Source organism: Somniosus microcephalus, chromosome 7 (genome assembly GCF_052327205.1).
Source record: "Somniosus microcephalus isolate GS21.2 chromosome 7, FLI_Smic_1.0, whole genome shotgun sequence".
NCBI classification, from domain to species: domain Eukaryota; kingdom Metazoa; phylum Chordata; class Chondrichthyes; order Squaliformes; family Somniosidae; genus Somniosus; species Somniosus microcephalus.
Window position 1 is genome coordinate 95,472,661 of NC_140993.1, and position 72,089 is coordinate 95,544,749.

The following is a 72,089-nucleotide window of genomic DNA, read 5'->3' on the forward strand; positions in this document are numbered from 1 at the left end:
AGGGTGACCAAGGCTGGGAATTCAACATCAAGGGGTATGCAATATTCAGGAAGGACAGGAAAAAAGGAAAAGGAGGTGGGGTAGCATTGCTGGTTAAAGAGGAGATTAACACAATAGTAAGGAATGTTATTAGCTCTGATGATGTGGAATCTGTATGGGTAGAGCTGAGAAATGTCAAGAGGCAGAAACTGTTCATGGGAGTTGTATACAGACCCCCAAAGAGTAATGCTGAGGTTGGGGATGGCATTAAACAGGAAATTAGAAAAGCATGCAATAAGGGCACAGCAGTTATCATGAGTGACTTTAATCTGCATATAGATTGGGCTAGCCAAATTAGTAACAATACTGTGGAGGAGGAATTCCTAGAGTGTATACGGGATGGTTTCCTGGACCAGTATGTCGAGGAATCAACTAGAGAACAGGCCATCTTAGACTGGGTATTATGTAATGGGAAAGGATTGATTAGCAATCTTGTTGTGCGAGTCCCCTTGGGGAGGAGCGATCATAATATGATAGAATTCTTCATTAAGATGGAGAGTGAAGTAGTTGACTCAGAGACTAGTGTCCTGAATTTAAATAAAGGAAACTACGATCTTATGAGACGTGAGTTGGCTAGGATGGATTGGGGAATGTTACTTAAAGGGTTGACGATGGATAGGCAATGGCAAACATTTAAAGATCGCATGGATGAACTACGGAATTTGTTCATCCCTGTCTAGCGTAAAACTAAAACAAAAATGGTGGCGCAACCATGGCTAACAAGGGACATTAGCGATAGCATAAGATCCAAGGAGGGAACATATAAATTGGCCAGAAAAAGCAGCAAACCTGAGGATTGGGAACATTTTAGGATTCAGCAAAGGAGGACAAAAGGATTAATTAAGAGGGGAAAAATAGAATATGAGAGTAAGCTTTCAGGGAACATAAAAACTGACTGTAAAAACTTCTTAGATATGTGAAGAGAAAAAGATTGGTGAAGTCAAGCGTAGGTCCCTTGCAGTCAGAATCAGGGCAATTTATAATGGGGAACAAAGAAATGGCAGACCAATTAAATACCTACTTTGGTTCTGCCTTCACAAAAGAGGACACAAATAACCTCCCAGAGATGTTGGGGAACATAGGATCTAATGAGAGGGAGGAACTGAATGAAATCAGTATTTGTAGGGAAATGGTGTTAGGGAAATTGACGGGATTGAAGGCCGATACATCCCCAGGGCCTGATAATCTACATCCTAGGGTACTTAAGGAAGTGGCCCTAGAAATATTAGATGCATTGCTGGTCATCTTCCAAAATTCAATAGACTCTGGCACAGTTCCCATAGCTTGGAGGGTGGCTGATGTAACCCCACTATATAAAAAGGTGGTAGAGAGAAAACAGGGAATTATAGACCGGTAAGCCTGACATCAGTAGTTGGGAAAACGCTAGAGTCCATTATAAAAGATGTAATAGCAGGGCACTTGGAAAACAGTGACAGGATCAGACAAAGCCAACATGGATTTACAAAAGGTAAATTGTGCTTGACTAATCTACTGGAATTTTTTGAGGATGTAACTGGTAGAATAGATAAGGGAAAACCTGTGGATGTAGTGTATTTGGACTTTCAGAAGGCTTTCGATAAGGTCCCACATAAGAGATTAGTGTGTAAAGTTAAAGCACATGGGATTGGGGGTAACTGACTTGGATAGAGAACTGGTTGGCAGACAGGAAGCAAAGAGCTGGAATAAACAAGTCTTTTTCTGAGTGGCAGGCAGTGACTAGTGGGGCACCACAGGGATTGGTGCTAGGACCCCAGCTATTCACAATATATATTAATGATCGAGATGAGGGAACTAGATGTAATATCGCCAAGTTTGCAGATAACACAAAGCTGGGTGGGCGTGTGTGCTGTGAGGAGGATGCCAAGAAACTTCACTATGATTTGGACAGGTTGGGTGTTTGGGCAGATGTATGGCAGATGCAGTATAATGTGGATAAATGCGAGATTATCCACTTTGGTGGCAAAAACAGGAAGGCAGATTATTACCTGAATGGCAATAGATTGGGGGAAGGGGAAGTGCAACGAGACCTGGGTGTCCTTGTTCACCAGTCGCTGAAGGTAAGCATGCAGGTGCAGCAGGCGGTTAAGAAGGCAAATGGTATGTTGGCCTTCATAGCGAGAGGATTCGAGTACAGGAGCAAGGATGTCTTGCTGCAGTTGTACAGGGCCTTGGTGAGACCACACCTTGAGTATTGTGTGCAGTTTTGGTCGCCTTTTCTGAGGAAGGATGTTCTTACCATGAGGGAGTGCAGTGAAGGTTCACCAGACTGATACGTGGGATGGCAGGAATGATGTATGAGGAGAGATTGGGTCAATTGGGCTTATATTCACTGGAGTTTAGAAGAATGAGAGGGGATCTCATTGAAACTTATAAAATTCTAACAGGACTAGACAGACTAGATGCAGGAAGGATGTTACCGATGGCGGGGGAGTCCAGAACCATGGGTCACATTCTAACGATAAGGGGTAAGCCATTTAGGACAGAGATGAGGAGGAATTTCTTCACCCAGAGAGTGGTGAACCTGTGGAATTCTCTACCACAAAAAACAGTTGAGGCCAATTCATTCAATATATTCAAGAAGGAGTTAGATATATTTCTTAAGGCTAAAGGGATCAAGGGATATGGGGAAAAAGCAGGGACAGGGGACTGAATTTGAATGATCAGCCATGATCTCATTAAATGGCGGAGCAGGCTCGAGGGGCCGAATGGCCTACTCCTGCTCCTATTTTCTATGTTTTTAGGTTTCATATTTTATAGATTGAAACACAGATCTGCTGCATCCCATATTTGCAATTAATATTTAAATGGATCTGTGCCCCACATCTGCTACTTTCTTTGGCAGTACAGAGCACCATTTATGCTGTTCAATAAATATGATAATTATGTCCTTTTGGCACACTTTAGTGCCAACACACTAGAAATTTGTCCATGTGGAAGTGAGTTATTTTTGAAAAGTCTACATTTCAAGGAAGCAAATGGGGTCAGAAGGGTAAACACAGGCAAGACACATTACAGGCCCCACCACTTACACCATCCACACTTACCACTGGCAGTGCCAATATCAAGCAAATAGAGCTACCATTTGCCAGAACCATAAGAGACAATTAAAAGACACTGCTTATAACATGTTAAGCGCGCCAGCTATTTCAGGCAATTCTTCACACCTCACTAAAGAAAGAAATAGCTTGCAATCCCACAGCACCTTTCACAACCTCAGGATGTCACAAATTGCATTACAGCCAATGAAGTACTTTTGAAGTGTAGTCGCTGTTGCAATGTAAGGAAATACATTAACCCCTGTACAGTATTTATCGATGTGCAATGTTCAATTTTTATCCCCAACAAGGACTCCAGGAAGCGTCAGTGCTGCCATGTGTCCCTCCCACGATTCTCTCTTTGCTGGCACACACATTTTCTTTTGGCACTTCTCTAGGTCAGTACAGGAACTGACTGGAAGTTACATCCAGCATCAGTCCGTATTTCAGTGACCAGTAGAGTCTGCAGGGTTTGCAGCAGTGGAGATTGGTTTTACCATCCACTGCTTGTAGTGGGTAAGTCGTGTTAACATCAACACGCCCACTATGTGTAGTGGGGACTGTATTAAACACCTTTGCTGCAATAGCTGTGAAATAGAATCAAACCTATATATTTAATTTGCAGATAGAATTGCATTAATACGGGCGAGAATACAAAGGGCAGGCTTCTAGAAGTTTGATCAGAAATCTCAACATGACCTAAGCTTCATGGTGAATGCTAAACATTTTAGTATAAAAATGGAAAAAACACTTTAATGAGCCTATTTTCCCTTTGACTTTTTGGGGATGGGGTTGCATTTAAGCATGATTTTCCTATTACCTGAAGACAAGATAGTTTACGTCACAGAACTGAGAAGATGATGGAAACTTCCACTTCCATGATAAATTACAGTTGTGCTGGCAGCAGGCCAGCTGCCTAGAACATTTGCCTTATTTAAAATTACGTCCAGCCCCTTTTTCCCAATGCAGCAGAGTTTTCTTTTTCTGTTTGTGCAGAGATTTCCTTAGTCGATGAAAATTTTGCTTTGAAGAAAATACGAATACTCAGCATGTTAGGTGAAATTATTCCCTTTGAGGAGCTTAAAAGTCCTTTCCTCTATTATGGTTACCAACCCACCAGGATTGCCCTGGAGTCTCCAGGAATTAAATATTAATCTCCAGAACATTGCTGCAAGCAACATGGGAGAAAACTTATTTGGGGCATTAAAAAATGGTGCTTTTTAACATTTTCTTTGAACACTTTTGTTTATTAGTTATAAAAAAATCTGACGTGGGAAAAATGGCTGTTTGACTGATAGTCAAGAATCATCCAATCGGATAATAAAGTTTATCCGCTATCCAATTGGCGTGGGGAGACAGTGCACTGCAAGTATGGTTGTGTTGGGTGACCAATAGCAGGAGTGTGGGGGCAGGGTAGTTGCAGGCAGGAGGCCATGTGATGACACCTCCAGAGTTGGCAACCCTAGTTAGGGTATGTGGACGCCATGCTTAAAAAGTAACAACATTGCATTAGGATGGATTGAAGACCAGCTTTTATTTATTTTTCTGCTATGGCTGTCAACCAAGACAAGAAGGGAAAATCAGAATGTCAGTCACTATTTTCACTACAGCAGAACTTTGTCACCCAATATGATATGAAATTGGCTAAGTGACAAGAAACAGAGAGTAGTAGTGAACGGTTGTTTTTCGGACTGGAGGAAGGTATGCAGTGGTGTTCCCCAGGGGTCGGTTCTAGGACCACTGCTTTTCTAAATATATATATATTACTGACTTGGACATGGGTGTACAGGGCACAATTTCAAAATTTGCAGATGACACAAAATTTGGAAGTATAGTCAACAGTGAGGAGGATAGTGATAGACTTCAGGAAGACATAGACAGGCTGGTGAAATGGGCGGAGCCGTGGCAGATGAAATTTAACGCAGAAAAGTGTGACGTGATACATTTCGGTAGAAAGAATGAGGAGAGGACCAATAAACTCAATGGTACAATCCTAAAGGAGGTGCAGCAACGGAGAGACCTGGGGGTGTGGGTGCACAAATTGTTGAAGGTGACAGGGCAGATTGAGAAAGCAGTTAAAAAGGCTTACAGGATCCTGGGCTTCCTAAATAGAAGTGTAGAGTACAAAAGTGTGGAAATTATGATGAACCTGTATAAAACACTGGTTCGGCCCCAACTGGAGTACTGTGTCCAATTCTGGGCACCAAACATTAAGAAGGATGTGAAGGCCTTAGAGAAGATGCAGAAAAGATTCATGAGAATGATTCCAGGAATGAGGGACTTCAGTTACGTTGATATACTGGAGAAGCTGGGGTTGTTCTCCTTGGAGCAGAGAAGATTGAGAGAAGATTTGATAGAGGTGTTCAAAATCATGAGGGGTCTGGACAGAGTAGATAGAAAGAAACTGTTCCCATAGGGAGAAGGGTCGAGAACCAGAGGACACAGATTTAAGGTGATTGGCAGAAGGTCCAAAGGCGACATGAGGAAAATCTTTTTTACGCAGCGAGTGGTTAGGAGCTGGAATGCGCTGCCTGAAATGGTGGTGGAGGCAGATTCAATCATGGCTTTCAAAAGGAAATTGTATAAGTACATGAAGGAAAAACATTTGCAGGGCTACAGGGAAAGGGCGGGGGAGTGGGACTAACTGTGAGTTGGCATGAGCTCAACGGGCCGAATGGCCTTTTTCCGTGCTGTAACTATTCTATGATTCATTCTATGATTCTATGAATATGGTGGGCTATTTTCTGGTGGCTAGTCTGCGGAGCAAGTGCAGACTAAAGCCCCAATTTTGATGTCCCCCCCCACCCCTGTCAGTCAGGAAAAGGTCGCACAAAGGGTTAAAATGAACCAAGTGTACTCTCTGACTCCAACACACTGGCCTAGAAATTCAGTTCGGACGCTATTGCGGCGCTAAAGTCGGGCGCTCGGCAAATTTAGCGGCCGCCGGAAAGTGCAGGCGACCTCGCCGAAATTCAGTAGATTTGGCCAACTTTTTGGCCGAGCGCTGCAATAGGCATTGGAACCCTGTGTTCAGGCGCTAATCCGGCGATGCGGCCTGATAACGCCGATTCCGGGCGCAGCGCAGGTGCGATCATGTGGTGAGTGTCAGCAGACACCCTGACGCCGGCCAGCTCTTAAAGGGGGAAGGGTCAACTTTGACTGCAGCCACGCCCTGCATGCTGTAGCCCTGCAACTAGGCCTCAGCACTGGTTGTGTCCCAAATCAACGCCTGGAGGTAATGGAGAGGGCCCGTGAAAGAGCCCAGCGGTCCTCTGACCATGCGCTGGGTGTGCTCCTTCATGGGGTATGCAAGAGAAGACGGGTCGTGTGCCCGGCTAGTGGCAGGAAGGCTCCCAGGAGCAAGTTCAGGGAGGCCTGGACCAAAATTGCCCGGAGGGTCTCCTCCAACTCCGATGTTCCCAGGAGTGCAGACCAGTGCCGCAAGAAATACAATGACCTATGTCGGCTGGTCAAGGTGAGTACCCTTTCCAGTGTCCCCCTCATCCTTGCATGTGCACCTCCCATTAGGGCCAAAGGGACATCAAAGGTCTAATGCCCAGCCCTCCTCCCGCTGCAATGGCACTTGCATGTTAATCAATAGCTCTTTCTGCACTTATCACACTGTCCAAGCTATTCCACCATGGGAGGCCTCACACACAGCAACAGGGCACCACACTGTCCAAGCTATTCCACCATGGGAGGCCTCACACACAGCAACAGGGCACCACACTGTCCAAGCTATTCCACCATGGGAGGCCTCACACACAGCAACAGGGCACCACACTGTCCAAGCTATTCCACCATGGGAGGACTCACACACACCAACGGGGCACCACACTGTACTTAGACGCCCTCCTTTCTCTTGCAGGCCAAGCTGGTGGAGGGCCTCGCGATTACCAGGAGCTAACGGTTCTGGAAGAGAGGGTGGCCCGACTCCTGCGTCACCCGGTGACTGGGCCTGTGGCGCTCGGCGACGCAGACCCTATACTGGAACCCACTGGTAAGGACAGGACTGGGTGCACCTCTCTCCTTGCCCTCGCGCATCAGATCTACATCCTTCCCCACTGGCCGAAAAATGCGCATAATGCACCAGTGCGGCCTCCCTCGCTGTCGGCCTGTCCTCACTCTAAAGCTACACTTGTGCCTTCCTGCTTTCAGCTGGTGAGGAGGAGGTGCTCCCTGAAGGCCACACAGCCAGGCCCTCGGAGGAGGAGGACGTCGAGGAGCAGCAGGAAGGCGCCACCTCGGGGGAACCCTCCTCCACTCCAGGAGATGGCAATGAAGGGGAGACGTCTGGCGTGCCGGAGAGCCAGGGGGAGGCGGGGGAGGGGAGCCCCGAACCTGGTCCCAGTGGCATGGACGCACGCGGCAAGGCTCCAGCGGCACGCCAGCCTTCTGCCCAGAGGGGGGAGGCGGTGGAGGGGAGGGCAGAACCTGCTCCCAGTGGCGTGGCCGCACGCGGCAAGGCTCCGGCGGCACGCCAGCCTTCTGCCCAGAGGGGGGAGGCGCCCTCCAGTCCGGACTCGGACGTCGCCCAGGAGGTGCGCCTCCTGGACGAGATGTCGGCGGCGTCGGAGCGGCGGCATGTCGAATTCATGGAGGTGGTGGCACAGATGCCTCACGCCATCGAAAGCCTCGCACAAAGTGTGGTGGCTTTCGGCCAATCCCAGGCCAGGGGGCTGGAGCAAATCGCAGCAGCGCACGCCAGGGGGGTGGACCTCCTTGTGGCAGCGCATGAGAGGGGGGTGCAACAACTCGAGGCAGCGCAGCACGCCAGTCGCCAGCTGAGAGGTGCTGGGCAGACAATGGCACTGCAGATGCGGGCACATGCCGGCGCAGTTGGGGCACTGACTTCTGCCACCCTCGCACTGGCGCGGAGGCGTCGCCAGGCCAGCCGCCGCCCTGCTGCCGCACACCAGTCTGGCGACCAACAGTTTGGCGCGCTTGCTCCCCGGCCAGGCCGCCCGAGTGCACGTGTGTCTGGCATCACCCACCTTGTCCCCATTGGTGCAGGCGAGCCTGCCACTCCCCCAGCCAGGGTGCAAGGAGCTGCTGCAGGCAGTGAAGAGGGCCACCCACAGCTGCAGCAGCCACCAGCCGGCCCCTCCCGGGCCCACCCTCGTGTAGGCCGAACCCCAAGGGCATCTGGCGAGACGCCTTGTCGCCCTGAAGATCCTTCCCCCAGCCTCGCCACAGCCTCACGGCCCAGCTTGAGGCGCAGCAGCAGGACGGGCCGGGGCAAAAGACGGCTGTCGACGGACTCGCCCTCTCGCCACACCGAATAGAGTGTGGTGAGCGAGGGTTTGGGTGATGCGGGGGCTTCTGTTCTGGGGGGCATTATGTTGTTTGGTTTTATGGGGGTGTTTGTGTTGTGGGGGGGGCTTGTTTTTGTTAGGCCAGTGAGGAAGGCCATTTGGATGTTGATGTTTTGTTAGTCCTCCCCAGGTTTTGGGAGTGACAGAAGTTTGTGACTGGTTTTTGGGGGTCTTCTCTGTTTTGCTCTTCCATGTGGGAAGGGCCCTGAGTTTTTGAAATAAAGATGTTTATTTATTCACCATGTGCAGGTGTCATGTTTCAAGTGGTTGTTGGGTTAACCGGCTGAGGGCTTGCGGAGCGGCTGCCTTCAGCTGCGTTCAGTGGCCCAGGCCATTCCCTGACAGGGGGCCTAGAAGTGTCGAGCAATAAGCCCCCGGCGGACGGCCCTTGGACCTTGTCGCTCCCTCCTGGCCTGGTGCTCCTCCTCTTCAGGGTCCTCCTGCTCGTCCTCCTGAGGTGGTGGGGCAATGTCAGGTGGCAGTGCCTGAGTCCTGCGGATAGCCAGGTTGTGGAGCATGCAGCACACCACGACGAACTGGGAGACTCTATCCGGCGAATACTGAAGAGACCCACCCGAACGATCCAGGCAACGGAACCATTGCTTGAGGACGCCTATCGTTTGCTCTATTAGGTTCCTTGTGGCTTGATGGCTTTCGTTGTATGCCAGCTCCGCTGGGGTCCTGGGCGCGCGGAGCGGGGTCATGAGCCATGTGCACAAAGGGTAGCCCTTGTCCCCGATAAGCCATCCTCTTGGTGGAGGCTGTGCCTGGAACATGTCAGCCACAGTAGTCTGGCGCAGGATAAAGGCATCGTGGCTGCTTCCTGGGAAGCGGGCATTGACAGCTAGGATGCGCTGCCTGTGGTCACACACCAGCTGCACATTTAGGGAATGGTAACCCTTCCGGTTGCGGTAATGCTCGGCATTGTGGATAGGTGCCCGCATAGCCACATGCGTGCAGTCAATGGCGCCCTGCACCATGGGGAAGGCCGCGATCCTGGCAAATCCGACTGCACACTGCTCCTGCTTGTGTTGGGTCATGGGGAAGGAGATGAATTGGTGCCTCCTCGCAAAAAGTGCTTCGGTGACCTGTCGGATGCAGCGATGCGCGGCGAACTGGGAGATGTTCGCAATGTCCCCAGCAGCGGCTTGGAAGGAGCCGCTTGCATAAACGCTGAGAGCCACCGTGACCTTCACTTCCACCGAGAGAGACGTCCTGGACATGAGCTGTGGCTGCAAATCTGCGTGAAGCAGCTGGCAGATCTCTCCAACCACCTCCCTTCTGAAGCGCAGCCTCTTAACACAAAGCGCCGCAGTCATGGTGAGATATGAGACCTGCTCCCGGTATTGCCTGACTGGGTAAGGCCTACGTTGGCGACGCCTAATGGCCCCTCTGCGTCTAGGCATGCCTGGCCCTCTCTCAAAGCGTCTGCGAGCCCTTCGCACAAAATGTAGCAACTGAGGGTTGGCCCCCCATGCAGCCCCCATTACAAAGTTCCAAACAGCAAAATCACAAGGATGCAAATGTCAAAGCACTGGCTAGAAGCCAAAAATACCTCTCCTATGGTGTCCGAAATCAGTAATCTCTGTGCCTTGCTCTCTGTGCAGAAATCCAAAGCAGTAAAGTCATTGCAGCGAAATGGCTGGCTTTTATGGGTGAGTGGATGTGCCCTTTAATTAGCGCTCCCTGAATCCCACAGGGCCTCTGTTGAGTTCCATTTCACAGTTCTTAGCAGCGCCACGCCCACATCGGCCGGGCGCCACTGAATTTCCGGTTTGCGGCGCACAAACGGCGTTGCACGACGAAATGACGTCATAAGATGCGCGCGCAGCTGAGCGGGCGCTAACACTTTGCGCCGGCGCTAAATCCCAGCTGAATTTCGGCGTAGGCGCAGATCCGGTGGTGCCCGGGCGCTAAGTGGCTAGCGCCGGAAATCTGGCGCTAACGGCTGGCGCAAACAGCTGAATTTCTAGGCCACTGTGTTCCCGTCCGGCAGCATTTCAATGTGGGTGAGTCATTGGAGGGAGGAGGCTCTCACTGCAGGGAGATCAGAGCCTCATGAATAGTATGGTAATTGGGGTCTAAATTAGGATCCCAATGAAATATTAACTGCAGCAGCACAGAGTCCATGAAGATTAGTAAGTTCACTAGGGGAAATCTTTGTGAGAAAATACAGTGCATGCAAACAAAATGAATGTTAATTTTGGAACAAATTTATAACGTTCCAGCAACACCTAGAAAGTATTATTTTACACAGCACTGAGCCATAGTGGTACTGGCTGTCAGATTAGACTTGAAATGTTTTTTTTAATTTTGCTAATTCTCTCCCCTTTATTCCCCTCCATGGTTCCTGATGGTGCTGCTTGCTGCTGGGCATGTTACAAGTTTTGAGTCTATCATAGATATTCTCTCAGTACAATGGTGCTGGTCACGCCTGTAAGTCTGAGCATCTTACATTCAGGACTATAGCAATATTGTCCAATATCTAATTATAATATAGCATAACCAGGGGTGTAACAATAGGACCCCCTTGTGATCTGAACTGGATATTGTGTCTTTCACATGTGTCATCATGCACTTCTCCAATCTTTCTAAAAACAAATTGAAACATTTGGTGAGAAAAGCCCAGATACAATTTGTTAATCGACTTTATTTTACAGATAGCAAGTGAGGGTACAGAGTAGCAGATAGAATGAGATCTCCTTTAGAACATAAAAAGTATTATAAAATGACACTAACCTCATTGAATTTTTCCTGGATAGCCTTCTGATTCTGTGGGGCTCTAATCTAGCGTCTATCCAGCTCCCAATGACAGTCTTCTGCTGCCAGACATCCCACTTCAGCCGGCCAGCTGCCACTTCCCGCTGAGTTCGGGTGGGAGACTGACAGCGTCTATGCAGATGTGACCTAGAACTCACGCTGCCGCGGTCTGGATGGTTTGCCATCCACCTTGGACCCTGCCCACATGGCTCCCACCCCAAAGTAAAATCAAGGCTTATGATTCTACGGGCAGTAGGTGTCCTTGAGGACTTCACCCAAGTGGCCGTGCTTCATGTATGAGCCTAGGCAGTGAGTGCTGGCCTTGGCTGAATTACAGCTGAGCTTGATGTTCTCCTCACCTGACATCCATACATGCAAAGTTTCACTAGATAGCTGTCAGAAGTGGGCCCAGAAGCACTACTGCCAATTGTACCACACTGAACTAAGATCAGCTAACTCAGTGCAGGCCTGGAATCAGGTCTAGGGCCTCTGGCCTTTAATGGCTCAGTTACACTATGGGTTTATAAACTGAGCCATTGGGAGAACTCCGCAACACATTTCTTAAAGTTATGCAGTTGTGGTATAAGGGCGTAGCTGTCTTTTCAAAGTCAGATGCAGTGGAACGGAGGTGACAGATTGTAATAGTATTCATAATATTAAAACCTTGGGAACTAAGGGGGGTAAATTGGCTTGTGCCGCCTTTGGGGTGCTAATTTTAGCGCCCCAAAAATGTTAGCACCCCCGCGCCCGAAATTCAATGGTAGTGCCCCAAGCAGAAGGTGGGGCGCTACTGGAAGCACTCCCCCCTCCCTCTTGGGGCGCTCCCATTGAATATCGTGGCGCTACATGCAGCAGCGCCACACGTGTCAGCATGTAACGCCGCGGTACTACAGACCTCCCTCCCCTGATTAAAAGCAGGGGCCTAGCGCAGTGTGCACTGGGGCCCTGTTGGTCCACCAGGGAGCAGGGTGCTGGCAAAAGAGCCCGGCACTCAAGAGGAGTGCCGGGCTGACGGATCGCGGCCGGCACCCTGCAGGAGGAGGCCAGAGGGGGCAGGTACTGGCAGGCAGTCCAAAAAAAATAGCCGCCCAGCACTTGCCCTTTAATTATCGCCGCCCCGACCACAAAAACGCCCCCCTGACCGTGTCGGACATAGCGTCTAGTGGTACGTCAGGAGCACGAGCCAAGTTTGCGGCCGGGGCGCAAGCAGGGCACTGCGCATGGTGATGATGTTATCGCCGGAGGTGCAGCGCCGCGGGGCACTACCAGCTACTGCCGCCACTAACCTCCCACTGAATTTTGCGGGAGGCATCAGTGGTGCCGCGCCAGGGCACTAGTTGCTTTGCGCCCCGTTAGCACCCCTTTGGGAGGGGCAAAGCAACCAAATTTTTCCCCCTAAGTGCCTTTAATGGCATTTATACCTCATTTTATAATAAAGCGCTATTTTCAAAAGTGGCTCTGTACCATCAGATTTTTGTATTTCTGCTGGTAAAATCATCCCTTTGCAATGCAGAAAGGTTTTATCAACAGGAGGGCAAAACTTGCAGCCAATAATACATGGCCGCCACCATGCTGACTGCTCAAAGTCATTAAAACAACAGTTTATTTCCACTTACTAAGTGGTATTCCATCCACTAATGTGAGAAATTATAGGGAAAAGTAGTTTATAGAAGAAAATTTTAAACAAGAAACATCATTGCGTTTGTATATTGGAACAGAGATTGCACATTCCAAATGAACCTTTAAATTGTGAAATATGCATGGGAGTAGGAACCTGATTACTTTAACCCTACTTTTTTATTGGCCTCTATTTGGCCCTCTTTTAGTCAAAATGCACTTACGCTATGGACTTTTCATTGGTCTCTATAAACCAGGACCACCTTTGTGGGACCCTTTTTGATCCTGTCAGTTAAGCATGTAAGAAGAGGCTCCCTTGATGGCCCAGGTGGTTAAGGCAGTAAGTAGCTGATGCATACAAATTAGGATGGTCCAGGTCAGGTCACAGGAAGAATGGTCACTTTGATGAGATACCTGAGGGAGACCTGTGGAACCGTATCTCATGGTGCAGGAATGCAGCAGGGGAGGAGGAAATCAGCAGTAAAAAAAAATAGGAACATAGGAACAGGAGTAGGCCATTCAGCCCCTCAAGCCTGTTCCGTCATTTAGTGAGATCATGGCTGATCTGCGACCTAACTCTCTATACCTGCCTTTGCCCCATAACCCTTAACACCTTTAGTTAACAAAAATCTATCAATCTCAGATTAAAATTAACAATTGATCTAGCATCAATTGCCGTTTGCAGAAGAGAGTTCCAAATGTCTACCACCCTTTGTGTATAGAAGTGTTTCCTAATTTCACTCCTGAAAGGTCTGGCTCTAATTTTTAGACTATGCCCCCTCATCCTAGACTCACGAACCAGCGGAAATAGTTTCTCTTTATCTATCTTATCTGTTCCCCTTAATATCTTGAAAACTTTGATCAAATTACCCCTTAACCTTCTAAATTCCAGGGAATACGACCCTAGTTTGTGTAATAGATGGGGAAAAAGTAATATATATTTTTCTTAGGAGCAGGAAAAGGCATTTAGGCCCAACAAGCCCATGCTTTTTAATAGATTAACCTCATCTACCTCCTTATCATATCCCTCAATCCTTACTCACTGCAGAATTATATCTAATTGACTGTTAAACTCATTTGTACTGTCCATAATCAATGAAGTTGACTGGAGAAATGAGGGCTTTGACCCATTAATGTGATAGAAATTAAGCTTGATGGCTTTCAGACAAGTATGATGGTGTTTCTACCAGGAAAACATAATGCCAGGAAACAACCATGAAAACATTCCTGAGGTAAACAGATAGATTGCAAGGGGCTGAAATTACACGGGGTTTGCGCCAATCTTCCATCATAACTCCAGCAAGAGACCTGTGGAACCCCCAGGGAAATGGCAGCGACCCTGTTTACAGCAGATCTCCATCATTTACGGGACTTTCCTCATTGCCTTGTAAGGGGTGGAACTTCCATGCACCCCTTACAAGACAAATGGCGGGCAGGGGTGGGGCTGGAGATGGGGACTCCTTTCACCGGGCGTTTTACTCCTGATCCATAGTCAGGACTTGGCATTTCTGTGGCAGGTGGTATATTCAGTGAGAGGTGCTGGCTAGGCAAGAATCAAAAACATTTGTTGGGAGAAAATTTATCCAGATTGATGCCATTTGGTCTAATGTTAAAATGCTGTGCCCCATATAGTCGAAAAAGGATATTTTTATCTCAGTGTGGATATGGTATGCCACATAAGCACAGAATCATACCTGCTACCAAAGTTTTAATAATGTCTTTATTTTACACAATCATCTGTGCCAGCTTTATTCTAAGGGGAATGATGCATGAAAGAATCGCACTAGAGAAACCAATGTTGCCCTTTGCAGTTTTACCGTGGTCTATGATACCCGTGTGCTAACCATGGACAGAAGCAGAGCACAGATGCAATGAAACTCGATATACATTATCAAATGTATCTTAAAGCAGCATTTTGTAATATGATTGATTGGGGCCAATCTTATGTACAATCCTTCTCCCTCGCCGGGTCTTCTAGAATATTTGTCATTTACTGTTTGCTCTATTAGTTCACCCTCAAAGAGGCCTCAACATGCAAACTCATGACCAGAGTGGCAAAGCCACAGTAGAGTGAGATGGTAAAAATGCCGATGAGGAATTAGCAGTGCCACCAGCAATTCGGCAAGGGAGACTAGCATACCAGGCACTAATTCCAGACAGCTTCCAAGCAGTACCACAGCTATACATTTCATAATGGGACAAAGCTTAACTGGACCAGCTAAATCAACATTGTTGCAATAAGAGCAGAGCAGAAGCTGGGCACTCAGAGGCTTATCTCCTGACCCCTCAAAGCATCGCCACCATCACAAGTCGGGAATGTGATAAAATACTCATCACTTGCCTGGATGGGTGCAGCCTCATCAACACACAAGAAATTTGACACCATCTAGGACAGAGCAGTTCACGTGATTGGAGTCCCTACCATGATTCAATATCCACTGCACCCCCCCACCCCCCCACACTTCCCTCATCACTGGCACCCTGTGGCCACAGTATGTACAATCTACAGGATGCTTCGATGTTGCTTCAATGGCATCGGCCACCCCTGTGAACTTTACCACCAAGAAGGCAAGAGTAGCCATATCATGGAACCATTATCCCCAAGTTCCCCTCCAAGTCACACCATCTTGATTTTGATATATATTGTCACTTTTTTCATCATTACTGGATCTATATCCTGGAATTCATTACCTAATAGCATTGTGGGAGCGGCATCACCACAAGGACTGCAGCAGTTCAAGGAGAAGGCTTCAAACTATCTTCTCAGGGCAACTAGAGATAGGCAATAATTACGAACTTATAAGCATCATCTACTTCCTGAAAAAAAATGTAAAAGATATCACATATAGCTGGATGAGGCAGTGTCAATGAGGTTGAAAAGCTCGGTTTTGGTCATGACCAGGATGTCGATGAACTTATTGAGAATGAAGTTGTAGATGGGGAAAGCCCTTGTTTACAAGGGAGCTGACATTTTGCACAGTGATAGGCACTGGGTGGGTAGTAGGAGACCCACAGAGGGGTTTAAGTCCAGGGAGATGGAAAGATAGAATCATAGCACAGTAGGAGGCCATTCAGCCTGTCGAGCCCATGCCAGCTCCACTGTCCTTTCCCCGTAGCCATACCATTTTTTTGCCTTCAGGTAGTTATCCAATTCCCTTTTGAAAGCCATGATTGAATCTGCCTCCTGTCTACTCGAGTTTTCTGCATTGCCGCCTGCACCTAAATCCGGTGTCTAGAACCCAGGGGCGTGGGAACAATTTGAACCACTCACCAACAGTCAGGGGCATAACTGCTTGGGCGCACGTGCCACACCCGCCACCCCCTGCACTCCACCACCATTTCAGGCAGTGAATTCCAGATCATAACCGCTCGCTGCGTAAAAAAGATTTTCCTCATGTCGCCTTTGGATCTTCTGCCAATCACCTTAAATCTATGTCCTCTGGTTATTGACCCTTCTGCCAATGGGAACAGTTCCTCTCTATCTACTCTGTCTAGACCTCTCATGATTTTGAACACCTCTATCAAATCTCCTCTCAACCTTCTCTGCTCCAAGGAGAACAACCCCAGCTTCTCCAGTCTACCCACGTAACTGAAGTCCCTCATCCCTGGAACCATTCTTGTAAATCTTTTCTGCACCCTCTCTAAAGCCTTCACATCCTTCCTAAAGAGCAGTGCCCAGAATTGGACACAATACTCCAGTTGTGGCTGAACCAGTGATTTATAAAGGTTCATCATAACTTCCTTGCTTTTGTACTCTATGCCTCTATTTATAAAGCCCAGGATCCCATCTGCTTTATTAACTGCTTTCTCAACCTGCCCTGCCACCTTCAATGATTTGTGCACATATATCCCCAGGCCTCTCTATTCCTGCACCATCTTTAGAATTGTACCCTTCAGTTTATATTGCGTTTCCTCGTTTTTCCTACCAAAATGTATCACTTGGTACTTTTCTGCATTAAACTGCATCTGCCACATGTCCACCCATTCCACCAGCCTGTCTATGTCCTCTTGAACCTCTATGCCTCTATCCCTATCCTCCTCACTGTTCACTATACTTCCAAGATTTGTGTCATCCTCAAACTTTGAAATAGTGCCCTGTACACCTAAGTCCAAATCATTAATATATATCAAGAAAAGCAGTGGTCCTCGTACTGACCCCTGGGGAACACCACTGTATACCTTCCACCAGTCCAAAAAACAACCGTTCACCACTACTCTCTGTTTCCGTTTCCTGTCAGATGGATAAAAGATGGTTGTGGAAGTCTACCCTGGAAAGTAAAGTGTACAAAAAATGTGCTGGGAGAAGAGGTTGAGACAATTAGCATAGATGCACTGGGAGAGGTGCTTCACTGGGCACAAAGAAAGATGCCAAGGTTGGAACAGAGGGAAGCCAAGGACCCATCCAGGAGAGCCTCAAGCCTCAAATGATGACTGGAAAGATCAGTGATAGAGTTGTGATGGGTGAAGACTGTCATGAGGGAGGGAGGAGTAGAAAGAGGGACTGTGAATGAGAAAGACAAAAAGGAGGAGGAGGTGGGCCAGAGATGACTAAGGGGAAGAAGAGGATGGGGAGTCGGCCTACAGAAAGATAGAGGGATTCAGGTCTGCAGCAGTAGCCAATACAAATAACTAGGTTGACACAGAAAGGCCAATTGTGTCCACAGTCTGGAGCTTTATCAACCTGGAATGAGATTTTGTAAAATTCGCCCCAAAGTAATAATAATAATAATAATAATAATTCAACTTTATTGTCATTGTACAATGCACAAGTACATGAACAACGAAATGTGATCTTGCAAGTTGACATTAACACTCCCACAACAGGCAGGAGAGGGTCGGGGCAGGCAGTTCAAAATTAAAAATCGGGGAACGCGTCCTCCACCCACCGCATACATGCCATTTGGCATTTTTACGTTGGCGGATACCGTGGTGTGCATGTGCCCCATCTTGGAGAGGCGGAAAACTTCGCTATAGTATTTATGTCAGGCTCCCACAGTGGAGTTGGGAGCCTGATTTAAATTGAACAGCTGCCAGACGGGTTTCCCAGAGCTTGGAGAACCTGGCAGCGAAATGGAGATGGGAGCAGCTGGCTGCAGCAGGTAAGTGTTTTTTATAGCATTCCTTGTGGGTCAGGAGGAGCAGGAGAGCTCCCTCATCAAGGAAGCCTTCCAATGTCCCTTTTGCCCATTATGGCCTCTCCTCGCTGCCATGATTGGCTGACTGATGTGCCAAATAACTGCCCGAATCCGTGAAGTTAAAGTTTAAGACTGAAGGCTTTTTATTAAGTAAGAATCATGGCAGAGTTAACAGAGTTCATCATCGACCGAGCCCTTGGTAGAACATACCAGAAGAGGGGCGGGGCCAGGGAGGAACATTAGTGGTTCCCCCCGGTGGAACATTCCAGACATTACAAGTACAAGTACAAATATCAGAATACAGTTATTTCATCACATTCACCCCCTGCTATAGATTCAGTCTGTCAGGAGGTCTGATAATCCTCTGGGAATGACGTAACTCTTGCTGAGGCTCCTCCCGGAGTGCGAACTCCGGTTCATTTGAATTCCCAGAATCATCAGTATTTTCCACACTGAGGGTTTGTGTCTCTGAAGGTCCAATACCACGATTGAAAACTCTACTCTCAGAGTCAAACTCTTTTCGAGCTCCAGCAGGTGCAAGATCTTTAATAGAGACCGTATCCTCTCGCCCATCCGAATATTGAATATACGCATACTGGGGATTAGCATGGAGGAGTTGTACTTCCTCTACCACTGGATCAGTCTTGTGGCCTCTCACATGTCTGTGCAACAACACAGGGCCTGTGGTCGTCAACCATGTGGGTAACGATACTCCATTAGTAGCTTTTCTTGGAAAACTAAACATCCTTTCATGAGGGGTGGCATTCGTCGCTGTACACAAAAGAGACCTTATGGAATGCAGCACGTCTGGCAGGACATCCTGCCAGCGAGAGGTCGGCAGGCCTCGTGACTTCAGAGACAGTAAGATAGCCTTCCACACTGTCGCATTTTCTTTCTCGACCTGCCCATTACCACGAGGGTTATAGCTGGTAGCTCTACTCGTTGCAATCCCCTTCGATAGCAAAAACTGTCATAATTCTTCGCTCATAAAGGAAGAACCCCTATCACTATGTATATAGTTAGGCATGCCGAAGAAGGAAAACAGTTGGCAGAGGCATTTAATTACAACAGCACTAGTCACATCCGGACAGGGGATAACAAAAGGGAACCGAGAGTACTCGTCTATAATATTAAGAAAATAGACATTACGGTTGCTCGATGGAAGGGGACCTTTAAAATCGAGACTCAAATGCTCAAATGGTCGAGTTGCTTTAATAAGATGAGCTGGCTTGGATGGCTTATAGAAGCGGGGTTTGCATTCAGCACAAACATGACAGGTTCTGGTCATTGTCCGGACCTCCTCAATAGAGTAGGGTAGATTGTGGGACTTAATGAAATGGTTCATTCTGGTAACTCCAGGGTGGCAGAATGCGTCGTGGAGACTTTGAAGCTTATCTGTACCTAGACTAGCACATACTCCTCGTGACAAAGCATCCGATGGCTCATTAAATACTCCAGGCCTGTACTGAATATCATAGTCATATGTTGACAGTTCTATTCGCCATCTTAAAATCTTATCATTTTTGATCTTGCCTCTCTGCTTAGTGTTGAACATAAAGGCCACAGATCGCTGGTCAGTAATGAGCGTAAAACGTTGGCCAGCGAGATAATGTCTCCAATACCTGACTGCTTCAATAATTGCCTGTGCCTCCTTTTCCACTGAAGAATGTCGAACTTCTGGTCCTTGCAATGTACGAGAGAAGAAAGCTACTGATCTACCAGCTTGGTTAAGAGTTGCTGCCAACGCAAAATCAGATGCATCACTTTCCACTTGAAATGGGATCTTCTCATCCACAGCACATACCACTGCCTTCTCAATGTCCCGTTTGATATTAAGGAAAGCCTCCTGAGCTTCCGCCGATAGCGGAAAAGACGTCGACTTAATAAGAGGTCGGACTTTATCTGAGTAGCTAGCCACCCACTGGGCATAGTACGAGAAGAATCCCAGACACCTTCTTAAAGCTTTTATAGTGTGAGGTAAAGGTAATTCCTTAAGTGGGCATAATCTTTCAGGGTCTGGCCCGATTACCCCATTCTCCACAACGCAACCAAGAATACACAAACGTGTCGTATTGAAGGTACACTTGTTTTCGTTGTAGGTCAGGTTTAACCTCTTTGCAGTCTCTAGGAACTTCGCGAGATTTTGATCATGCTCCCGTTGGTCACGCCCACAGATGGTAACATTGTCCAGGTACGGGAATGTTGCTTCCAACACGTATTCATCCACCATACGATCCATCTCCCGTTGGAAGACGGATACCCCATTCGTCACTCCAAAGGGCACCCGAAGGAATTGGTACAGGCGCCCATTAGCTTCGAAGGCTGTATAAGGTCGGTCTTCTATTTTGATTGGGAGTTGATGGTAGGCAGACTTTAAATCAATGGTGGAGAACACGCGGTACTGAGCTATCTGGTTCACCATCTCAGAAATACGAGGCAAAGGATAGGCGTCTAATTGGGTATACAAGTTTATAGTCTGGCTATAATCGACCACAAGTCTTTTCTTCTCATTAGTTTTAACCACCACCACCTGGGCACGCCACGAGCTACCACTGTGTTCGATGATTCCCTCCCGTTGAAGCCTTTCCACTTCCTCTTTTATAAATGTTTTATCTTCTGAACTATACCGTCGACTCTTAGTCGCTATAGGTCTACAATTAGGAGCAAGGTTCGCTAACAAAGAAGGCGGACTTACATTTAAAGTACAAAGGCCGCAGACTGTGAGCGGAGGCTGAGATCCACCATACTTAAGGGTAACGCTCTCATGCTGACACTGGAAGTCCAAGCCTAATATTAAGTTCACACACAACTGAGGTAATATGAGGAGTTTAAAGTCCTTATACTCCGTATCCTTAACGGTCAATGTGACTTTACAATATCCAGTTACCTCCGAAGTAAGGGATTTGGACGCCATCGCAATTTCACTTCGAGTAGGATACACCTTCAATGAGCAGGAGTTAACAAGGTTGGGGTGTATAAAACTTTCAGTACTGCCACAGTCTATCAAACACCCAGCAGGACGACCATTAATCTTAATGTCCATCATAGATTTTGACAAGGAACACGGTATGGTCTGGTCAACCGTAGCCGAGGCTAGAGTAAAACGATAGGCGACAGCAGAGAAGACATCGGGTACAGGATTACCCTTACACACTTTACTAAAATGTCCCCGTTTCTCACATTTAAAACAGGTAGCCTCTCTGGCTGGGCAACTTTGCCTGGGGTGTTTAGATTGGCCACAAAAATAACACTTAGACCCATGGGGCACAGCCGCAACAATAGGATTAAGTGGGGGCTCCATTGGTGTTATGGATGCCTCCATACTCGGAACACACGAGGCTGAGAGAGATGCATACACTTCTGAATTCTTCTGGGCTACATCTAACGATCGAGCAGCAGCGACGACCGTTTTTAAAACTAACGAGTCGTTCTCGAGGAGTCTCTGTCTAATATAATTAGATCGGAGGCCAGATATGAAAGAATCGCAGATGGCTTCTTCCTGATACACTATGGCAGAGACAGCCTTGCAGTTGCAACCCTTAGCCAAAGCCTTAAGGTCCTGCAGGAAATTGTCCAGAGATCCCTCGGGTAATTGCCTGCGAGTAGACAGGAGATACCTGGCGTATACTTCGTTAACCGACTTAAGGTACTGGGCTTTAAGAGCTGCGAGGGCCTCTTCATATGTAGTAATATCTTCAATTATAGAGTAAGTTTGATGACTTACCAAGTTGGTTAGAAGACCCAACTTGTTAACCGTCGAATCGAACGATGCGATGAAGTGTTCAAAACATCGCAGCCAATGCGTAAATTTCTTCGACGCGTCTGCCGAATGCAGATCGATATCCAGACGCCCTGGTTTCAAAAATCGATCCATCTTCCAAAAGTTGTTACTTAATAAAATTGATGTGCCAAATAACTGCCCGAATCCGTGAAGTTAAAGTTTAAGACTGAAGGCTTTTTATTAAGTAAGAATCATTGCAGAGTTAACAGAGTTCATCATCGACCGAGCCCTTGGTAGAACATACCAGAAGAGGGGCGGGGCCAGGGAGGAGCATTAGTGGTTCCCCCCCAGTGGAACATTCCAGACATTACAAGTACAAGTACAAATATCAGAACACAGTTATTTCATCACACTGACCACCCCATTCCAACCCCAATCTCCGGCCTGCCTGATCTTTCCCTCCCACCCTCGCCATTGCTGGGCTTTGATTGCACCCGCCTCCCACCCCCACCTGACTTTGATCTTTCCAGCCTGTCAATCTGGCCGGCTGCCAGGTGGGAAACAGAAGAAGAAATTGATAATTAGGTCCTGCCATTAAATTTGGCAGGAACTCTGTGTCCCAGGGATTTCCGGGTTTACTCCCACAACCGCACTCCCCGCACCCTTCCAGCCTCCCTGTAAATATCGGGGCCAACCTGTGTGTGGCTATCTACATTCTTAAAGCTGAAGCTTGAGCATGATAGTTGGATTCTGCCAGACAATTGAAAATTCTGCCAAAACTCATGTAAATGAATTCATTACAACCTTTCAGTTTGTCTTGTCTAACATCATTGCATTAAAAAGCATCTTTGATTGCTTCATAAAACATGATTTTATAGAGAAATGCTCTGCTGCACAACATAAAATCCTTTTACTTTGCCAAAATATATGTATTGCAAGCAATGCATTAACTAAAGCAGTGAGGACAAGATGATTTGCAACTATAGCAGAACTCATAATCAAATATTGATTGATATCTGTAATGGGATGATTTAATTATAGTTATGATTTATTAATCTGTACCATGTTTACCCAGTGGAGCTAGAAATAATAAAAAAAATATTAGCTGGAAATCGGAACTATAAACAGAAAATGCTGGAAACGCACAGCGGGTCTGTCAGCACCTGATAAGTGTCTACCCCCCAGAAGTGAACAAGTTGAATTCTCCTCTTGTTGCCAGGTTAGCGGCAGAGCTGAAATACTGCCCACCTACATGATTCCACTGGTAACCCACAAACCTTCCTCTGAGGTCCTTATTTACAATGCTGGTAATACTGCTCCTTGGGTTACCGCCGCTGGGAGAGAGGAAATTCAGTTCTGGTGTTACCTTTAAAAGACAATTAAAGGGGGAACATCCATTTTCTGCAGCAGAGAATGCAAAACATCTGAAGAAGCAGGAGCCTATAGGGGTCAGCAGCAGGAAGGTCTCCCAGCTGTGCAGATGCATCTGTGGAAGTGTTACTGGCTGAAGTCAGGACCAGAAAGGAGAGATTATTGGTCAGAGAGGACAGGATATCCCATAAGATGGTCATTTGCATTGTATGGAGGGAGGTGGTAAAAGCTGTCAGTGTACCTTTCACCACCCCAAGTACTGCCACACAGTGTAGGAAGAGGTTCAGTGACCTGAATGGTAGCCAAGGTAAGTCAAGGCACTGTTGCCAATCCAGATGCCTAACCACTCATACACCCTTTACTCACCTCCTTACCTCTCACATTATTACCTGTCAAGGAGACTCACTGATGCAAAGGGAAACCTCTGCAAACACTCAAGCACCATCTTTACTCAAAAAAACTCTGACAACTCACATTGCCTACTTCTGCTGTAAGGGGTGGTGTGTGTGTGGTCAGCTTTGCCTCTGACTCCCTGAGCGGTTCGAATCGCTCCCACTCCCTTGGTTCTAGACTTTGGACTTATTTGGGGGTTGTAATGAAAGTGCAACAGACACATGAGTTGGTCAAAAGAATTGAGATTTTTATTTTGAGACAGGAAAATATACAATACAATAAATCTTATACTCTAGAAGAGGGAACACTTCGGAATATGCGAGGGAGAATGACAATAGACAAAATACCTTACCCTCCCAATCCCGCTACACCAACTAGGTTGAAATCCAGAGGACCAGGAAATGCTCACCAAACGACTTTCTTGACAGATTGTAGAGGTTCGCGATTTCAGGGTTCTCTTTAGTTGTGGCGGTTGGGGCCTGCCGTACCATGGACGTGGTGGAAGACTGCACCTGCGTTGGGTTTTCAGTCTTCGCGTGTCCACTGATGTGGTTGGATGCGTAGTTGGATTTATCGGGTAAGTACCCAATTTCCTTTGGTTAGGTATAGTTTTTAGAGTCTTTTGTGTCAAATCTTACTCAGGGGTAAGTCAGGCTAGCTTGTAGAGTGGAAACAAACTTGCAAATTTTCGACTCCTTGTTGGTTGGTTTCTTGTTGGTCGCCATGGCCCAATATTACCTAGTTGGTGGTAATATTGTTGGTTGCTGGTTTCTTGAGGCCTTTGGTTGCCGTGATTTCCTTTTCTTTTTGTTTCGTTCTTCTTTCCTCAAGTCTCTGATCCTCCGACTGTGTACGGTGATGATGATAATGAGTAGTACACTGTCTGAACCGTACTTTCTCTCTCCTGTACTGAACTTGAACTTTCTCTTGAGCTGTGTCCTCAACTGACTCGACTGTCTTGTCTTTTCTGACTTGTCTGTTGTACTGAACAAGCAGGCCTGGCTTATCTGACCGCCAAATCTCCTCTGGCCTATTGTTAATTTTGGCTGGCTTGTTAATTTTAATAGGTTTAAATTCTCATCGAGTTTCGGGGCTGGTCCCATCTATTTTTAATTGGCCTTTAACTGGTTTCGGGATTACTCTGAAAATCAGTTTAAATGTGCAAAGTGGTTTTGGAAATCTTTCTGAGTGGTTTAAACTGTTGTTTGATTGTTTACTCCTGCTGGGGCCAGGGTCTCTTTTGTTGACTAGTGGCATGTATTGTATTATTCATGTTCTTGATGGCCCTGTAGGTTTACGGCGGGAACAGTCTTTTCCGTGGGCTTAATGGGGCAGAAATTTGGGTCGGGGGCTTGCCGCGCGTGCAAGCCCCCGATCTGCACTTACCCGACGCGCCTGCCATTCATCTCCAGGGATGCCTGGGATTCCTTTTTGAAACAGAAGAATCCCGGGCAGCGTCTGACATCACGCCGCCCAGGAGTGCAGCCAGCGTGAAGCCTGTAGCACGCAGTGCAAGTGAGACACGCCCCTTGAGGTCTCAGTTTAATAGGACACGCCCCCAATGTTTCTCACAAGCTGAAAAGCATTTTTACATGCAGAGCAGCATTTCAAATAGGTTTTTGGTATTTTTATGAAGCTTTTGGTAACTTTTATAAACTTTTAAAAACGTTTACATTATTTTGAAGAATCTGAAGTAGTTTTAAACAGAATTAAAGCAATTTAAAGACTTTTAAAAGCCCTGAAAGAATTTTTTTCATTCCATTTATTTATTTAGCAACGTCGTCGTCATACGTGTCTTCACACTGTTCCCTTTGGGGAACTGTATGAAGTGGTGGAAGGATTTATGGCTGTGATTAATGCTCATTCCGTGACCGTAACCATCTTTGAACCAGCCATTAGGGTGGTTAGTCCTATGGCGGGAGGGTTTTACGGGCTCCCACAAGCTATACGAGGAGGGGGGGCCACCCACACCCACGGACGCAAATATCCTACTGGATGTCAACCCAGAATTTAGAGCCGGAGCTCCGACTCCACTTGCCGGGACTGTCTGGAGCGGGGTTCGAAACCCTACCCCGTCTGGCCCAGCGGCAGGGATCCTACCGCTACGCCAAAGGCCCACTCCGATTAGCAACGTGAAATGGCTGGAATGAGCACAATTCACGGCATTAAAATAACTCACAATTGAACTGATGATGACCTCAGCAATCTCCTCAATGAGGTGGAGGCGCAGCGCCTGCTCATCATTGGTAATGAGAAGTCAAAGGCGCCGCAAAAAGGACAGATGATAGCTTGGTCTTTCAAGTGGCAGCATAGGGCTCCAGTCACGGGGAGTGAAAAGTCGCAGGAAACGTATGGGTGTCACCTTTTGCGCGGAGTGGGCCTTTTGCGTAGCGGTAAGCATCCCCGCCGCTGGGCCAGAAGGAGTAGGGTTTCGAACCCCACTCCAAACAGTCCCGGCAAGTGGAGTCGGAGCTCCAACTATAAATTCTGGGTGGACATCCAGCGGGATACTTGCGTCCGCGGGTGTGGGTGGCCCCCCCCCTCAGATGGGTTGTGGGAGCCCGTAAAACCCTCACGCCATAGGACTAACCACCCCAATGGCTGGTATGAAGATGGTTATGGTCACGGAAGGAGCGTTAACGTGGCCAGAAATCCTTCCACCACTTCATACAGTTCCCGAAAGGGAACAGTGTGAGGATACGTACGACGATGACCTCTTGCGCAATGCACCTCCTTGGACCCTCAGTCGCAGATGCGAGGGGGCAAATCGTGCAATTGTTAAATTTTTCATTTTATTGACATGTAAAATGTTGGCCCAGTAATTCCGTTCCAAATGCGTGAGTACGGTCGGGGTACTCACGCGTCTGGCCGGAGGAAATGCCGGTTTTCAGCATGCACAGCGCATGCGGGGAAAACCGGCATTTCCTGTCCTCTGAACGAAGGGATTCAGAGGCAGAACGCGTGCGACTGCACAGGCAGCGCGTGCGCAGTAAAATTCGCCGGTTTCATTCATGCTTTCAGTGAGGTTAAGTCCTTACAACTTACACATGAAAAAAGCATGAGTACAGTTGCTCCAGAGGCTGCGGAGGAAGATATATTTTATCGTGGAGCTTCTGAAAGGCAATATTTTTGTTTGGGAAAGGGAGGAAAGTTATTTTAAGAAATGCTGAGGTAAGTTTTAAAGTTTATTTTTGTTTTTTAAAACGGGTTTTCAGTACTGTAGGTAGAAGGAGCAATTGTGGCTATGTGAATTGAATTTGCTGTGTTTATTAAATGTGAAAATGACTCCAACATTTTTAAGAAAGAAACTTTTCATCAGTAATATATTCTTTTAAGTAATTATGTATGTATGTCTGTATATATTCCTTTACTTATGTGTATGAATGTATGTATTTAATTATGACTTTCAGAGAAAGTAACTTATTGGAAAATCATAATTAAATACATACATTCATAAACATAAGTAAAGGAATATATACATATACGTAAAGGAATATATACGGACATACATACATAATTACTTAAAAGAATATATTACTGATGAAAAGTTTCTTTCTTAAAAATGTTGGAAATGTTACATTACTCATTTTTAGAACAGTCATTTTCACATTTAATAAACACAGCAAATTCAATTCACACAGCCACAATTGCTCCTTCTACCTACAGTACTGAAAACCCGTTTAAAAAAAAAAAATTAAACTTTAAAACTTACCTTATCATTTCTTAAAATAACTTTCCTCCCTTTCCCAAACAAAAATATTGCCTTTCAGAAGCTCCACGATAACATATATCTTCCTCCGCAGCCTCTGGAGCAACTTTACACATGCTTTTTTCATGTGTAAGTTGTAAGGACTTAACCTCACTGAATCCATGAATGAAATCGACAAGGTTCACTGCGCACGCGCTGCCTGTGCAGTTGCACGCGCTGTGCCTCTGAACCCCTTCGTTCAGAGGACAGGAAATGCTGGTTTTCTCCGCATGCGCTGTGCATGCTGAAAACCGGCATTTCCTCCGGCCAGACGCGTGAGTACCCCGACCGTACTCACGCGTTTGGAACAGAATTACTGGGCCATTGTCTTTATGTAGAATGACTGGGACAGTCCAGAACATTCTCAGACAATCTGGCCTTTCCAATACTCAAACTGTCTGTCCCACAGTGTCCAACCCATTCCTTTTGTCACAGTTTTTCCACAGGCCTGAACATGCCTTTTAAACTAGCCAAATCTTCCTGGGGTTTTGATTTTAGGTCCCCTTTGACCCAATATTATTTCAAACAGTCCAATATCTCTTCTTTTCTTACTTTGGAGGAATCTGTATAATTTTGCGAGCCTTACACTGCTACAACAACAACAACTTGCAGTTATATAGCACCTTTAATGTAGTAAAATGTCCCAAGGTGCTTTACAGGAGCATTATCAAATAAAATTTGGCACCAAGCTATATAACGAGTTATTAGGAGAGATGAGGTAGCATCTTAAGGAGGAAAGAGATGTAAAGAAAGAAAGACTTGCATTTATATAGCGCCTTTCATAGCCACCGGATGTTCCAAAGCGCTTTACAATCAATGAAGCACTTTTTGAAGTGTAGTCACTGTTGTAATGTAGGAAATGCAGCAACCAATTTGCGCACAGCAAGCTCCCACAAACAGCAATGTGATAATGACCAGATAACCTGTTTTAGTGATGTTGATTGAGGGATAAATATTGGCCACAACTCCGGGGATCACTCCCCTGCTCTTCTTCGAAATAGTGCCATGAGATCTTTTACATCTGAGAGAGCAGACGGGACTTCGGTTTAATGTCTCCTCTGAAAGACAGCACCTCCAACAGTGCAGCACTCCCTCAGTACTGCACTGGAGTGTCAGCCTAGATTTTTGTACTCAAGTCTCCTGGAGTGGGACTCAGAGGCAAGAGTGCTACCAACTGAGCCCAGCTGACAATAAGAGGTAGCTATCAAAAACTGTGCATTTAAAGGGAAACTGCAGCTCCACTCCCATGGAATAATAATGGGATACAAATGCTCATAGCAAAGAAGTGTCCATGCCATTCATATGCCTTTAACATTGTCTTTTCTCCTTCCAAAGGAAAGCTGGCCCATAACCAGAGCCAGAGAAATGTGACTAGGAAGAACAACTATGACTGAAAGCCCTGACTCCACATGCACAGGAGGCACTGGATATAATTGGCAGGTAGACAAACAGAAGAGGCTAAAGGAGATGGTAAGGTCGGAGGCAGGGTGGAACAGAAGGTTGGTAAAAGTTGGAATATGCTCAACACAGGTAATGTCAGTTTTAGGTGCTTTCTCAAAAATTTGCAATGCCTTAATGCTTAGCTGACATTTCTTCAAGGGGGAATGTCACTGTGCACGCAGCTAAAAAAGCTCTTCTGTGTTTCATATCTTGGGAGTGGTGGGGCGGGGGGGACGGGGTTCCTTGCAGGAAAAGGCTAAATACTCCGATGACTACACACCATTTCCAGATTGGAACCTTACTTCTGCCACTTCACCATCTATTCCATCGTGGCATCTCGCTTACTCTCGCACCAGCCCAGAGATACCCAGTCAGGAAAAAGTAGTTCAGGGAAATGGTAGAATAGTGTTTATGTTACTGGACTAGTAAACTAGAGGCTGGGACTAAAGATCGGAAGAGACATGGGTTCAAATCCCACCATGGTAGTTGGAGAATTTAAATTCAGTTGATTAAATAAATCTGGAAAAATAAAATGGTAGTATCGGTGATGGGTATTAGTATTGAAACTATTGGACTGTCATTTAAAAAACACAACTGGTTCACTAATGTCCTTCAGGGAAGGAAATCTGCTGCCCTTACCCAGTCTGGCCTATATGTGACTACAGACCCACAGCAATGTGGTTGACTCTTAACTGCCCTCTGAAATGGTCTAGCAAGCCACTCAATTGTATCAAAACTGCTACAAAAAACTCTAATCCACATGGTTCAAGAAGGTGGCTCACCACTACCTTCTCAAGGTCATCTGGGGATGGGCAATAAATGCTGGTCTTGCCAGCAAAGCCCACATCCAATGAATAAATTTTAAAAAGTTAGTGAGTCAGAAGGGTTTCCGTGGGTGAAACACTGAGCACTAGTGCGAATGAGGAGCTGGGAGTAGAAGAGATGGAGAGTGACATTCCTCCACGGAGGTTTTAGAAATGACCACTCTTGGTTGCGGAACATAGGGACCCAGATTTCTGGAGCCAGTTTTTCTAAAGAGCTATGATTAGGAGACAGTATGGAAACAGTATTCATGCATATGGTTAAGACAACCAGCAGGAGCAGTCCACTACCTACACCTCCAACTCATAGCAGAAAGTTTCCTATGACCTGAAGAACGCTCTGGTGACAATGACAGCCTGGGAGATTTCTGCAGCATCAAGATGCCAGGAACAGCTTCTAAGAAGATTTGTGGCTTACTGAATGGTGGCTAACAGAGCTGCAATAGATGCTTTGAACAGAGCACTTTTATAGGGCTTCCAAGACCTGATTGGGACTATTTGGTCTGTGATGATACCAACCAATAGCTTTTCAGAGCTTGTGACCAGTGCCAGTGGACTGCAGAAGGAAAGCAACCCTGGGGGAATAGGAGGAGATTGACCCCAGTGTGAATTCCACCTTCACAACATAAAATACATGGAAGCAGTGCAGGAAAAAGATTAATCACCTTACTTGGTCAGCCAAGGTACAAGAACCCATTGTGACCTTATATTAATGCAATATACCAGCCATGTACAACACTTACAATTCCCTGCCTCTCATATAGGGGCCCAAAATCCTTGGCTGCTTACCATTGGCAGAACTGCAGTGGAGCAAGCTATGCACAATTAATTAATTGATACTAGCAGTGTCACTAGTGACAGATTGAAATGACTAGACACATAAAGGTTGAGTGTGGAGATGACTTTTATTGCCACAGTTGCAGATCTGCTTGCTGCACATGGTTTAACTCCATTATAGCTTCCCTGGTAAATCAAAGCCTTTGCAAACATTGCTGTTCAGAGAAGTAGCATTATGTACACAACAACAACTACAACTTGTATTTAGCGCCTTTAACGTAGTAAAACGTCCCAAGTTGCTGCACAGGTGTATTATAAGACAAAAAATTTGACACCAAGGCACCTAAGGAGAAATTAGGGCAGGTGACCAAAAGCTTGGTCTAAGAGGTAGGTTTTAATGAGCATCTTAAAGGAGGAAAGAGAGGTAGAGAGGCGGAGAGGTTTAGGCAGTGAATTCCAGAGCTTAGGGCCCAAGCAACAGAAGGCACGGCCACCGATTGAGTGATTATAATCAGGGATGCTCAAGAGGGCAGAATTAGAGGTGCACATATATCTCGGGGGGTTGTGGGGCTGAAGAAGATTACAGAGATAGGGAGGGGCGAGGCCATGGAGAGATTTGAAAACAAGGATGAGAATTTTGAAATCGAGGCGCTGCTTATCCGGGAGCCAATGTAGGTCAGCGAGCACAGGGGAGATGGGCGAATGGGACTTGGTGCGAGTTAGGGCATGGGCAGCCGAGTTTTGGATTACCTCAAGTTTATGTAGGGTAGAATGTGGGAGGCTAGCCAGGTGTGCATTAGAATAGTCAAGTCTAGAGGTAACAAAGGCATGGATGAGTTTTCAGCAGCGGATGAGCTGAGGCAAGGGCAGAGATGGGCGATGTTACGGAGGTGGAAATAGGCAGTCTTTGTTATGCTGTGGATATGTGGTCGGAAGTTCACTTCAGGGTAAATATGACACCAAGGCTGCAAACAGTGTGGTTCAGCCTCAGACAGATGTTAGCGAGAAGGATGGAGTCAGTGGCTAGTGCATGGAGTTTGTGGTGAGGACCGAAATCAATGGCTTCAGTCTTCCCAATATTTAATTAGAGAAAATTCCTGCTCATCCACAACTGTATGTTGGACAAGCCGTTTGACAATTTAGAGACTGTGGAGGGGTCGAGAGAAGAGGTAGTGAGGTAGAGCTGGGTGTCGTCAGTGCACATGTGAAAACTGACGCTGTGTTTTCAGATGATGTCGTCAAGGGGCAACATGTAGATGAGAAATAGGAGGGGGCCAAGGATAGATCCTTGGGGGATGTTGTGTCTGTGTATAATAAGACACAGACTGCAGGAGAACGGTACAACAGCAGTTTACTCAACGTGGCTCATGCTGGAACTGATCTGTACAGATCACTACTCAGTGCTATATACAGGTGTGGTCACTGCCGGTACTGCAGTATACATGAGCTGTAAAAGATAGTTCCCCCCTTAAAGGTATATACATTACAATTCCTCCCCTTTTAGATTAACAGTACCATAACACTCATTTAACAATTAAATATCAAACTAATTACAATTAACACTTTTAACATGCAACATTAGCTGAAAATAGTCTATTTATATATTCAGTCTTTGGGGAGGCTTCCTGATCCTTTCTGGATAGCGCCTTTCCCAAGTGTCTTGCTCTTGGTGCGGAGGCGATTCTGGCCCCCTGTTGTCAGTTGGTTCATCAGGATGGAGTCAGTGGCTAGTGCATGGAGTTTGTGGTGAGGACCGAAATCAATGGCTTCAGTCTTCCCAATATTTAATTAGAGAAAATTCCTGCTCATCCACAACTGTATGTTGGACAAGCAGTTTGAAAATTTAGAGACTGTGGAGGGGTCGAGAGAAGAGGTAGTGAGGTAGAGCTGGGTGTCATCACTGCACATGTGTAAGACGATACATGATCAGTGGTGTACATTTAAGGAGTTATTTTACAACTTCCAAAAAATATATATTCCACTGAGAAGAAAAGGGTGTAAAAGAAAAGACAGCCATCCGTGGCTAAGTAAAGAAATTAAGGATAGTATTCGACTAAAAACAAGGGCATATAAGGTAGCCAAATCTAATGGGAGGATAGAGGATTGGGAAAACTTTAAAAGACAGCAAAAAATAACAAAAAGATTGATTAAGAAAGGGAAGGTAGATTATGAAAGTAAATTAGCAAAAAATATAAAAACAGATAGTAAGAGTTTTTATAGTTATATAAAAAGAAAAAGGGTGGCTAAAGTAAATGTTGGTCCCTTAGAGGATGAGACCAGGAAATTAATGGTGGGAAATATGGAGATGGCAAAAACACTGAATGAATATTTTACATCAGTCTTTACAGTAGAAGACACTAAGAATATCCCAACACTGGACAAACAGGGGGCTAAAGGGGGGGAGGAGCTAAACACGATCAAAATCACTAAGGAAGTGGTACTCGGTAAAATAATGGGACTCAAGGCGGATAAATCACCTGGACCTGATGGCTTACATCCTAGGGTCTTGAGGGAAGTGGCGGTAGGGATTGTGGATGCATTGGTAATAATTTTCCAAAAATCCCTGGACTCGGCAATGGTCCCGGCAGACTGGAAAACTGCTAATGTAACACCCTTATTTAAAAAGGGCAGTAGACAGAAGGCTGGAAACTATAGACCGGTTAGCCTAACATCTGTGGTAGGTAAAATTTTGGAGTCCATTATTAAGGAGACAGTAACAGGACATTTGGATAATCATAAGTTAATAGGACAAAGTCAGCATGGTTTTATGAAGGGGAAGTCATGTTTGACAAATTTGCTGGAGTTTTTGAGGAAGTAACATATAGGGTGGATAAAGGGGAACCAGTGGACGTAGTGTATTTAGACTTCCAAAAGGCATTTGACAAGGTGCCACACAAAAGATTATTGCTTAAGATAAAAAATCACGGGATTGGGGGTAATATTCTGGCATGGATAGAGGATTGGCTATCTAACAGAAGGCAGAGAGTTGGGATAAATGGTTCATTCTCAGACTGGCAATCAGTAACTAGTGATGTTTCGCAGGGGTCAGTGCTGGGTCCCCAACTCTTTACAATCTATATTAACGATTTGGAGGAGGGGACTGAGTGTAACATATCAAAGTTTGCAGATGATACTAAGATGGGGGGGAAAGTAGTGAGTGAGGAGGACATAAAAAACCTTCAAGGGGACATAGACAGGCTAAGTAAGTGGGCAGAGATTTGGCAGATGGAATACAATACTGGAAAGTGTGAGGTTATGCACTTTGGCAGGAAAAGTTGTAGAGCAAGTTATTATCTTAATGGCAAGAAACTGGAAAGTACTGAAGTACAAAGGGATCTGGGGGTCCTGGTGCACGAAACTCAAAAGGTTAGTATGCAGGTGCAGCAAGTGATTAAGAAGGCCAATGGAATGTTGGCTTTCATTGCTAGGGGGATAGAATATAAAAATAGGGAGGTATTGCTTCAGTTGTACAAGGTATTGGTGAGACCGCACCTGGAACACTGCGTACAGTTTTGGTGTCCACACTTAAGAAAGGACATACTTGCTCTCGAGTCAGTACAAAGAAGGTTCACTGGGTTAATCCCGGGGCTGAGGGGATGGACATATGAGGAGAGGTTGAGTAGATTGGGACTCTACTCATTGGAGTTCAGAAGAATGAGAGGCGATCTTATTGAAACATATAAGATTGTGAAGGGGTTGGATCGGGCGGATGCAGGGAAGATGTTCCCGATGATGGATGAAACTAGAACTAGGGGGCATAGTCTTAGAATAAGGGGCTGCTCTTTCAAAACTGAGATGAGGAGGAACTACTTCACTCAGAGGGTGGTAGGTCCATGGAATATGCTGCCCCAAAAAACTGTAGAAGCTACATCATTACATAAATTTAAAACAGAAATAGACAGTTTCCTAGAAGTAAAGGGAATTAAGGGTTACGGGGAGCGGGCAGGAATTTGGACATGAGTCTAGGTACGGATCGGTCATGGCCCTGTGGGTAGCGGAGCGGGCCCTGGGGCCATGTAGCCTGATCCTGCTCCTATTTCGTGTGTCTAATTCTGTTAGATGCAGGAGATGGTTCTGTGATAGTGGATTGGCAGTTAGGATCAGATCAGCCATGATCTTATTGAATGGCGGAGCAGGATCGAGGGGCCGATTGGCCTACTCCTGCTCCTATTTCTTATGTTCTTATGTTCTTATGTTCCGATGCTACTGTTTCTGGGGTAGATGCGACCTGTACGTCGGGTTCATCACCAGGTACGTATGGGCGAGGCATGGGGTTGACTTGTTCCTGTGACTCTAGGATCTGGTCAGCATGGCGTCTCACGATGCTCTCCCCAACGTCCACTGTGTACATTAGGGGGCCCTGCCATGTGCATATCGTTCCTGGCTGCCATTTTTCTGTTCGGTAGTCGCTGGCCAAGACTGGTTGCCCTACATTGAAGCTCCTTGTTGGCTTCTCATGGATGTGCTGGAATTGCTTACTCTCAACATCTCTTCATACGTTTGGCCTGAGCAAATCCAGGCGAGATGTTAACCTTCGGTTAAAGAACATCATGGCTGGGGCCTGATTGGTGACTGAATGTGTCGCATTCCGGTAGGTGAACAGGAAATTGTCCACCTTGTGCTGCAGCGGAATGTTGTCATTGTACATAGCCTTTATTGCCTTCTGAAAGGTTTGTACGAACCTCTCAGCCAATCCATTTGTGTCTGGATGATACGGGGCGGATGTGTAATGCCTTACCCCATTCTTTTTCAAGAACCTCCGGAACTCTTCGGACACAAACTGTGGTCCGTTATCGAAGCAAATCTGTTCTGGCAAGCCATTCCTAGCAAAAATGGTCCGTAGGACTGCAATAGTTTTCTCCGTGGTGGTGGAGGACATTTTGATGACCTCAGGCCATTTCGAGTGCGCATCCACGGCTATTAAAAACATTGAGTCCATGAAGGGACCAGCAAAATCAATATGCACCTGTTGCCATGGAGATGAGGGCCACTCCCATGGGTGTAGAAGGGCCTGTGGTGGTGCATTTTGGACTTTCTGGCATCCTGAGCAGCTCTTGGTCAGGTCCTCGATTCGTTTATCGATTCCCGGCCACCACACATAAGCCCTGGCTAGGCTTTTCATTTTTACCCCTCCCAGATGACCCTCATGAAGCTCATTGAGCACTCTATCCCTTAACTTGGGTGGAATTACCACTCGGGATCCACACGTCAAGGTCCCCCGGCACACTGACAGCTGTTCTCTCCTTGTCGAGAATGCTGGCAACAGTGAGTCACCATGTGCTGGCCATCCCTTCACCGTCAAATCATATACCCGAGACAGTGTCGGGTCATTTCGGGTTTCCTTTTCGATACAAGCGTTAGTTACCGGTAGGTATTAAACTATAGTCGAATGGAATATTTCGACAGGATCCACTGCTGGTGCTTCCTCCGCAGTAGGCAGTGGCAGGCGTGATAGCCCATCAGCATTTCCATGCTGTTTCGTGCCCTTATATTCAATCTCATAGTGGTGCGCCCCTAGAAAAAGTGACCATCTTTGTAGTCGTTGCGCAGCCATCACCGGAACGCCCTTCTTCGGATTAAAAATGGAGACAAGAGGCTGGTGATCAGTCAGCAAGATTAATTTCTGCCTGTGCAGATAGTGATTGAACTTTTTCACTCTCCACACTAGGCTGAGGGCCTCCCTGTCAATCTGGGCGTAGTTACGCTCGGCTGAGGTTAGTGATCGTGACGCAAAGGCTATTGGCGTCTCTGAGCCGTCCGAGAATTTGTGCGACAGCACCGCTCCAATGCCATAGGGTGACGCATCACATGCCAACCGAATTGGTAATGCCGGGTTGTAATGGGCCAATACCTCTTTCGATGTGATTAGTGTTTTGCTCTTCTGGAAAGCTCGTCTACATTCGTCATTCCACTTCCATGGCACCCCAGTTTGCAGTCGGGTTTTCAGTGGGTGTAGTATTGTAGACAAATTTGGCAAGAACTTATGGTAGTAGTTTACCAGCCCGAGGAACGACCTCAGTTGTGACACATTTTCCGGTGCTGGAGCCTTGACTACTGCCTCAATCTTCTCTGGGGACTTATGTAACCCCTCTTTATCGATAACGTGGCCACAATACGAGATCTGTTTTCTAAAAAACTCGCATTTGGGGCGGTTAGCTCGGAGCCCATATTCCTGCAATCTAGTGAGCACCTGCTGCAGGTTGGCAAGGTGATCACTGTCATTTTCGCCCGTGACCAGGATGTCATCCAAATAACACTGGGCCCCTGGGATCCCTTGCAGGACTTGTTCCATTGCCCTCTGCCAAATAGCCAGAGCTGATGCTACCCTGAATACCAGCCGGTTGTATTGGTAGAGACCTTTATGGGTGTTGATTGTGAGGTATTTTTTTGATGCTTCTTCTACCTCCATTTGCAGATACGCCTGGGCCAGATCAATCTTAGTGAAGCGTTTCCCTCCAGATAGCGAGGTGCAAATATCTTCAATCCGCAGAAGTGGATATTGTACGGTGTGAAGGACCGGGTTCACTGTTACCTTAATGTCCCCACAGATGCGAACCTTCCTTGGTTCCCCAGGCGTGCTGCTCAACGACTTTTTCATCACAGGGACGATGGGTGTAGCCCACTCGCTCCAGTCTACCTTGGACAGTACACCTGAACGTTCCAGACTCTCCAGCTCTGCTTCGACGGCTGGGCGGATTGCATAAGGTACCAGTCTGGCCTTAAAAAATTTGGGGCTTGCGCTTTCTTCAATTTTAATCGTCGCTGTCATGCCTTTTAGTGTTCCGAGTCCTTGCTGGAACACTTCTTTCGCGTCAGTTAGGATCTTTGACAGTTGCCCAGATGTGACGTCGTCATCCTTTTTGTCAGCCACAGTCAGTGCCTGTATGGAATGCCAATCCAGTTGTATTTTCCGGATCCATTCACATCCCAGTAATGGTGGTCCTCCATCTTGTAATACATACAGGTCTAGTTTTGGTGTTTCCTTACAGTTATATATAACGGTCACCCTTATTTTTCCTTTGGGGTAGAATTTTTGCCCCGTGTACGTCTTCAGAATAATTTTTGTGTCTCTCAAGGGTATGTGTGAGAATAGCCGCTCGTAGTCCCGTCGGTTTATGACTGTTAGGGCTGATTCTGTGTCCAATTCCATCTTTACCTGGACTCCTGCTATCTTGAGAGTGACCCAAATGTTTCGGTGATCCTCCATTGTGATCACATTATGTAGTTTCCGACAACTCAGTTCCCTGCTTTCGGAGTCGTTATCACTCTTTTGTTCGTCTGAACTATTCTCCGTCATCTTATGTACTTTCTTGTACTTTCCTTTGGTAGGTTTCTTATTGCTGGTTTTCTTTCCCGACCTGCAGACTCGTGCTATGTGTCCTACTTTTCCACACTGTCTGCACACTTTGTCTTTGAACCAGCAATCATTCTGGTCGTGTGTTGTCCTGCTGCAGCGATAGCACTTCTCTGTTCCATGTGACATTTCGTTTGTGCCATATTCTTGCAGTCTCTGTTGTATCTCTGCAGCGCCCCGTGCTGCTGCTTCATATGATACCGCAATGCTGAAAGCCTTTTCCAGCGTAAGGTCCTTTTCAGATAAAAGCCGTTTCTGGGTTCCTTCACTTTGACGCCCACACACAAACTTGTCCCTTAAGGTATCTGCCAGTCCCGCTCCAAACTGGCAGTGTTTCAATAGTTTGTGCAGTTCTGTTAAATAATCAGCATTGCTTTCATCCTTATGCTAGTTCCGTTTGTGAAACTTGAATCTTTCTGCTATCAGCAGCGGTGTGGGGTTTAAATGTTCCTATAGTATCGTTACTATGTCTTCAAAACTCTTTTCCATTGGCTTCGTTGGGGTTACTAGATTTCGTAATAACCCATACGTCTTTGCACCCATTAAATTTAACAATACCGACGCTTTCTTGTCATCTGACACCTCATTTGCCTTACAGTATACCTCTATTCATTTGACATATGTAGTCCAATCTTCGACTTCATTGTCAAATGCGGCGATACTGCCACTCTTCGGCATTTTGTGTGTGGTTTAAAATGGCGTCTCCCAATGGCTTAAAATGGCATCTCCTGCGCTTTCCTTCCTCCCCCGCTGCTGCCAACGCCACTCCCGGCGGTTCTCGTGGCAATGGCGGCGCCCTGTAGGTTTCGCGCGCTTCTCCTGCGCTGCTAGCAACACTGCTCTCGGCGCTCCTCGTGGCAATTGCGGCGCCTCGCGGGTTTCTGCACGTCTCTCTCTCCCTCTCTTCGACGCTGCTCGGCCCCTGAACACCGGCTGAGCCCTGTGCGCTCTGTCCTCTCTCTCTCTCCCCCGTCGACGCTGCTCGGCCCTTTGCTGTGCCGCTCGGTCGGGCTCTAGCCCACCGCTGTCCAGGAAGGGTCTGCGCACTACCTGTTGCCAGCCTGTTTCCCCACACCACCTCAACTGGAAAGCCAAGCCTGGCTCTCGACAGCCTCCCCCGCAATTCTCGAGTCTCTGCTGGATGACTGGGTGGTTGCCCGTGGTCGACGCCCGAGTCTCTGGCCTTGACCTCCAATCCACTGATCTCCAGGAACGAATCCCCGGGAGGTGATGCAGAGTTGCAGGTAGGTTCGAACTTTCCTTGTCGTCAATGTTGTGTCTGTGTATAATAAGACACAGACTGCAGGAGAACGGTACAACAGGTGTTTACTCAACGTGGCTCACACTGGAACTGATCTGTACAGATTACTACTCAGTGCTATATACAGGTGTGGTCACTGCCGGTACTGCAGTATATATGAGCTGTAAAAGATAGTTCCCCCCTTAAAGGTATATACATTACAGGGGACACCAGAGGAAATGATGCGGGAGCAGGAAGAGAAACAGTTGCAGGTGATTCTTTGGCTACGATTAGATAGATAAGGGCCTAGAAATTCATTGATGCCACTTTTGGGGCACTAAAGTGGGGCGTCCGCTAAAGTTTGCGGCCGCCGCCAAATCTATTCCACTTCTTCGATATTCATTAGCTTCGCCCTACTAGTTCGGGCGAGCGCTAAAACTGCTGCTGGACGCCTCTCTTTGGGCGCTAAGCCGGAGGTGGTGATTGATAGCGCCGAGGCCGGGCGCAGCGCAGGTGCGGCCATCTCGTGATTGACAGCAGACACCCTGGCGCCGGCCAGCTCTTAAGGGGGAAGGGTCGACTGTGTCTGCTGTCACGCCCTGGATAGTGGAGCCCTCCAGCTAGGCCTGAACACTGCTGCTGGACCCAAATAGCGCCTGAAGACATGGAGAAGGCCCGTGAACGTGCGCAGCGCTTCTCAGAGCGTGATCTGAGTGTGCTGCTTGCTGCTGTGGAGAAGAGGCGCCATGTTTTGTACCCAGACAATGGCAAGAAGGCGACGGTCCGCGTCTACAGGAGAGCCTGGAGGCATGTCGCCAGCAAGCTGTCAGCCAACAGCGACGTCCCCAGGACCGGTGCCCAATGCCGCAAAAAGTTAAATGACCTCACACGCATTGTCAGGGTGAGTACCCTTTCCAATGACCTCCTCATCCTTGCATGTGCACCTCACATTATGGGCAAAGGGACATGAAAGCTCTAATGGCCAGCCTTCATCCAGCAGCTATGGGACAGGCATGAACATCAATTGCACATTCTGCACTTAACACACTGGCCAAGCTATTCCACCATGGGAGGCATTGCACACCAGATCATGGCGACACACTGGCCAGGCTATTCCACCATGGGAGGCAGTGCACACCAGATCATGGCGACACACTGGCCATGCTATTCCACCATGGGAGGCAGTGCACACCAGATCATGGCGACACACTGGCCAGGCTATTCCACCATGGGAGGCAGTGCACACCAGGTCATGGCGACACACTGGCCAGGCTATTCCACCATGGGAGGCAGTGCACATCAGATCATGGCGACACACTGGCCAGGCTATTCCACCATGGGTGGCATTGCACACCAGATCATGGCGACACACTGGCCAGGCTATTCCACCATGGGAGGCAGTGCACACAAGATCACGGCAACACACTGTACTTAGAGGCCGTCCTTTCTCTTGCAGGCCAAGCTGGCGAATAATCGCAAGAGCCGGACTGCGACCGGGGGAGGCCGACCCCATATCCAGCCACTCATCGACCTGCAACATCGCGTGGAGCGCCTCATGGGTGGCCGGGTGATTGGGCCCGTTGCATGTGGAGATGCCGACCCTGTTCTGGGCAGCAATGGTAAGGACATCACCTTTTGCACCTCTCTCGTCCCACTTGCGCATCAGATCTACATCCTTTGCCACTGTCCGACCAATGCGCTGAATGCCACCACTCATGCATCCGGCACTGACGCCCTCTCCTCACTCTAAAGCTACTCTTGTGCCTTCCTGCTTTCAGATGGTCAAGAGGAGGTCCCTCAACTTGCCAGTGACAGACCCTCCGAGGAGGAGCAGGAGGAGGAGCAAGAGGAAGGCGGCCCATCAGGGGAACCCTCAGCCGCGGCCACCCAGGCCAATGTAGGGGACACGTCTTCCCTGGAGGGCAGCGTGGCGGAAGTGTAGAAGGGGAGGGGAGCTCCTGGGACCTGCGTGCTGCAGAAAGGCGGGAGGGGGGTGGAAGCTCGGCGGCCTTCTCCCCAGAGGGGGGATGCGTCGGAGGGGAGTCCAATTGCTGGGCCCAGCGGCCTCCAGCAACGCAGGAAGGGTCGGCCAGCTCGGCGGCCTTCTCCCCAGAGGGAGAGTCCGGCCTCCAGTCAGGAGATGCTCTTCGCCGAGGAGATGGAACGCCTCGAAGACTTGTCCGCGGACTCGGAGCGCCGGCACACGGAGCTCATGGCGGCAGTGGCACGGTTGCCTGAGTCCATCGATTCCCTCTCTCGGAGTGTGGCCGAGTTCGCGCCCTTAGAGGCCACCAGTCGGGCGGAATACCGGGCAGATCTGTCAGCGACTGGCCAGGTGATCAGTGGTGCCGTCCAGTCACTGGCTGCTCTGCTGCGGTCAGTGAACAGGTCAACACGGGCACTCACTGCTGCCACACTCGCTGTGTCAGCCAGGCATCGCCAGGGCACCCGGCGCGCTGCAGCAGCACAGCGGTCTGTCCCTCGGCAGATTGGTGCGCATGCTGCAGTGCTGGCCCGGGCGAGTGCCAGTGTCTCAGGCGACCAGCGAGCGCCTGCCATCCGCCAGCTTGCCACCATTCCTCCAGCCGCCACTGCCACTCCACCAGTGGAGCTGCCAGGAGCTGCTGCAGCGACTGATGCTGGCCAGCCACAGCTGCAGCAATCAACAGCCGGCCGCTCGACGGCCAGACCTCGACTAGGCCGACCCCCAAGGGCTTCTGCCGTCACGACATGTGCCCCTCAGGAGCCTGCCCCCAGCCTTGCAGCAGCCAATGGCCTTACTTTGAGGCGGAGCAGCAGGGCGGGCAGGGGCCACCCAAAGATGGCCAAGGCATCGCCCTAGCGGGCCAAATAGTCGAATGTGTGGCCATTTGTGTTTGTTTCTTGAGGCCAAGAATTGGATGTTTGTTTTTTGAAGGCCGATGATGTGATGTTTGTTTTTGACGAAGGCCGAGAATGACGGCCATTTTAGTTGCCCTATTTTGTTAATCCTCTCCAGGTTGTGGGAGCGAGTAATGTGTTTGAGTGTTTTTTGGGAGTTTCGTCTGTTTTTGGTTTTCATGTGGGAAGGGCCCAGAGTTTGTACAATAAAGCATTTTATTTATTCACATTGTCCATGTTTGATCTTTGAAGTGTTTGTTGCCTTAACCGACTGAGGGCTTGCAGAGCGGCTGCAACCATGTTCTATCATTGGCACAAGCCATTCCCTGACAGGGGGCCTAGAAGTGACGTTCAATAAGCCGCCGACGGGCGGCCCTTGGACCTTGTGCGTCCCTCCTGGGCTGGTACTCCTCGTCCTCGTCGTCCTCATGCTCCTCCTGCTCCTCCTCCTGAGGTGGTGGTCCAACGTGAGGTGGCAGTGCCTGAGTCCTGCGGATAGCCAGGTTGTGCAGCATGCAGCAAACGACGACGAATTGGGAGACTCGATCCTGCGAATACTGGAGGGCTCCCCCGGAGCGATCGAGACAGCGGAACCGTTGCTTGAGCACGCCGATTGTTTGTTCTATGAGGTTCCTCGTCGCTTGATGGCTCTCGTTGTATGCCTCTTCAGCAGGGGTCGTGGGCGCGCGGAGCGGGGTCATGAGCCAGGTACACAAAGGATAGCCTTTGTCCCCGATAAGCCATCCTCTTTGGGGAGGCTGTGCCTGGAACATGTCAGCCACAGTTGTCTGTCGCAGGATAATGGCATCGTGGCTGCTGCCTGGAAAGCGGGCATTGACAGCTAGGATGCGCTGCCTGTGGTCACACACCAGCTGTACATTGAGGGAATGGTAGCCCTTCCGGTTGCGGTACTCCTCGGCATGCTCAAGAGGTGCCCGCAAAGCCACATGCGTGCAGTCAATGGCGCCCTGCACCATGGGGAAGCCCGCTATTCTTGCAAACCCCACTGCACGCTGCTGCTGCTTGTCCAGGGTCATGGGGAAGGAGATGAATTGATGTCTCCCTCTGAAAAGGGCTTCGGTCACCTGGCGGATGCAGCAATGCACGGCGAACTGGGAGATGTTAGCGATGTCCCCAGTAGCGGATTGGAAGGAGCCGGAGGCATAGAAGTTGAGAGCCACCGTCACCTTCACTGCCACCGACAGAGACGTCCTGCGCATCAGCTGTGGCTGCAGATCTCTCTGAAGCAGCCGGCAGATGTCTGCAACCACCTCCCTTCGGAATCGCAGCCTCCTAACACACATCGCGGCAGACATGGTCAGATAGGAGGTCTGCTGGCGGTATACCCTGCGTGGGTAAGGCCTCAGTTGGCGACGCCTGTTGCCCCCTCTGCGTCTAGCCAGGGCTGCCACTCTCTCACGGCGTCTGTAAGCCCTTCTGGCATAAGGCTGAAATTCAGCGTTGCCACCCAATGCAGCCCCCATTATATGCTGGCAAACACTGAGCTCTGAATGAAGGCAAAGATAATTGGTAAGCTCTGGCCTGAGCCAAAAATACCTGTCCAAGTGTTGGTCCAAACCAGTAAACTCTCCTCCTTGGTCTCTGTCCAAAAAACCGTTGCACAAGAGTGAATGCTGCAAAATGGCTGGCCTTTATACTGCTGGGTAAGTGCCCTTTAATTAGCGCTCCCTTCGGCCCGGCTGGCCTGTGTACCGTTCCACTTCACAGTCGCTCGGGACGCCCGGCGCACAATGGGCCGGCGCGCGTGAAGTTCCGGTTTGGGGCGCACAAAGGGCGTTGCACTATTAAATGACGTCATGATCTGCACGCGCAGCAGGGCGCAGTAAGACTTTGCGCCGGCGCTAAATGTGTCCTGAAGTTGGGGAGAGGCGTAGATCGCGCTGCGCCCGGGCGATAAGCGCCTAGCGCTCGAGATCTACTCCTCCTAAGGCGCTAACGGCTGGCGCGCCAAACTGAATTTCTAGGCCAAGAATTTGAACCAGGCGAGTACAGTCCTACCCAGCTGGACGGCGGTGGAAAGGCCTTGGAGAAGAATGGAGTGGTCATCCATGTTAAAGGCTGCAGACAAGTCAAATAGGACGAGGGGGGAAAGTTTGCCATTGCCACAGTCACAGAGGATGTAATTTGTGACTTTGATGAGAACTGTTTCATTACTGTGGCAAGAGCAGAAACCTGATTGAAGGGATTCAAAAATGGAATTGCGGGAAAGATTGGCATGGAATTGGGAGGCAACAACATGTTCAAGGACTTTGGAGAGGAAAGCGAGGTTGGAGATGGGACGGTAGTTTGCAAGGATGGAGGGGTCAACGGTTGTTTCTTTGAGGAGAGGGGCGATGACGGCAGATTTGAGGGAGAGGGGGACAGTACCCGAGGAGAGAGAACCATTAACAATGTCAGCTAACATAGGAGCCAGAAAAGGAAGTTGAGTGGTCAGCAGTTTGGTGGGAATAGGGTTGATGGTGCAGGAGGTGGGTCTCATGGACAAGATGAGCATGGAGAGGTTATGAGGGTAGATTGGAGAGAAACTGGACAAAGATGTGAGTTCAGGGCTAGGGCAGGGGGGAACCTTAGAGGAAGTTTGGCCCAGTGGGCTAGCAGAAGGAAGGGAAGTGGCAGAGGCAGCTGAACGAATGGTCTCAATCTTAGAGACAAAGAAGTCCATGAGCTTCTCACACTTGTTATCAGAGGTGAGGGTGGAGGATACGGGGAGAGGGGCTTAAGAAGATGGTTAACAGTAGAGAATAGGAGCCGGGGTTTATCTTTGCATTCCAGCATGATTCTGGAATAGTGAGCAATTTTGGCAGATGAGAGCAGGGCCCGATAATGCTTTATGTGGTCCAGCCAGATCTGGTGGTGAAAGGCTAAACCAGTTGTCCGCCATATCCGTTCAAGTCTGTGTCCCTTGGACTTAAGGGAGTGAAGATGAGAGCTGTACCAGGGGGAATGGCCAGGGTGAGAGAGAGTAATTATTTTAGTAGGGACTAGGGCATCAAAGGTGGTGGTGAGGGTGTCGTTGAGCAGATCGGTAGCTGCAGAAATGTCATGGTGAATGGAGGGCCAAAGGCTGGATAGTTGGGATTTCATAAGTGGAGTTGTAAGAGAGTACGGCAGCATGGTGGCATAGTGGTTAGCACTGTTGCCTTACAGCGCCAGGGACCCGGGTTCGAATCCGGCCTCGGGTGACTGTCTGTGTGGAGTTTGCACATTCTCCCCGTGTTTGCGTGGGTTTTCTCCGGGTGCTCCGGTTTCCTCCCACAGTCCAAAGATGTGCAGGTTAGGTTGATTGGCGATGATAAATTGACCCTTAGTGTTAGGGGGATTAACATATGTGGGGTTACGGGGATAGGGTGGGATATGTGTTGGTGTAGGGGTTACGGGGATCGGGTGGGATATGTGTCGGTGCAGGCTCGATGGGCCGAAATGGCCTCTATCTGCACTGTGGGGTTTCTGTGATTCTGTGATTCTGAGAGTTGGGAGAGAGTTTTTTCCAGGGGCGGACACAGAAGGAAGTAGGTTGGGGGTCAGGGGGTGGAATTGGATGGAGAGCAATACGAGGAAGTGATCAGAGATGGCCTTATCTGCGATTGACACGATGGGAGTTGCATGGCTACAAAAAATGGCAAGGTTGAGGGGGTGGCCGTGAATATGGGTTGGAGAGTTTACATGGCGGGAGAGATTAAGGGAGGATAGGAGGCTATTGAACTCAAAGGAGAGAGAGCATGATGAATTGAGATGGAGGTTGAAATCACCGAGGATGAGAAGTCGTTCGGTGCAAAGGTTGAGGGAGGAGAGCAGTGAAGATATCTCGGTAATAACATTTTTATGGTACTTGGGTGGGTGGTAAAGAACAAGAATTTTAAATGAGAGGTGACGGGGTGGAATAAGGTGAGATGCTAAAAGGAGGAGAAATTGCCAGAGGAATAGGGGGACAGTCCAAGGTGTGATTTGGTGATGCGAGCCATACCACCACCACGGTGGCCTGAGCGGGGCATGTGGTGGAAGGTATAGACAAGTGGGGAGGCTTCATTTAAGGGTAAGAGTAACCTCCACATGCATATATTAGTGTGGGTGCAGATCACCTTTGATGTACCCTGACCTGCTTGGCATCCCTCTGTTTGTCCTCTTTCTTCCAAAAAGCAGCGAAACAGGGGAATTTGCAGTGGAAGATCCATTGTGGCACCATGACAGCAGGAAAACATAGAAACATAGAAAAATAGGAGCAGGAGTAGGCCATTCAGCCCATCGAGCCTGCTCCGCCATTCAATATGATCATGGCTGATCCTTTATCTCAATACCATATTCCCGCTCTGCAACAGTTACCACAAAGGTTGTTCAAATACCCAAGTGTCAACAGAAAAAGCAAAGGACAACAGAAAAGCTTCAGCATTGACCTGAAAATGTTGTAGTCTTACTGTCGTCTCTTTAAACTGATTCCCATGTGAAGCTCAAGGATTGATTCCCCAATCAGATGAGGAGTGTCACTCACAAGGAGTGCTGAATCTTCTCCTTATATCAGGCAGTTGCCTATTAGAACCAATAAAAACTGTAATTTAACAAAAAATTTAAAAGAAACTTAACAAATTAAATTTAAATCCTATTTTTTGGGGTAATGATGCACTCCAGCCCCTCCGCTGCCCACTGGTCATGGAAGGCCGCAAGTCTGCCGGTGGACACCGGTTGCTCCATCTCCAGGGACACCCAGGCACAAATGTAGCCGCAGAAGAGAGGCAGGCAATCGGGCTGAAACACAGGGGCCTAGAAATTCAGTTGGTTGCGCCAGCCGTTAGCGCCTTAGGAGGAGTAGATGTCGGGCGCTAGGCGGGTAGCGCCTGGGCGCAGCGAGAACTGCGCCTCGCCCCAACTTCACTCGAGATTTAGCGGCGGCGCAAAGTCTTTGCGCGCGCTCAGCTGCGCGCGCAGATCATGACGTCATTTCCTCGTGCAACGCCCTTTGTGCGCCTCCAACCGGAACTTCAGTGGCAACGCCCCATTGTGCACCTGGCGCCCCTAGCGACTGTTAAGTGGAACGGTGCTCAGCCGATGCGGGGCGCGGGGGGCGCAAATTAAAGGGCACTCCTCCTGCAATATAAAAGGCTGCCATTTCGCAGCACTCCCTCTTGCGAAACGGATCTTTGGAGAGAGACCAAGGTAGATAGCTTTCTGCTTTGGCCCAACACTCGGACAGGTACTTCTGGCTTCAGGCCACAGATTTCCACTAGTCTTTGCCTTCATTGACATCTCATTGTTTGCCAGCATATTATGGGGGCTGCAATGGGTGTCAACGCTGGCTTTCTCAATTACATCCAAAGGGCTCACAGGCGCCGTGAGAGAGTGGCAGCCCTGGCTAGACGGAGAGGGGGCAACAGGCGCCGGCAAAGGAGGCCTTACCCACCCAGGGTATACCGCCAGCAGTTCTCCTACCTCAACATGTCTGAGGAGCAGTGTGTTCGGAGGCTGCGATTCAGAAGGGACGTGGTCACAGAGATCTGCCAGCTGCTTGGCGGTGATCTGCAGCCACAGCTGAGGAGCAGGACGTCTCTGTCGGTGGCAGTGAAGGTGACGGTGGCTCTCAACTTCTATGCCACCGGCTCCTTCCAAGCCACTACTGGGGACATTGCCAACATCTCCCAGTTCGCCGTGCATTGCTGCATCTGGCAGGTCACCAATGCCCTTTTCAAAAGGAGACGTCAGTTCATCTCCTTCTCCATGGCCCTTGCCAAGCAGCAACAGCGTGCAATGGGCTTTGCAGCATTCGCGGGCTTCCCCATGGTGCAGGGCGCCATTGGCTGCACGCATGTGGCTTTGCGGGCACCTCTGGAGAATGCCGAGGATTACCGCAACCGGAAGGGCTACCATTCGCTGAACGTCCAGCTGGTGTGTGACCACAGGCAGCTCATCCTAGCTGTCAATGCCCGCTTTCCAGGCAGCAGCCACGATGCCTTCATCCTGCGACAGACTTCTGTGGCAGACATGTTCCAGGCCCAGGCTCACCCACGCGGATGGCTTATCGGGGACAAAGGCTATCCTTTGTGTACCTGGCTGATGACCCCGCTCCGTGCGCCCAGCACCCCTGCTGAAGAGAGATACAACGAGAGCCATCAAGCGACCAGGAACATCATCGAACAAACAATCGGCGTCCTGAAGCAACGGTTCCGCTGTCTGGATCGTTCTGGTGGAGCCCTACAGTATTCGCCGGAGCGAGTCTCCCATTTCGTGGTTGTTTGCTGCATGCTGCACAACCTGGCTATCCGCAGGACTCAGCCACTGCCACCACAGATTGGAGGACCACCTGAGGAGGAGGAGGAGGAGGAGGAGGAGGAGGAGGAGGAGGAGGAGGACCAGCACAGGAGGGAGGCAGAAAGTGCAAGGGCCGCCCGTCGCCGGCTTATTGAATGTCGGTTCTAGCCCCCTCTTAGGGACTGGCTTGTGCCAATGTCAGCAGATGAATGTAGCCGCTCCACAAGCCCTCAGCCGAGCAGGGCAACCAGGACTTAACCAAAAAACCATGCACACTGCAATTTAACAACAATAATTTATTGAAAACCTCTGCCCTTCCCACATTACATGCTCATGTGGAGAAGCCCCCTCCAAAAACACAAAACTACCAGTCTCGGCCTTACAAAAAGAAAGAAAGACACCAGTCTCGGCCTTACAAAAAGAAATAAAGACACCAGTCTCGGCCTTACATAAAGAAATAAAGACACCAGTCTCGGCCTTACACAAAAACAACTGCACCAGTGTCGGCCTTACAACAAGCACCAGGCATTTGTGCATACCTCTACTTTTTGCCCTGCGCGGGCGATGCCTTGCGCATCCTTGCCTGGCCCCTGCCCACCCTGCTGCTCCTCTTCAATGCGAGCCCAGTGGCTGCAGCAAGGCTGGGGGAAGGCTGCTGAGGGGCAGATGGCGAGACGGCAGATGCCCTTGGGGGTCGGCCTGCACCAGCTCTGGCCTTGGAGTGGCCGGCTGCTGACTGCTCCAACTCTGGCTGGGCGGCAGCAGTCTGTCCAGCAGCTCGTGGCAGCTGCAATGGCGGAGTGGCAGTGTCGGCTGCAGGAATGGTGGCAACCTGGCAGATCGCAGGTGCTCGCTGGTCGCCTGACACATTGGCACTCGCACGGGCCAGCACTGCAGCATGCGCAGCAAACAGCTGAAGGACAGACTGCTGGGCTGCTGCTGCGCGGCGAGTGCCCTGGTGATGCCTGGCTGATCCAGCGAGGGTGGCAGCAGTTAGTGCCCGTGTGGCCCTGGTCTGTGTCCGCATGACACCAGCCAGTGAATGGACGGCACGACTAAGCACTTGGCTAGAAGCCGACTGTGCTGCCGCGAAGTCCTGCAGACTCCTGGCCTGTGCTGCCGCGATGTCCTGCAGACTCCTGGCCTGTGCTGCATTGAATTGTTCCAGACTCCTGGCCTGTGCTGCACTGAATTGTTGCAGACTCCTGGCCTGTGCTGCCCCGAATTCCTGCACACTCCTTGCCAGTGACTCTATGGAGTCAGGCATCCTTGCCACTGCAGCCATGAGCTCAGTGTGCCTGCGCTCAGCCTGGACGGCCATTTCCTCTAGGAGGCGCACCTCCTCTGCGCTGACCGTCGCAGGACTGGAGGCTGCACTCACCCTCTGGGGAGAAGTCCGCCGAGCTTCCCCACCCCTCCCGCATTGCTGCAGGCCGCTGGGCCCCAGAGCTTCACTCTCCTCCGACCCTTCCCCCCGGCTCCCCTCCAGGGAAGACGTGTCCCCTACATTGCCATGGGCTGGCGCGGCTGAGGGTGGCACTGATGGGCCGACTTCCTCTTCCTCCTCCTCGTCTTCCGAAGGGCTGACAGTGGCAGCTTGAGGGCCCGCCTCCTCACCTGGCGATTCACCATCTGAAAGCAGGAAGGCACAAGAGTAGCTTTAGAGTGAGGACAGGGCGGCAGCGAGGGAGGCATGAGTGGTGCCATTCAACGCATTGGTCGGACAGTGGCAAAGGATGCTGATCTGATGCGCAAGTGGAACGAGAGAGGTCCAAAAGGTGATGCCCTTACCATTGGTGCCCAGAACAGGGTCGGTATCTCCACTGGCGACGGGGCCAATCAGCCGGCCTCCCATAATGCGCTCCACACGCTGGTCGAGGTCGGAGAGCTCTTTGAGGTCAGGACGGCCTCCGCCGGTGTCAGTTCGGTTGCGCCGGTTGTGAACAACCTTGGCCTGCAAGAGAAAGGACGGCCTCTAAGTACAGTGTGTAGCCCTGATCTTGTCTGCACTGCCTCCCATGGTCGAATAGCTTGGACAGTGTGTAAAGTGCTGAATATGCAATTGATTTTCATGCCAGTCCCATAGCTGCTGGATGAGGGCTGGCCATTAGGGCTTTCAGGTCCCTTTGCCCATAATGTGAGGTGCACATGCAAGGATGAGGAGGACACTGGAAAGGGTACTCACCCTGACAACCCGAGTGAGGTCTTTGAACTTCTTCCGGCATTGCACAGGAGTCCTGGCAACCACGCTGTTGGAAGACACCCTGTTGGACACCTCCCTCCAGGCTTTCTGGTAGGCGCTGGGCAGCGGCCTCTTGCCACCTTCTGGGAACAAAACATGGCGCCTGCGCTCCACTCCGCCAACCAGCACCCTCAGGTCTCCGTCGCTGAAGCGCTGCGCTCTCTCCCTGGCCTTCTCCATAGTCCTGGGCGTTGTACAGGTGAAGCTGAAGTGGTCAGGCCTAGGTTGAGGGCTGCAGTGTGCAGGGCGTGGCAGGCAAACAAATCCACCCTCCCCCTTTAAGAGATGACCGGCGCCAGAGTGTCTGCCGTCAATCAAGAACTCGCCGCACCTGCGCTGCGCCCGGCCTCGGGGGTATCGCTCAGCCCCGCCGGCTTAGCGCCTAAAGATAGTCGTGCATCACCTGTTTTAGCGCAGCAGCAACCTCTTGGGGCGATGCGACTGAATATCGGCGAAGGGGGCGCGACTTTGCGCCGGGCGCAAAATTTAGCGGCCGCCCGACTTTACCGCCCCAAAAGTGGCTATACTGAATTTCTAGGCCAGGGAGTGCTGGTTGGGAAATCACAGGCCAGCAGTGCCTGATTATCCATTCCTTTAAATTAATGAACATAAAATCTGGGAATCCAGGCCTGTGATTTCCCAACTGGGACTTCATGCGAGCAGAGCTCATAGCCTGGAGCAACCAATCAGGAAATTAACCTTTCAATGCCTAGCAACTCTGAATAACTAGTTTATATGAGCAAGTAAAGGAAATAGTATTAAAGAGGCAGAAATGCGTGACGTCTCTACAACAGTTTGGAGGCATGTTTGACAATGTAGTGGCTACCAGCACCTGCCTGTTCCATGGCATTCCACCAATGCTTTGAGGAGTCTCGCTGGAGGGGGATAATGTATGGACACGCTGAGGGGATTTTGCTCATCAGACCCTTCTTCTGCTGCACCCTTGGTGCTGGGAAACGCAGCTGGATGACCAGCGATCAGCACGAGAGCCATCCATAGGATGTGTCTGATCTGGGTAAAACCTGCCATCATTGCTCTTTGCAAATGTTTACCCAGCCTGTCAAACCTGACAACCAACCTATAAGTGGGTATCCAAGGTCTTAGTGGTGCCAATCACGCTCCTGAACTTACTTTGTTCTCTGCTTGGTCCCTCTTTGGAGTTCCGCTGAAGATTTGCTCAGTGACTGCAATGATGCTGGAGGTGCATTGTGGCACATTCTCTGCTAGCCACTGTAGACTGTTCATGGTGGATGTTACAAATGCCTTTTGCTGTTGCATAAACTTCCCATGGGACAATCGGGAGCACCCCCATGAAAATTAAACCCTGTGGTGAGGATTGGACTTGGCCGTGATGCCCCCTCTCCACGTGGTGAATAGCCTGCAGATATTGGCTGGGACAGACATTCCTCTTGAGTGCTTGGGTGCAAAGCATTGCCTGGACACTGTGCAGAGGAAAATCAGGCAGGGAAGATTGTGCACCCATAATGGCGCCCACTCAATTTTCCAACCATTCTTTTAAATGATCAGAAAAACAGGTGCCGAACGTGCCCATATCTCCGATATGCACACCATGTGGCCAAGGGTATCTGTCCTGCAATCTGAAAATTAGCCCTTCCAATTCAGTCTTCTGTGAAGTATTCCTTTAAGTTAAGTAGGTCTTTCTTTTAATTCAGATGAAACATCTAGGCCACGAACATCGGCACGGGTTGTCCTGATCTCCTGCTGCAACTTCAATAGTAGATTGTCAAAACCCCTGCAGAAATTCACGGCCCAGACTTTTTACTGTTTCCTCATTGCATTTAATTGGCATCATTTTCAGCAGTCAAGCTCTTTTCACTCACACAGATCGATGGCACCAATGCATTATTTATACAAAGGCATAACAGAATTGAGCAAGGGTTTTGCTAACTGATGTGCAGCAAGAATATAGTTTTTACTGAACTGCCATCACCGGAGTTTCATTTCCTCTGTGCAGTGGTTAATGAGTTCCTGTCTGTGTCATTTTCAAATAAACAGGTTAATGACAGGACAGAAATTTAATTTGAACGTGTTAACCAATGTGCTAAAAATAGTTCACAGTGGGAATTTAAACCCCAAGGTGAGTCTACAATAGTCATTAATAATGAAAGACAAGGACGAGAATAGTACGTAAAAGCTGAATAACATTTAAATTTTTAATAGTTCAATGTTACCCAATAAAATAAATGGATGAAACAATTGGAACACATTGTAATTTAAAACAAATACCTGGTTATAATTTAATAATTGCTACAGTGGTGGCAAAATCAGTTAGAATTTCAATAGTTTTAACTAGTTATGGATCAGAAGCCACAAAATGAAACAGCGTGATTGACCACTGATCACACATGTAGGGTGTTTTTGTAAATGAGCTATAATTAAATGATTATAGAACTTAAAGAATTGGAAGGTGTGCAAGATGATTCGTGTACTCTATGATTAGAACAGATATGGGAATTCTATATTACAATCAAGTGCAGCAGAAAACTTGTCTCAATTCTGCAAATCTTTTATCTCTCATCATGTATAATTAATTATATGACTCAGAAAATGGAGTAACAGCAGTGCTTCATTCCCATGTTGTTTCCCTTAGGTCATGAGCCCTGACATGAATCAGTCATTCATGAAAGAAAGACTTATGAAATAATACTGAGCAGCCTACGGGTGGCGCTGTCCAGGGAGAGTATAAATACTCGGGCATGGGCCCAGCTTGCGCAGGACATCCTTAACAGGAACTAGTGAAGGACACAACTAGACCTCCATGTTGTAAAACCATTGATTAAAGATTTGTTTAATGCTTAGACCAAGTGCCTAGTAGTTTTCTTACATCAAGCCCCATATCAGGCATCAGCATGTCTAAGTGGAATTTGATTACGTTTGCTTATTTGATTCAGAACTAGTGAGGATTCTGTAAATACCACAATACAATGGGGTTGAAATTCAACATCAGGGGGTGGGGCACAAGACAGGTGGTAGCGAATCAGCCGTCTGCTTTATGCCCAGCCGAAGTTTAATTTCACCCCCATTTAATCAAGGCATTTCATCAGATGACACATTTACTGCACTTCATTGATGAAATATCTTCAAGCCATTAAGCTATTGTTCTGGCCAGTTACTTACAACTGTGTGTTATTTTAAGAAAAAGTCACAAGAGACATTTAATGCTTGAACTGATAGATGAGGAGATGTGCAGGGTGTTAGAATTCTCAAAAATAATCAAACTCCTAAGAGAGAAGTGCATCAATTCAATGCTCAGCAAAAAACAATATCTGTATCAAATACTCACCTCGACAACTTGCTGAAAATCATGCAAACGGACATGCGAAGGTGAATGGTAATCAGATTCTGTACAACTGGAATGAAACCAAACCTGTAGCTCAACATTTACATTTTTTTAAATTTATGTTGAAATACCACACGATTAAGTAAGTCAATTAATTTATGTTTCACACTGCGCCTTCCTGTTATACACCATTTCAGTCAACCCATACATGTTCTTGGGAAACATAACTGGATATCGTTAAACATGAGTTTGTCTACAAGATTATGGATTGGATGTTATCCCATACACTATAAATAGAAGAAAAACAGGCCCTTGAATGACTCATTTAGTATGGTATTGAGCTGCACACATTTGGAAGGTCCCAGATCTGAAATCATAATCTATACTAAGTTAGATGTCCTCAACTGGGCCATGGTAGGTGCCTCTATGTCACCGGATAGGGAAAACACACAGTAAGGGTTCCTGGTCCTGATTGCTATCCAATGACCTTTGCTGGAAAGTACATTATATGCATGAATAAATTAATGAAATAAATACGTGGGCCTCGAAATTCATTTGCCCCCAAAAATGGGGTGGGGATCGCGATGCACTAGCAACCCGTGCCCGTTTGGAGGACTGCAGGCAGAAAGCAAACTTTGTGCTGCTTGCTCATTTCCATGATTGTGGCGTTCAGCCCAATGATAAATGCGCTGCTGAGTGGCTGAACGCTCAGCAGGGGGCCCAAGTTTGTGTGAGGCTAGCACCAATTAAAGCTAGCCTGCACCTCTTAAAGGCAGACTGCACCTCTTAAAGGTGAGGTGCATTCTGTCTGCAGCAGCTCATTCAACTGGCTGAGGAAAAGAGTGGAAAACAAACAATTAATGATGGCACAACAGGGCAGAGAGCATGCAGCAAGGTTCTCCAATGCAGGACTGGAGGCCTCAGTGCAAGAGGTCAATAGAAGGAGAGAGGTCCTCTTTCAACAGGGGGCCAGGAGGCCCTCGAGGCAACAGTGCAAAGTGCAGTGGGAGCAGATAGCCACTATGGTGAATGCCAGCAATGTAGCTCTGAGGATGTGGATGCAGTGCAGGAAGATGTTTAATGATCTCACACGAGTGGTCAAGATCAGTGAATTTATCTTCAAATGCCATATCCCATCATCTGCACCACTAGCTCAATGCACCACACCACCATCACTCACCTACCAACAATCTCTACCAAACACGACTCATACCTTACATTCATCACTTCACCTCAGCCTAACACACTTACCACTGCTGCAAGCCTCACACCCACATCTTACAGCTTGCACACACTGTCAGCTATTCAACCATGACAGGCACATCACCCAAACACATTGCTCCACACTCACTGACACACTTCCCTTTCTCTTGCAGGAAAAGGCAGTGCATGAGCCTGTCCCCCACCAGCAGAACCTAACTGGTGGGGGACAGGCTTGCCTGTATCACTTCATGCTCATGGAGGAGACGGTGCTGGCCATTCTTGGGAGAGCCATGGCTGAGCCCGTGGCCAGCGGCGGAGCTGAAAGAATACAAGATGCCGGTGCGTTAGCCTCCTTCTCACATCCCACTTCCCCCTCACCCATAATTCTTCTGATTTACAAGCAGCACATGGTGTAAGCAAGCACCTCTTGCTTTCCCCCCCTCCCCTCACCACAAACCTACCCTTGAGTCTTTCCCTTTTCAGAGACCCAAGAAATCCAACCTGCCCAGCCAGTGGTTCAAGAAGAAGAGGGAGAGGAAAGTGATGAAGAAGAAGAAACACTGTCACTCGATCTGACACTCGCAGGCACCAGCTCAGATACTAGTACTGCACACAGTTTAGAGGGTAGCTTAGAGGTGGTATTTGCACAGGGTGAGACACCGAGCACAAGTGGGCTGCAGCCAGAGCAGGGGGAAAGGGTAGCGCAGTTGCTAGCTCCCCGGAGGGCGAGGTCGCACACGAGTTCTGCTGCAGAGGACTCAGATGAGGACTTCGATGAGATGGCCTACAGAAGAACGCTGATGGGTATGGACAGCAAAATGCTTGGTGCATTGGCAGGCCTGTCAGAAAGCCTGAGTAAATGTCAAGGAGCATGGAGGAGTCCAGCAGCAACCTTGAACAGGGCTTTGTGAAGAGCTTGGAGCCCATCCTTTCCAGCATAGAAGGAGTGGGCAGATTTATTAGTGCACTTGTAGACCCAACCATGATGCAGCGTCTGATGGCCGATGTCTCAGCTTCCATTGCAGCACAAGCACAAGCCACCCAATGTCTGAGTGCTGCAGTGGAAGCTCAGACTGCTGCCATCATGGCTGGGTTTACCAGTGTGAAAAAGGGCTTGCAGAGTGTCACGCATTCCAGCAATCTGTCCTCCAACAGATGACTAGGAATGCTGAGGCATGCCCCGTGGGAGTGGCAGTGGCTCTGTGGAGCAAGAACCTGCGTCCTCTTTCAGGATGACAGCATTTGTCCTCGCACTACTGCCACTCTGCCAGTGCCCTTGCTGTTGCCGCCTTTCACTTCCTACTCCTCCTCTTTCTCCTCTTCCTCCTTCCCCTCAGCTGGTTGCCATATGTCTGGTGGCAAGGTCTGGGCCCTCATGATGGCGAGGTTATGGAGCATGCAGCAGACCACAAAGAAATTGAGATGCATTCTGGTGAGTACTGCAGAGCTCCTTCAGAGCGGTCCAGGCCCGGAACCATTGCTTCAGCACCCCAATGGTCTGCTCTATCAGATTCCGTGTGGCAGAATGGCTCTCATTGTACGCATGCTGTCCACGTGTGGTTGGGTTGTGGAACAGAGTTATGAGCCAGGTGGTCAGCGGATAGCCCTTGTTGCCCAGTAGCCACCCTCTGGTTTGTCTTGGTGGCTCAAAGACTGAGGGAACAACAGACTGGTGCTGAGTAAATGCATCGTGACTGCCAGGATATTGGGCATTCACCATCATGCTGTGCGGAACATGGTCGCACACCAACTGTACATTCAGTGAGTGGTAACCTTTGCGGTTGCAGTACAACTCAGCATTTAGATGTGGCTCCCGCAAAGCCACTTTTGTGCAGTTGATGGCGCCCTGCAACATGGGGAAGCCCACTATCCTGGCAAAGCCACATGAACACTCCGCCTGACAATGAAATCCCATCTCCTGGCTTAAAGAGTGTCTTTCACCTCTCTTATGCAGCAGTGGACGGCAAACTGGGAGATGTTACAGATGTCGTCTGCTCCAGCCTGGAAGGATCCCGATGCGAAGAGATTCAGGGCCACGGTCACCTTCACAGCCACTGGCAGCGCTGTCCTTGCCCTGGTGTGAGACTACAGCTGTGGTTGCAACAGGTGGTAGAGTTCTGTGAATGCATCACACTGCTCCTCGCTCAGGTTGAGCTAAGAGAATTGCTCTCGGAAGACCCTAGATGGGTAAGGCCTCCTGCTGAGAGCCCTTCTCCTCCTCCTCCTCCCTCTGCAAGTAGATTGTCCTCTTCTTTGCTGCATCTGTTCCATCTCCCTGTCTGCTGCAGGCCAAGGGGATGACAACTGGAGCACCCATGACTGGGAGCAAGTGATCTGACCAGAACCCTTGAAGTTAGAACCAAGGCCTTCTCCAGTTGCAGCACCGTTCCCTGTCACCTCACCAACTTTAAACAACTCTAGAAATCTCCAAACTATTCTGCAAACTTAGATAGAGCCAGTAGAAATTAATCAGCAACTCACCTGAGAGTGGTTGATGATCCCTTTAAGTATCACTTGTAGAGGGTCCTTTTTGAGCTGCTGAACGCATGTTCAGTTGTGTGAGATTAACGCAGGGCTTTAGTTCCAGCATTGAGGATGAAAATGGTAGTACAGGCATCAAATCAGCATTGCACGCTGATTGACGTCACTAATTGCCTACTCTACATACTTCTGGCGTACGCTCCCAGCGCTGATGCTAATGCTTTCACCAAGATGGCATCTTGCGTGGCCCGCATCAGAATTGTGCGCACATGGCTTGGGCGCCATTTTTGACCCAAAACAGCACCCATAGTGACCAAACAATGGGTGTTTCTCAATCGAATGTTTAGCCCGTGAGCTTTACAAATTAAAAGTGGTTTTACCATGGAATTTGTTGAAATTAATTAAATAAAGTGAAGTACAGAACTCAAGAATTAATAAATTAATGAAATAAATAGCCAGAATTCACAAATTAATAGTGGGCGCATCAGAAAAGTGGGTGAACTGAAGTAAATAAAATTAGGTACAGATGTCAGAAATGAATGAAGGGATTAAATAAATAGGTGGCATACATGAATGAAAAATAGTCCTACCAGAGAACTGTTGAAATTACGGAAATAGAGTGGGGCTCGGAATTTGGCTGTTAAGACATTGTCATCTCTATCAACCCCTCCACTGCCTCTGTGCCATCACACAGCTTGTTTGACATCCGGTCCTAGATAAGACACAATTTCCTTCAGCAAAACATTGGGAAGATCGAAGCTAGCATCTTCGACCCCATTACAAATTCTGTACCCTCATCACTGATTCTTTCTCTTTCCCCAGCCACGAATGCAGGCTGAATCAGACTATTCATAACCTCAGCATCTATTCGGCCCCAAGCTGAGCTTCTGACTCCATATCCTGTTCATCACAAAGACAAAGTCCCACTTCCACCTCTGTAACATCACCTGCCTCTGCCCCATCTAAGCCCATCTGTTGCTGAAGCCCTCACCTGTGCCTTTGTCACCTCCAGATTCAGCTATTCCAATGTTTTCTTGGCCAAACTACCATCCTCCACCCTCATAAACTTCAGCCCATCCAAATCTCAACTGTTGAAATCCTATCCGGCACCTGGTCCCACTCACCCATCAACTTTGTTTTCACTGATCTACATTGGCTGTATCAAATCTCAAATTGAAAATGCTGATTCTTGCATTTAAATTCCTCCCCATATCTGTAACTTCCTCCACCAGTGGAACCCCCTTCCCCAAAGTCTCCATCTCCCTGACTCTGGCTTCTTGTACATCCACCTCTCAACCCACCATTGGCAGCTGTGTCTTTAGCTGCCCAGGCTCCATGCTCTGGAATGACCTCCCTAATCCTCAAGTCTCTTTATTTTTCTCTCCTCCTTTAGAACCCTCCTTAAAACCCACCCTTCTAACCAAGTTTGTCGTCACCCCTTGAAATAGCTCATTCTTTGGCTCAACATCCATTATTTTCCCCTTACACTTCTGTGAAGCTCCATAGGAAGTTTCCTATATTAAAAAATCACATAAATACATGTTTATTGTTGTTATCTACCTGAACAGAACATCTTAGATCATCTTGATACAGTAGTGCACAGTGGTTTGGCAAATGTGACTGAAGTGGCCAGAGGAAGATGGGAACGACCCACTGCCGTACAGATTCAGCATTGTGCTCCTTGTTGAGCTGGGCTATGAATCTAAGGCAGTAGCTGGAATAACTGCCCAGTAGCCTCTGGGAAAGTGCAGCTTTCAGCCACAATGTGGGAGAATTTTGGTTTGGGCACTGAACGGGTGCAATATTAATGATTAGTGCAGCACCTGTCCAACAGGGCAACCAGGAGGATCAAACCACCTTCAGGTTTGGGCCTCATTAACATTTTGGCAGTGAACTGTGGCCAAGGTGGGCACTCTGCCGCAGCTCACCGGTTTCCTACTATTATGCCCCAGGATGTATGGGTTGACTGAAATGGTGTATAACAGGAAGGCGCAGTGTGAAACATGAATTAATTAACTTAGTTAATCGTGTGGTATTTCAGCATAAATAAAAAAAATGTAAATGTTGAGCTACAGGTTTGGTTTTATTCCAGTTGTACAGAATCTGATTATCACTCACCTTCACATGTCCGTTTGCATGATTTTCAGCAAGTTGTCAAGGTGAGTATTTGATACAGATATTGAATTGATGCACTTCTCTCTTAGGAGTTTGGTCATTTTTGAGAATTCTAACACCCTGCACATCTCCTCATCTATCAGTTCAAGCATTAAATGTCTCTTGTGATGTTTTCTTAAAATAACGCACAGTTGTAAGTAACTGGCCAGAACAATAGCTTAATGGCTTGAAGATATTTCATCAATGAAGTGCAGTAAATGTGTCATCTGATGAAATGCCTTGATTAAATGGGGGTGAAATTCAACTTTGGCTGGGCATAAAGCAGACGGCTGATTCGCTACCACCTGTCTTGTGCCCCCACCCCCTGATGTTGAATTTCAACCCCATTGTATTGTGTTATTTTATGCTTTGCAGCATGGGTTGCCCATGATGGACTTTAAAAAAAAATTGTTCCTGGGTTGTGGGTGTCGCTGGCAAGGCCAGCATTTATTGCCCATCCCTAAATGCCCTTGAGAAGGTGGTGGTGAGCCACCTTCTTGAAACGCTACAGTCCTTATGGTGAAGGTACTCCCATAATGCTGTTAGGGAGGGAGTTCCAGGATTTTGACCCAGTGACGATGAAGGAATGGCGATATATTTCCAAGTCAGGATTGTGGGTAACTTGGAGGGGAACTTTCAGGTAATGGTGCACCCATGTGCCTGCTGCCCTTGTCCTTCTAGGTGGTAGAGCCCGTGGGTTTGGGAGGTGCTGTCGAAGAAGCCTTGGCAAGTTGCTGCAGTGCATCTTGTAGATGGTACACACTGCAGCCACAGTACGTCGGTGGTGGAGGGAGTGAATGTTTAAGGTGGTGGATGGGGTGCCAATCAAGTGGGCTGCTTTGACCTGGATGGTGTCAAGCTTCTTGAATGTTGTTGGAGCTGCACTCATCCAAGCAAGTGGAGAGTTTTCCATCACCCTCCTGACTTGTGCCTTGTAGATGGTGGAAAAGCTTTGGGGAGTTAGGAGGTGAGACACTCACTGCAGAATACTCAGCCTCTGACCTGCTCTTGAAGCCACAGTATTTATTTGGCTGGTCCAGTTAAGTTTCTAGTCAATGATGACCCCCCAGAGTGTTGATGGTGGGAGATTCGGCAATGGTAATGCTGTTGAATGTCAAGGGGCAGTGGTTAGACTCTCTTTTGTTGGGGATAGTCATTGCTTGGCACTTATGTAGCGCAAATGTTACTTGCCACTTATCAGCCCAAGCTTGAATATTGTCCAGGTCTTGCTGCATGCAGACATGGACTGCTTTGTTATCTGGGGAGTTGCAATCATCAGCGAACATCCCCACATCAGACCTTATGATGGAGGGAAGTGTGGTGTATGTAACCTGTTCCACCTTAAGAGAGCTTAAGCCTGTTCCACCTTAAGAGATGTACTACTTTCTCTGGCTGCTGTATACATAATACCGGTGGTGACCACACCGGTATATAAGCACTGTGTAGTAATATTGTATTCAGTATAGTCCCTACCTCCAACCAGTAAAGACCTGTTGAATTTACTCTTGTAGTTTGTGTAGTAATTATCACTATAACACACAGACTTAACAGTGGCGACGAGTCCGATTCTTACCCTGCGGCAGTTATTTCCACGGCGGCTTCGTCCACAGACAGGATGTCGAAGAGAGGTTTCTACCCTCATCACCCTACTGGAAAACACGTCGAGCGGCAGGCATCGAGAAACCAGAGTGCAGAAGACATCCTGACCTCGAAGCCTCCATCAGCGACTGTCAGCTTCTTCTTTCTACCTCGGTGGTGGGTAAGCCGGGCAGCGACACGACGGAAAGTCAACCGCGTTGGCTGTACAGACGGGGCTGGGAAGACGGAGGAATAAGGGCGGTGAGATCGATCGCGACCGGAGATAAGGGCCGGGCCGCTTTCGAGCGAGAGGCGCAGCGCGGGGACATCGATCGCGACCGGAGATAAGGGCCGCATTCGGGCTAAAAGGCGCAGCGTCTGGGGAAACTGAAGGCGCGAGAGCCGCGGTGAAGCGGAGACAGCGTCGGGGGATGGTTGAAGACCGCCAAGCGCGGGAAAACCGCCATTTTGTGGGCGGAGGACGACGACAAGAGCGGGAAGCCGCCATCTTGGATAACATAAAAATACAATAAATTGCAACGATGCCTAAACATGGGAACATTAATACCTTTGATAGTGACATCGAAGATTGGGCCATGTATGTAGAACGCATACAAAATTATTGTAAGGCAAATAAAATTCCTGATGCAGATAAAGCACTAACATTATTAAATTTAATGGGTGCGAAGACATACGGGCAATTGAAACACCTTTTATCACCAGATGAACCGGCGGATAAGACGTTCGAGGAGATTGTTACTGTCCTGAAAAATCATCTAAACCCCACGCCGCTGATGCTAGCGGAATGATTTAAATTTTACGACAGAAGGCAGCTGCAGAATGAAAGCAATGCTGAATATTTGATGGAATTACGTAAGCTAGCAAAATATTGTCAGTTTGGAACGGGACTGACAGAGGCACTACGAGATAAATTTGTGTGTGGTTTATTTAAACAGGATACACAAAAGCGACTGCTCGAGGAGAATGAGCTGACGCTTGAGAAGGCGGTCACTATGGCAGCAGCACACGAAGCCGCAGCGAGAGGCACGGCAGTAATGCAGCTACGGTCACCGGAACTCGGTACAAACAAATTGGGTTTGAGTTCTGTCAAATGTTATCGTTGTGGAAAGACAACGCACGATCAGAACCAGTGTTGGTTTAAAAACCAAGAATGCAGAACATGTGGCAGGCTTGGCCACATAGCTAAAGTATGCCGGTCAGGAAAGAAGACCAGCAACAAAAAGTCACCGCAAGGAAAATACGCAAAGGTACACAAGGTGACAAAGAACAGTTTGACCGAACAGAAGTCAGATTCAGACGCTAGCAGTAATGAACTGGATAGCTTAAGAGTACACAATGTTGGTAAGGATGCAGATCTCCAGACAATTTGGGTCACTCTTCAGATAGCAGGAGTCCAAGTAAAAATGGAATTGGACACTGGATCGGCATTGACGGTCATGAATAAGAAAGATTACAGAAGGTTATTCCAACATATTCCCCTACAGGATACGGAGATTATATTGAAAACATACACGGGGCAAAGAGTGTACCCCATCGGAAAAATAGAGGTAGAAGTGGCCCACAAGGGCGAAGAAAGCCAAGTAATGGACTTATATGTGCTACCTGAAGGAGGTCCACCACTACTAGGACGGGAGTGGATTAGGAAAATGAATATGGACTGGCACTCCTTGAAGGCACTAACGGTAGATTCCGGGGAAACAGATGTCAAACCTAAACGATTGTCCAGAATATTGGATGATGCTAAAGAGGTGTTCCAGCAGGGACTGGGAACACTGAGAGGAATTACGGCAAACATCAAGATTGATGAACATGCACAACCAAAATTTTTTAAAGCCATACCGGTACCCTATGCAATACGACCTACTGTTGAAGCGGAACTGGAAGCACTAGAACGTTCAGGTATACTGTCTAAGGTAGATTGGAGTGAGTGGGCTACGCCCATTGTTCCCGTTATGAAACGTCCTGCGAGCAACAAGCCAGGAGATCCAGGGAAGGTTCGCATCTGTGGAGATTTCAAAGTCACCGTTAATCCGGTGCTTCACACGGTGCAGTATCCGCTTCCACGGATTGAGGATATTTTCGCTTCATTGTCTGGCGGGAAACACTTCACCAAGATAGACCTGGCGCAGGCGTACTTGCAGATGGAGGTTGAGGAAGAGTCACGCCAATACCTCACGATCAACACGCATCGAGGGTTGTACCGGTACAATAGGCTGGTTTTTGGAGTGGCATCGGCTCCAGCAATTTGGCAGAGGGCCATGGAGCAGGTATTACAGGGAATTCCAGGCACACAATGTTACCTGGACGATATTCTGATCACAGGTGATGGTGATGAACAACATCTCGCAAACTTGGAACTGGTGCTCAACAAACTGAAAGAGTATGGACTTAGAGTAAATCAGCATAAATGTGAGTTCTTCCAGAAGCGGATCTCGTACTGTGGCCATGTCATTGACCGGGAGGGGCTTCATAAGTCTCCTGACAAGATTGAGGCAGTTGTAAAGGCTCCCGCTCCGGAGAATGTCTCTCAGTTGAGGTCGTTTCTAGGATTAATTAACTATTACCATAAATTTCTGCCAAATCTATCCACGGTACTGCACCCATTAAACGCTCTTTTACAGAAAGGGGTACCATGGGAATGGGGCGAAAACTGTAAGAAGGCATTTCGCAAAAGCAAAGAATTGATCACCTCAGAGGAAGTGTTGGCTCACTTCAACCCGACACTGCCTATTCGGTTGGCTTGTGATGCTTCTCCATATGGTATTGTGGCAGTACTCTCACACAAGTTGCCAAATGGCACGGAAAGGCCAGTCGCGTTTGCATCCAGATCATTGACCTCCGCTGAGCGCAAATATGCGCAGATTGATAGGGAGGCTCTTAGCCTTGTATGGGGAGTGAAGAAGTTTAATCATTACCTGCAGGGCCAAAAATTCACACTTCTGACAGACCATCAACCGTTGGTATCCATTTTTAACCCTAAGAAGGGTGTTTCGGTGATGACAGCGCAGCGTCTCCAGAGATGGTCTCTTTTCCTAGGGGCACATCAATATCAAATAGAATTCAAAGGTACGAAACAGCATGGCAATGCTGATGGGCTGTCGCGCCTGCCACTACCTGAAGAAGAAGACACGATGAAAGTTGACCCTGTTGAGTTATTTTATTCGACCATCATCGAGTGTTTACCAGTCACCAATGCAAGTATTGAAAGAGAAACCAGGAACGACCCGACACTGTCCAGAGTCTACGAGGTGACAGTGAAAGGATGGCCAACACGGGGTGATCCTCTGTTACCGGCATTTTCGGCAAGGCGAGACCAGCTGTCCGTCTGCCATGGTACCTTGATGTACGGGACAAGAGTGATTATTCCTCCCAAGTTAAGGGAAAGAGTTTTAAACGAACTGCATGAAGGTCATCTGGGGGGAGTTAAAATGAAAAGTCTTGCTAGGGCTTATGTATGGTGGCCGGGTATTGACCAACAGATTGAGGAGTTAACGAAAAGCTGCGCTGGGTGCCAAAAAGTGCAAAATGCACCCCCGATAGCACCGCTACACCCATGGGAATGGCCTTCAGCCCCATGGCAACGCGTACACATTGACTTTGCTGGTCCATTCATGGACTCCATGTTCCTAATCGCGGTGGACGCACATTCCAAATGGCCAGAAGTCATCAAGATGAATACCACTACTTCAGAAAAGACAATTGCGGTGTTAAGAACAATATTCGCAAGGAACGGATTGCCAGAACAGATCTGTTCAGACAAAGGGCCACAGTTTGTATCGGAAGAATTCCGACAATTCTTAAAGAAGAATGGAGTAAAACATTATACCTCTGCCCCATATCATCCGGCGACAAATGGGTTGGCTGAAAGATTTGTCCAGACATTCAAAAAGGCAATTAAGGCCATGAACGATGATCAGATTCCGCTGCAACACAAGGTCGACAAGTTCCTGATGTCATATCGAAACGCTGATCATGCAGTGACTAACCAAAGTCCTGCCATGATGTTTTATAACAGGAGGTTGCGGTCCAAGTTGGACTTGTTAAAACCAAATGTGCGGAGGGAAGTGGAAAACAAACAGTTTCGGCATATTAACAACAAGACCACTCGAACTTTCGACGTAGGACAACCAGTGTTGGCAAAGGGCTATGGAAACGAAAAATGGCAGTCCGGAACAATTCGGGCCAGACAAGGACCTCTGATGTACACAGTAGATATTGGTTATAATGTGATAAGGCGTCATGCGGATCAACTGGTAGAGTCGAGAGCAAGGGTCGAACCCATGGTTGAGGCAGAGACAACTGTGGAAGACGTTAATGAACCTGAAGCATCTACCTCGGCAGGGAATGTACTTGATGATGATGACACCCAATACATTGGAAACCAAATAGAGGAGGCACCTCAACAACAAGAATCAGAGACTACTGAGAGGCGTTATCCAAGCCGCATCAGAAAGCCTCCTGAGAGACTGAACCTTTGAACTGTTATACCTGAAGTTATATATGTATATATGTTATTATGTTATGTTAAATGGGGATATGACTGTTAAGCTAAAAAGGGAGGATTGTGGTGTATGTAACCTGTTCCACCTTAAGAGAACTTAAGCCTGTTCCACCTTAAGATATGTACTACTTTCTCTGGCTGCTGTATACGTAATACCGGTGGTGACCACACCGGTATATAAGCACTGTGTAGTGATATTGTATTCAGTATAGTCCCTACCTCCAACCAGTAAAGACCTGTTGAATTTACTCTTGTAGTCTGTGTAGTAATTATCACTATAACACACAGACTTAACAGGAAGGTCATTGAAGAAACTGCTGAAGATGGTTGGGCCTAGGACACTGCCCTGAGGATCTCCTGCAGCGATGACCTGGGGCTGAGATGATTGACCTCCAACAACCACAACCATCTTCCTTTGTGCTTGTAACTTTAATTTTACTAGGGCTCCTTGATGCTACACTCGGTCAAATGCTGCCTTGATGTCAAGGGCAGTCACTCTCACCTCACCTCTGGAATTCAGCTCTTATGTCCAAGTTTGGACCAAGGCTGTAAAGAGGTCTGGAGCTGAGTGGTCCTGGCAGAATTCAAACTGAGCATTGGTGAGCAGATTATTGGTGAGTAAGTGCCACTTGATAGCACTTTGCTGATGATTGAGAGTAGACTGATGGGGCGGTAATTGGCCGGATTGGATTTGTCCTGGTTTTAGTGGACAGGACATACCTTGGCCGTTTTTCACATTGTCGGGTAGATGCCAGTGTTGTAGCTATATTGGAACAGCTTGGCTTGAGGCATGGCTATTTCTGGAGCGCAAGTCTTCAGCACGACAGCCAGGATGTTGTCAGGGCCCATAGCCTTTGCTGTATCCACTGCACTCAGACGTTTCTTGATATCACATGGAGTGAATCGAATTGGCTGAAAACTGACTTCTGTGATGGTGGGGACATCAGGAGGAGGCCAATATGAATCACCCACCTGGCACTACTGGCTGAAGATGGTTGCAAAATCTTCAGCCTTGTCCTTTGCACTCACGTGCTGGGCTCCACCATCATTGAGGATGGGGATATTCATGGAGCCTCCCATTAGTTGTTTAATGGTCCACCACCATTCACAACTGGATGTGGCAGGACTGCAGAGCTTTGATCTGATCCATTGATTGTGGGATTGCTCAGCTCTGTCTATAGCATGCTGCTTTCACTGTTTAGCATGCATGTAGTCCTGTGTTGCAGCTTCACCAGGTTGGCACCTCATTTTTAAATACACCTGGTGCTGTTCCTGGCATGCTCTTCTACACTCCTTATTGAAACAGGGTTGGTGCCCGGGCGTGATGGTAATGGTAGAGTGAGGGATATGCCAGGCCATGAGGTTACAGATTGTGGTGGAGTACAATCCTGCTGCTGCTGATGGCCCATAGCATCTCATGGATGCCCAATTTTAGGCTGCTAGGTCTGTTCTGAATCTATTCCATTTAGCATGGTGGCAGTGCCGCACAACACAATGGAGGGTGTCCCCAGTGTGAAGACGGTTCTTCGTCTCCTCAAGGACTGTGCGGTGGTCACTGCTACCAATGCTGTCATGGACAGATGCATCTGCGATAGTTAGATTGGTGAGGACAAGGCCAAGTAGGTTTTTCACTCGTGTTGGTTCTCTCACCATCTGCCGCAGGCCCAATCTGGCAGCTATGTCCATCAGGACTCAATCAGCTCAATCAATAGGGGTGCTACCGAGCCACTCTTGGTGATGGACATTGAAGCCCCTCATTCTGTGCCCTTGCTACCCTCAGTGCTTCTTCCAAGTGGGGTTCATCTATGAAAGAGTACTGATTCATCAGCTGAGAGAGAGCAGTAGGTGGTAATCAGTAGGAGGTTTCCTTGCTTATGCTTGACCTGAAGCCATGAGAATTCATGAGGCCACTCCCTCCCAACTGTATATCACTGTGCTGCCACCCCTGGTGGGTCTGTCCTGCCAGTGGGACAGAACATAGCCAGGGATGGTGATGGAGGAGTCTGGGACATTGGCTGAAAGGTATGATTCTGTGAGTATGACTAGGTCAGGCTGTAGCTTAACTAGTCTGTGTGACAGCTCTCCCGATATTGATACAAGTCCCCAGATTTTAGTCTGGTTGGTGAGTATTTCTCTATTTCTTGCTTTTTTTCCAAACTAAGTGCCTTGGTGCAGATTAAAAGATATAGGCCTAGAAATTGGGTTTTGGCTTAGCCAGGGCTTTAGCGCCGGAAATTAGTGCCGGCGCTAAGTCCCCTGCGCGCGCCAAAAATTCAGTGGCGCCGCGCCCAAACGGCTGCCGGCGCTACTGAAGGGTCTTAGCGCCTGGAAAAGGGCGCTAACTGCCGTTTCGCGCCGCAATTCCGGCGCTGCAGCACCCGATGCGGTGCGGCAGGCTGGGGAAGTGCAGGCCTCCTCCTTCCGTTAAGGAGGAGCTGCCTGCACCCGGCCGCGGCCCGCGCAAATCTGCTTAAAATGAGCCCGGCACCTCGGACAAGTGCCGGGCTTGCATCTGTTCCGGGGGGGGGGGGGAGAGAAGTCTGGGGAGGGAGCTGCGGGCAGGCGGCCGGCGGGAAAGCGGCCGGCCACCGCGGGGCCTTTAATGCGCCGGCGCTAACTGCAGTAAGGCACCTCTGACAAAACGCTGGTTGCGGCTGCCACGGGCGAGGCGGCCGCAACTCAATTTCGGAGTTCGGGCGGGTTACCACGGCAACCGGGACGCTGCGCACACCGATGACGTCATCGGTGCCGGCGCAGCGCTACCGGAGCAACGCCGATTTAGGGCCCCAGGGAATTTCACTACTGGCCATAACTCCGGCGCTAGGCCCTCTAGCGCCTCAAATGAGGCGCTAAGGCTACTGAATTTTCAGCCGTCTAGTGTTCAAAATTTTAAAACGAATTAATTAATTGAGATGGGAAACCAGGCAATGTGTTTTTGCTGCATATGGGAGCTGGTGGACACCACTGAGGTCCAGGGCGACCACATCTGCAGCAAATGTTGGCTGTTCGAGGAACTTCGGCTCAGAGTTGATGAGCTGAAGTCCGAGCTTCAGACACTGCGACACATTAGGGAGGGGGAGCATTACCTGGACACTATGTTCCAGGAGGCAGTCACATCCACTAGAATAATTACTTCCAATTTGGCCCATGGTCAGGGACAGGAGAGTGTGACTACAAGCGAGGCAGGTATTGGGATCCAGGAGATAGTGATGGAGGAGCCTCAGCCCTTGGCCTTGCCAAACAGGTACGAGATTCTTGCTCCCTGTGTGGACGAGGCCAGGGGCTGCAGGGAGGATGAGCAAACTGACCACAGCACCGTGGTACAGGGAGCCATTCAAGTGGGGCGAGCAAAAAGAAATGTTGTAGTGATTGGGGACAGTATAGTGAGGGGGATAGATACTGTTCTCTGCAGCTGACAGTGTGAGTCCCGAAGGCTGTGTTGCCTGCCCAGTGCCAGGGTTAAGGACATCTCCTCTAGGCTGGAGAGAAACTTGGACTGGGAGGGGGAAGATCCAGTTGTCATGGTCCACGTAGGTACCAATGACATAGGTAGGACAAAGAAAGAGGTTCTGCTGAGAAAGTATGAGCAGCTAGGGGCTAAATTAAAAAGCAGAACCACAAAGGTAATAATCTCTGGATTACTACCTGAGCCACGAGTGAATTTGCATAGGGTAAATAAGATCAGAGAAATGAACGAGTGGCTCAAAGACTGGTGTAGGAGAAATGGGTTTCGATTTGTGGGGCACTGGCACCAGTACTGGGCTAAGAGGGAGCTGTTCCGTTTGGACGGGCTTCACTTGAACCATGCCAGGGCTAGAGTCCTGGCAAATCGAAAAACTAGGGCTGTAGAGAGGGATTTAAACTAAATAGTGGGGGGGGGAGGATACAGGTGAGCGGGAAAATAAAAAGTCAATGAGAAATGAGAAAGCAATAGAGCAGGCTAGAGATGGGGGAAATAATAACCAGAGTGCGACAGGAAGGGACAGAGGCCTAGAAATTGAGTGGGCTTAGCGCCCATTTTGCGGCGCTAGAGGGCATTGCGCTGGACTTACAGCCGGTTTTGAAATTGACTAGGGCCGAACATCGGCGTTACACCGGTAGCGCTGCGCCGGCACCGATGACATCATCGGTGTGCGCAGCGTCCCGGTTGCCGTGGTGACGGGCCCCAGCGCCGAAATTCAGTTGCGGCCGCCTCGCCCGTGGCAGCCGCAACTAAGACTCTGGCAACAGAGTCTTGCACGACTTTGCGCCGGCGCATAAAGGTGGAGCGGCGGCCGGCCGCTTTCCCGCCGGCCGCCTGCCTGCACCTCCCTCCCCGGACTCCCCCACCCCCCCCCCCGCGGAACAGATGCTTCTCGGCTGCGAGCCCGGCACTTCCCCGAGGTGCCGGGCTCATTTTTGTGGCGATTTAACCGGCCAGCGGGCGGGTGCAGGCAGCTCCTCCTTAACTGAAGGAGGAGGCCTGCACTTCCCGAGCCTGCCGCACCGCATCGGGCGCCGCAGCGCCGGAATAGCACCGCAATGCGGCGCGTAGCACCAGTTTTCAGGCGCAAACAGCCTTCAGTAGCGCCGGCAGCCATTTGGGCGCGGCGCTACTGAATTTTTGGCGCGCACAGCGCGACTTAGCAACGGCGCTAAATTTCCAGCGTTAAGCCCCGGCGCAGCGCAAACTCAATTTCTAGGCCAGAATGTTTAAAAATAAGAGTGTAACAGAAAAAAAGGTCAAAACAAGGAAAAATAGTAAGAAGACAAAGTTAAAAGCTCTATATCTGAATGCACGCAGCATTCGTAACAAGATAAATGAGTTGACGGCACAAACATAAAAATGGGTATGATCTGATTGCCATTACAGAGACGTGGTTGCAAGGCGACCAGGGCTGGGAACTGAATATTCCAGGGTATATGATAATTCGGAAGGATAGAAAGAAAGGAAAGGGAGGTGGGGTGGCTTTGTGGGTAAAAGATGGGATCAGTGCAGTGGTGAGAAGTGATATTGGCTCAGAAGATCAAGATGTAGAATCGGTTTGGGTGGAGATAAACAATAAGAGGGAAAAGTCTCTGGTGGGCGTAGTCCACAGGCCCCCGAACAGTAGCAATGCTGTTGGACAAAGTATAAATCAACAAATAATGGAGGCATGTAAAAAAGGTACGGTAATAATCCTGGGTGATTTTAATTTCCATATTGATTGGACAAATCAAATTGGCCATGGTAGCCTGGAGGAGGAGTTCATAGAGTGCATCCGGGATGTTTTCCGAGAACCGTATGTAATGGAACCAACCAGGGAGCAGGCTATCTTGGATCTGGTACTATGTAATGAGACAGAATTAATAAATGATCTCATAGTAAAGGATCCTCTAGGAAAGAGTGATCATAGCATGGTTGAATTTCAAATTCAGTTGGAGGGTGAGAAAGTTGTATCCCAAACCAGTGTCCTGATCTTAAACAAAGGCAATTATAATGGCATGAGGGCAGAACTGGCTAAAGTGGGCTGGAAAAACAAATTAAAGGGTAAGAAAGTTGAAATGCAGTGGTGGACATTTAAGGAGCTATTTCATAACTCTCAAGAAAAATATATTCCAGTGAGAAACAAAGATTTTAAGAGAAGGGAGTACCAGCTGTGGCTAACTAAGGAAGTAAAGGATGGTATCAAATTAAAAATGAAGGCATACAATGTTGCCAAGATTGGCGGGAGACCAGAGGATTGGGAAAATTTTTAAAACCAGCAAAGGATGACTATAAAAAATAATAGAGAAGATGAATTATGAGAGTAAGCTGGCAAGAAACATTAAAACAGATAGTAAGAGCTTCTACAGGTATATAAAATGAAAGAGGGTAGCTAAAGTAATCATTGGTCCCTTAGAGGATGAGACTGGGGAATTAATATTGGGGAACGGGGAAATGGCAGAGACTCTGAACAAATATTTTGCATCTGTCTTCACTGAAGAAGACACCAACAACATCCCAATAATGGATAATCAAGGGGCCACAGGGAGTGGGGAACTAAAGACAATCACTATTACTAAGGAAATAGTACTTGGTAAAATAATGGGACATAAAGACGACGGGCTGGATTTTCATTCAGGTGCGGGTTGGTGTTGTGTAATCCGCATTTCGTGTTATCCACACAAATCTAATTCGATGTGGGAGATTGATGCTATTTTAACTAAATTGCCCAATTGAGTTCCAGCGTGTGGGAACCCATGGCAAATGAGTTTCTCTAGTCTGAAAGTCACCTCCGATGACGTCATCATTGCTGCTGCATTTAAGGTCTGCAAGAAGCCTTGCTTCTTCTGCAGACTGCCAACCTTTTGGCATTTGCTGATACACTGAGCTGGAAGCAGAATGGCCAGAGAAAGACCGAGGTCTGCACCCCGTTTCGACGACGTTGCCCTGCAGGCTTTAGTGGAGGGAGCAAGAGCTCACAAGGAGGTGCTCTTCCCTTCATCAGGGAGGAAGAAGCCTCCCCAGCAGACAAAGACTGCATGGCTGCAAGTGGCAGAGGAGGTCAACTCCTTATCGGCTACCCGGAGAACGTGGATACAGTGCAGGAAGAAATTTCATGACCTTCAGGGCACTTGAAAAGTGAGTATGAATTTCCCATCACTCTCAATCTGATCCCCATTGCCTTTCCTCACCAGCACTCAGCTTTAGCAATCTCTTCCTCCACATCCCACTTGACACTGACATCCATGCACCCTTACCC